Here is a 72,089-nt window from a genome sequence, read left to right as displayed (position 1 = left end):
CCATGTTTATGAACTCTGAAATTCCCTTACCTGATCACAATCTGTAGAAATTCCGCTTCTCCCTCTGCCTTGTAATTCCAAATCCTGGTTTCTATCCTCACTAGGATTTCCAATTCCTCCTGCATTAACTACACTTTCCTCCCTTTTTCATTTTGACCCCCTGAGGAACCAGTCACTGTCCTCTTCTCCTAAGTTTGCTCTCTTATCATACTGCCAATCTAGCTCCTCCAAGCTTTGGTTTGGGATTATTCCCAGCATCTATTGGCTTCATTCCTAATCCCAAACTGCTGTGAATGAAGCTGGAAAAAAAAATCACTAAACTAGACTGTCTGAGTTCACTGAACATGTAGGCTACATAATCTCAAGTAGGCTCCAAATGGCAAGGTAAAGATTTTCTATCTCCCAAGTGAGCTCATATTCCCCCTCAGCACAGCAGCTCTGCCAGTTCTCTTCTTGATTCCTCTCAGGTGAAAAAACCTTAATTAAGAACCTTGCCTCATTTTCCACTAAAAAATAAATTCACCAGGAGCTGCCTCCTCTTCATCTTGCACCACTAGGATGTCTTCTGGCACTATGTCCTCCACTACTATTTCACAGACTGAGGACCCTTTTCTCCAAGGAGAATGCTCTCCATGCAAAAAGATTCCATCTTCTCCATCAGATTGCTCCCTCTCTCTATCGTCCCACCCTCCCTCTTATTTTCAGTCTTTCCTCCCTACTACCTGTAAATACACTTCTACTCTCTCTCCAGGGCCCAAAAGGCTCTCCCTTGATCCATCCTTCCCCAACAGCTATTACCGCCTATCTCTTTTCCTTTGGGAGCTAATCTCGTGAAGGCTGTCCATAAGCAAAGCTTCCCCTCCCTTTTCTTTCTTAACTCCCTGAAGCCTGACTTCTGACCTCATCATTAAACCAAAGCTCCTCTCTCCAAAATGACCAATGATCTCTAATTTGCCATCCTTTCCTATCCTTCTTGAATTCTTCGCAGCCATGGTTCTTTCAAGCAGCCTCTTGTCTTTGACGTGGACTTCTCTCCAGATTGTCGTGACCCTGCTCTCCCCAACTTCTCCCTCCCTGTCTGACCACTTCTTCTCAGCTTCATTTACCAGATCAAGACCAGTAACTGTAGGTATTGCTTAGGGATCAACCTGAATCCCCTTTGCTCCTTACTCTAGACTGTTTTACTCGGGGACTTCATCAGTTCCTATGGATTCAAGGATTATCTCTATGTGGATGATTCTCTGATCTAATTAATCTAGGTCTAACCTCAGACTCCAGCCTCCAGCTACAGGTTTGTTAATCCTTTAGGAATGAGTTCAGATAGATTCTTGATATTCTTAAGGGGTTTGGCAGCTCAGATGAGGGTCTGAGTTGGAAGTCAAAGTGTTTTCTCCTCCCTCCCTCTCTTCCCCCATTTAGTCATATTACCTCATATTGGCTACTTTGTTGATGTTCAGTCACATTCGACTCTTCGAGGTCTCATCTGAGTTTTCTTGGCAAAGATACATTTTCTCCTCCAGTTCATTTTACATATGAGGAAACTGAATCAGAGTGAAGTGATTTATCCAGAGTCACACACTTAGTTAAGTGTCTGAGGCTGAACTTGAACTCACGTCTTCCTGATTCCAGGTTCAGCACTCTATCCACTGCCCAGAAACTGTATCCTGTATATATCTATTTTTCCACAATTGTTTTATCGTGTCTCTCCCATTAGATTGTGAAGTCTTGAGAGCTGGCATAGTATTTTGTGGAGTTTCTTTGTATCCTCAGCTCTTAGCACATAGTAGGAATTTAAGAAATGCTTTCTAAGAGCAGGGGTCATATTGTTTTTCATCTTTGTAATTCTAGGGCTATGCATATAGTAGGACCTTAGTAAATGTATGTTGAATGTAATCAATGCAACGGGCTTATGTCATGCTCATTTCCTGATCCTGAAGCTCTTGTACAAGTTCAAAAGTTCTGGCCCTATCTCAGTATCAGGTCTGAATTAATGCCTTTACTTAAAAGACCTCCAGTAGCAAAGTGGAAACAGACACACGAGACAATGCCCTTTGAAAGCAATATCAGCAACCAAAGGTGACAAGGAAACTAGGATTCTGAAGCCATAAGGTTAAAGGTTCACAGAGGCAAAAGAATTACTCAACTACAAGTGTCTTCAAATTTCCTCCAACAGGTTTAGACAGCCAAGGTCAAGCTGAAGATTCCCAGCCAAAAAAATTTTAAAAACCTTCAATATAATATGGCCCTTTGAACTTCACAGAGCAAAGGGGAAAAAATGGGGGGAAGGGATTAAAAAGAACTTATTTTTATATCTTTTCTTCCCAATGTTCTTTGAAAAATCATCTAATTCAAAATCAATCTGATTAAGGATGTTTAAAAACAGGTTCTCTAAAACAACACAAAAGCAGTGACTGTGTGGGGGGTGGGCTTCACTGAGGTCACCATGTACTCCTGTATTAGTGTGCTGACCCTCTGGAGGGCATGAAATTAACCATCAGTGAGTCAGAAATCTGCTACTGGTTAAACTACTTTGCTACGGCAAAGTGGTCTTAAAATGAAATCTGAGGATTGAATTTCTATTGGAAGATTAACTTGTCTAACCTCTCGGCAGGCAAGCTTCCCCTGAGGCTGAACCCTGTTTGGAGCAGTTCAAGACTTTGCTGGAGGTAAGTGTGCTGAAGGTGGAGGGTGACTCCCAGTCTAGAATTTCTCAAGAAATTGATGGTTATTTTACCAAAATCCCAGAAAGCTGATAACTCATACCAAGGCCTAAAGCCGGGGTGGAAAATGTGGGGCATAAGGGTCAGAAACCAGTGTAGCTTACTTAATTTTACCTGACTGGGCAAGTATTTCTAATCACAAAGACATAAGGTAATAGAAATGTCAGCTTGTTCATGTTGAGGCACACCCCCCACTTCAATGTAACTTATTCAGATGTTGTAAAGGTAGAATCTAGGACAATATTCACATTGGCATGGCAATCAGCATCTAATCTTTGGATCTTTCCATAGTCTTTGATAGTTTATAATACTAACAATTCAAATTTATATAGTGCTTTAGGTCTGTGAAGTGTTTTTTAAGATCCTAAAATTATTTTTTCTCTGGGTTAATGGCCCAAATTAGAAAATTCATTCTTGGCTTACAGAATATATCTGGCCAAACTATTTCTTAACAACTGTAGAAGAGAAATGTTCTGGCCTTATCTCAAACATCCAAGACAAATTTCCATTTATTTCCTGAAGTCACCCTGGCTCATCCTCACAGAGTTCACAGGGTCGATTTGGTGAATAAGGAATATGCTGAAATTTCCAGCACAGTGGAACATAAAGCTAATTAGATTATAATTCAGAAGAATGGGATTTTAGTCCTAACTCTTTTACTAACTATGGAAAATCGGGGAAATCACTAAGAGGATCATATGGAATAATGAATTAATTGAACATCTACATAAGAGAAAATTCCAGACTTATTTCACCAGTCTCTAATGATGGTCATTAAGTTTATGCAGATATACTGACTACAAGAGAATCAATTCTCTCTAAAAAGGGATGAGGAGGGACATGTCTGAAGGTCATATCAGCTCATATGACCTTGAGCATGTCATCTAAATTTCAGGTAATTCCAAGTTCCCTGGAATAAAGTTGTTCTAAAGGTTCAGGAAGTTGATAGAAAGAGATAAAACAACCTCTCATGGCAGTCTAAGTCAACTTTAAAAGTTCAGGTAACAATTTTAAGAAGAAAATGTTAGGTTTATCTTTAGGTAGCACCTGTGTGTGCCACCAAATAAATATCCTCAGGAAGTGGGTTAGGAAAGGAAATTACTTTAGTCTTCCTGAAGGCACCACGAGAAACATCATCATCATAACCCAAGAGATAGGAAAAGAGGTAAAGTCAAGTTCTCCATTAAAAAAAGGGTTGTTTTTTCTCCTGCCAAGCCATTAACTGTTCTATTCCACACATACTCCCTCATCACCATCCAACAAAGATAACTGAAGCAACGCCAGGCTATTAATCCCAAGGCACAGCAAAGTGATATTGACAAGTAAAAAAGCAAACAAATTAGGCCAATGGAAACTGTCAGCAGAAGTAGCAGCCCCAGCTTCCTGATGACACAGGTACGGTTTCAAAGTCCAAGGACAGCAGGAATGGACAAAAAGGACCGACAGCTATGCTATTCCCAGTGATTCCTGGGCTAAGCTATGTTTCACCCATTTCCAGCTCTCCTCAGAATCAAGTCTCCTCATCCCTTTCTTCCTTCCTCCTCCCACAGCTTACATGTGCTTTTGCCTTTGCACCTTCAATAAGCCTTTGGGACCTTTCCATCTGAGTGGCAACTGCTCCCTCCTGGAGGTGCTGTCCTTCTGATGGCAGGCACAGAGTGAGCAGTTAATGAATGATTTTTCCTTCATTTGATCTTACCAGGAAGGCTCTCCTGCCTTTTAAAGGTGCACCCGAGAGCTGATTAGGTCCACAAACTCCTTCCGGAACTCCCTGGTCATGGGCCACAAAGAAAGCTATCCGTGTGGGAGCTGGAAGTGCCTCAGAGACCACCTCGCCCAGTCCAGGTTACCCAGGTACTAACACAAGTAACGGGCCTGCACTGGGGTAACACCTTCGGGTTTCCAAAGCCCTTTATGTGTGCTCACTGATCCTCGACAGAGAAATGGCTGCTAGTTTCTCCATTTTAGAGATGAAGAAGCTGGGAGTGCCTAGGACACAGCCCATGAGTGTGCTCAGGCCTACTGAGTCCAGACCCAGCACAACTTACTTTGCTATCCAGCCATCTATTACTGGTCCAAAGACACCCAAGTAGTAAGAAACAAAGTCGGAATCTTGGGCAAGTCACCTAACCCTGTGTGTCTCAATTTCTCATCGGTAAAAGGAGCCAGAAAAGGAAATGGAAAACCACACTAGTATCTTTGCCAAGAAAACCTCACAAACTGTAATGAGAGAAAAACACAAGGCACGATATAGATGATGGGCCGGCAAAATAGACTGAGGAGAGTCAGGAAAAAAACCGATAGAGAGAGTAGGGTCATAAAAACTAGCTCTTTTTTATTTCATCTATTTAATTGTAAAGTTATGAAATAAAACAAACATTTCTATAATAGTCGATTTTTTTAAAAAGATGATTTTACATAAAATCACAAATCTATTATATACAACTTACAGAGAATACTTTTTAAATATTTAATGTCGTTATCATATAACTTTTTTCCCTTTTTTTATTTCCTCTCTCCCAACCTGCCCTAAATATGGCTATCATTAGATAAAAATATGTGTGTATATGTAAAATCATTCTAGCCATACTTTTATTTGTCAGTTCTTTCTCTGGATGCAGATAGCATCTTTCTTCTTAGGTCCTATACGGCTAATTTGAGTATTTGTTTATAATAGAATGACTAGGTTGCTCAAAGTTGTTTTTAAAACAATATTGTTGTTACTCTAAACAATATTCTCCTGGTTCTAGTCATTTTGCTTTTCATTATTTCATGCAAAATTATTCATATTTTGTTTTGTTTTCTTTTCCCTAAAATAACAAGTCTGGGGGAGCTAGATGGCACAGTGGATAGGCACAGTGGATAGGCACAGTGGATAGAGCACTGGCCCTGATATCAAGAGGAACTGAGTTAAAATTTAACCTCAGACACTTAAGACCTCAGACACAGCTATATGACTCCAGCAAGTCATTTAACCCCAATTGCCTCATCAAAAAAATTACAATAATCAAATCACAAGCTCATAATTTCCTCTTGGAAAAAAAAAAGTCAGAATGCAAACCTATGCCCCTAATTCCACTGCCAAATAAATGCCCAAGTCCGCTAAACATACAACAGGCACTACTGTTTACAAAAAAATCAACCTCTGTTCTTTTCCCAAAAGCAACGACTGGACAGAGATCAATCCTGTATCAGTAGAGGGTGTATCAGAAACTATTTTGTAAGAATTATAGCACCTCAAGTGGCAATTTCCTCTAGGGACTACACGGTGGAGTTAAGAAACCCAAATCCAAAATAGAAAAACAAGGTTCTACACCCTGCCTTACCAAGGCAGTGATTTTACTACCTATTCAAGTCACCCATTTGACTCTAAAAATGAATACTATACCTCATCATCACAACTCTGTACACATCAAGAACAGAAAAGCCAGAACTGGTTACAAATATCACTGTTTTAATTAAATCATAGACCTTAGTAGAAAAGAAACTCATAACTAGAGATAATCTACCCCAAGATGGATGAAAACTGGGAGGGAGAAAGGAAGGTAAAAAGAAGAAGATAATATGCAGGTACAGAGAGTTTTCATTTTAGGGAAGTAGATCATTCTGCAGCCCTCCCTGTAATTTGGTGGAAGTGGGGAAAGAGGGAGGGATACAGGAAGGGAAACATGCCAGTGGAGGAAAGAGGCTAGTACAAGGCTCAAGGATATGTGGGGGCCAGGGAGAGAGAAACAAGAGCAAAAAGATGAATAAGCGTAGGCTAGAACTAGCCAGGGAGGGATCAGAGTCAGATAAGTGGGATGGCTACAAGGAGCAGATGGAGAGGAGTCAGAGTTATCCCACCAAGCTCTATTTGACAGTAGTGGAAGTAACAGCTTCTTATGTGTCTGTTCGGCTGCTCTAACCAGGCGGTTGGAAGGCCACATTATACCAAGAAAAAGAGCAGGAGTGGAAAGAGAAAGCTCAACACTGTACAGTAAAATTAGCACAGGTGGAGTTGGGAAGGAAGGAGCAAAATGTGGATTTCTTTCAGAATTTTTTTAAAGTTGAATTTGCACAATGTGAATTTACTTAAAGAAAGAACTGTCTACAATTCTCAATGCCTGTGCAAAAGTAGGCTGAAGACTGGTGTATATCCCAAAAGATAAAAGGGATAAAGCAGAAAAGTTGGTATTCAAATGAAAATTTGTCTATGTAATTAATAGTATAATAGTTTAAAAAGCTATTTCTGATTTTCTTCTGACTTTCATTATAACCTTCTAGCAAAACACCCAGATTAAAAAACAGCAAACATCTTTGCATTATTTTCTATTCATAGCATGACTCTAAAAAAATTCTTTGATTTAACACTTGATATGTTTTGTTCTCAAGGGCAAGCCCCATGAGAAGAAAAATGTACCCAAACAGAATGAAATATGACTACCTGCTTTCATTTTTCTTCTGTTTTGGTTTCTGCTCAGATATTCTGCATTAATTTAAACGTAGAGTTTCATCTCCGATGAGGTCCTGTTCAGGAAATGTCATAAAAAATATAGCAAGGTCATCTACTGCCCTATATAGGGAAGAGCTATATGCATGCAAACACAACTCAGCTCTGGAACCTAGTGACAACAGCAAAAAGCAGCCCAACTCTAAGGAAACTAAGAATGGCACTATATAAAGTGATGAAACTTTAATTTTAAAAAGAAAAACACATACTTCCTATTGAAAGTAATAAGATTTAGTAGTGAGTGAAACAAGAAGAAATTAAAGTCCTATTTCACTATAAAGTTGCGTTCTGAAGAGAGCAGATCCTTAAGGTAAGTCATATATGTGCCCGTGAATGAGAATATTAGGTACGTGTGTACCCCATATAGAAATCCAGGGGCATGTATCTCAGGGAGGGGAAGAATCCAAGAGTACTGATTATAGAGGATAAGACTGAGAGCTAAAAGATCTACAATTTTCTAGCTAAGTGGCTGGTTAGATCTCTGGCCCTTGAAGTGCCTCAGTGTCCTCTTCTTAGAGAAACAGACTTTTAAGATCACTAGAGGCCAGTCTAGCTTTAAAGTTCTATGACACCATTTTTAAAAAGCATTTCCCTATCTATGTGTACTATAAATGAATATCAAATATGTTTTTATTATTTTCTGGCCTGAATTCTCATGAAAAGAGTATTTGATGGATAATCTTTAAATGAACCACTCTGCAGCATAGTTTTTACTATTGTACTAATCACTGTCGAAAGAAACATTTAACTACAACACAAAACAGAAGCCTCGAAGATCTTTGGTGTTAGGGATTTCTGTTCTTTTGAACCGTTGCTCTATAGTGACATTCAAAGTTTTATCATTCCTTCTCCTCCACAAATCTTTGTCAGCAAGCCTCCAAGAAATTAAGACTATGCACTACCTGAGACAAGGAAAGGAATAAAACTGCACTGTTTGAAGAATAAAATGAAAATTCAATTAAACATGATTCTGCATAAGAAGTCATGATGATTGGAAGACAACTGACTTCCAAGATAAGAAAACTCTGATTGTGAAGAAGGGACCCTGAAACTCTAAAAATCCTTAAAGAAGAAAATCTCCTTCAACTCTGCCTCACTGAGGGACCCTGCCCGAGGTACATACAGTTCCATTCTGTTATCTAGAAAGAAACTCATTGAATTCAAATTCCAGCCCAAGGTGATAAGCCAACTTGGGCTGTCCCAGGTCCCACTGGGTCTCTCCTGCTCTGCTCAGGCTGTCCCAGCCCCCATAAAGACACTCAATATAATAGCTTCCATCAACTAAAGTCTTTTGCAGATGGACCTTGGCAGCTCCCTTTGCTGCCAGGACTTTCTGTCCACTGAGAACTGCATTTTAAGTGCAAAACTCCATTTTCCATAGATCTGCCTTGCTGAATAATGTTCTTTTTCAGTGTTATCCTCTCTTTACCCTCACCTATTTCCCTAACGCGACTTTATGACTCTCTGTCAGGATTTCTAACCTTACCTCCCAATTCCTATAATAAACCTCTTTTATTAATCTAGGTTTTGGGGTCTGTAAATTCCTTTATAGAGAATCTCTGCCCCGCCATAAGGGAATCCCCAAAACTCCCTATCCTTGTGCAGAATCCCAAGGGAGTGCAGGGGAGCCAAACCTCTTCATTTGGTTCCCTGAATCCCGAACCTGTCACTAGACTCCCTGACTCCCAGAAACCCTAATCTCATTTTGGCTCCCTAAATCTAGACCTTATCAATTGGACAGGTACTTTTTTAATCTTGATATAAAAGGTTTCAGTATGTGGAAAAAGCAAAACAGTGTCCCTCCCAAGATCATTTAGCATGTTTGATATATTTACTTATATTTTCCATAGGATGACCACAAAGTGAGACTACTGTATCTTTTTGTGGATTTCATCTATTCCCACCATGCTAGGGGGCTCCTGCCCAGCACAGAGGGGGACAGAATTAAGCTTAGAAAATGGTTTAAAGAGGGGAAAAGTAAAATAGGAGGCAAAGAGAGAGAAAAGCCTGGTTAGCAAGCAGGTATGCTATTTATTAACAAAAAAGAACAAAAGACCCAAAGACAATAAGCTGTTTAACCCAGCAGCACAAAAAAAAATACTGTCAATTTCCAGGCCAAGATAACAGTTTTAGACCTTTTCTTCCCAGCTGGAGTCAGATTAGGATTACTCTAAATCTCACACCCCTGAGTGTTTAGATCATTCATTAAAGAATCTTTCTAAGGCTTCAGTCTTTAAAGATTTATACGCTAAAATGAATCAAATAAAAATCTGGATCAAGCCCATGCTGTTGGGCAGCTATTTTGACTCAGTAGATAAGAGCACCTGAAATCCAAATGAGGCCTTGGGCAATCAACACTTACTAGCCATGTGACCCTGGGCAAGTCACTTAGCCCTGCCTGCTTCAGAGAGGCCTTTGATGTATTTCAACTAGGGCCTTCCATGCTGGGAATCCACTGTGGTGCCCCTTTTCAATCCACTCAGGATCTTGGCCACAAGACTACCTCAGAGAGATGAAAAACAAACCATGTTGTTGGAAGGGCTGGGTGGGGTGAGTTACACAATATCTGAGATAGTATATGAAGTGTTATCATATCATGAGGTTCAATAGAAAAATCACTCATAAGTTGAGGTTTTTAACTTTTTTGTGTCCTAGCTCCCTTGGACAATGTGGAAGCCAATGAATTCTTTCTCAAAATAATCTTTTCAAATGCATAAAATAAAATCTTGCATTGAAATACAATTATCAAAGCATTTTTAAAAGCAAGTTCATGGACCTTGGGGTAAAAGCTTCTAAAGGAAGTTGATGTTGGATGAAAGCTTGAGAGATGCATAGATTCAGTTCTTAAACAGCCGTTCAGGTTCAGAGAGGCCATAACTTGTGAAGGGAAGACTCTCTTCCCTCTAGATCTGAGAAGAAAATATGACTAAGTCAGTAGGATTTCAGTCCACATCCTACTGAGGACAGGGCAAGAAGCATGATTCTGTGTCCAAAGTACAGGCCAGATGGTGATGTGAGATGGTGACAAGAGAAATGATGGTCCTTATTCCCTCTGCAAGATTCTGTGCTCAAATTCAAGCTTTTACCATTCTTTTCAAAGTTTAACATTTTAAGAAGTTAATATTTCCAGTGAGGTTTGGGATTGCTGGGACATTTCATCTTCCTATATTCTCTCAAAATTCCTCCAATGCTGTGGATAACTAAAATGCATAAAGGGAATTTTCAGCTTTTCAATAATTCTCTCAAAAGGAAGATAGAAAATTAATCTACTTAGGAAGAGCAGAGAGGAGGGGCTGAGTGCAGCAATGGCAGTTCAAGAAGATGACATTTTAAAACCTAATCTGAATAGGAAGTCTCTCATGGCATAGCATCATAGAGAAGCAAAATCAAGAAAAAAACATCAAGAGAAAACTGAAACCAGAAAAGTTAGGCAGTAGGAAGAATTCATTGCTGTTCAATACTAATACAATGCTATATCCTGCCTTTCACAAAGAGTGAAAGATATAAAAGGGAGATGACAAGCTAATAGAAAAGGGGAAGACACAAACACAAATAACTAAAATGTGAGTTAGCATAGGAGGAGTCAGAGAGAGCTCCAAGGAGGGCGATATCATTGAAAGGATCAAGGCAGACTTCATGGAGGAGTTAGCAGTCAAGGTGGGCCTTGAAGGTCAGAGGCAACTGGCAAGGAAATGGTGACACTGGACCTGGAGGTCAGGAAGATCTGAGTTCAAATCCTGCCTTACCAACCAGGTGGATGACCCTGGGCGGTTTCCTAAACTATAAAATGGGACAATATTCATATTCATTGGGCAGGAGTGTTGTGAGGATCAAAAGAGACATTTGTGAAAGCACAGTGCCTCACATAGTAGGTTCTATATAAGTCCTTAATCCCTTGCTCCTTGAAGGAGATTTCAACAGAAAGATATTAGGGGAGAATGTTTTTTGCACTAGAATCATCTGTATATGTCGAATCCCCTGCCATACTAAAAGCTTTACAAGAATCAGGCCAAGATTTATCTGAGCTTTGTTGATTCCTCAGAGCCTAGCACTGTGCTTTCGATGCAACCTGCAAATAGCAGAGACCTGGGCTGGCCTCCTGCTGCCAATGGTGACTATCTGTGTGACTGATCACTGGCAACTCACTTAATGTCTCTGAAGTTTTTCTTATCTGTTAAAAACAGGGGTGATGACATCCATGCTGCCGACCTCACGGAGCCAGTATAAAGGACAAATGGAAAGTAAGATCATGGGATGAAAATTCTAGAGTCTGAAGGGCCCTTGGTGGCCTCTCGTGCAATTACAGAGGGAAAAACTGAGGCTCAGGGAGGCAGAATGATTTGCCAAAGACATCACAGATATTTGTAAAGTGCTCTGCAAAGTTGAAAGCATTTTATACATGTCAAACACTGTCGTCCCCACCAGGGGCTTTAGTAAATGTTTATTAAAGTGAATCCATTCCAGATCTGTAGGAAAGCAAAGACATGCTTGGAAGGAGGCTAGAAATTTTAAAAAGGAAAAAAAGAAAAGAAATGGCAAGAAGCTCAGCCTGACTAGAAATCAGGAACCTGAAAGGAAATGATAGGAGGGAAGGCTGGAAATGGCGGTAGAAGCCCAATTGTGAAGAGCCTTTAAATACCAAAAAGATAGTTTGTATTTATTTAGGAAACTAAATAATGATAGCTAGTGCTTGAATGGTATTTTCATTCAACAAATTTCTTCACAAGGCTGTTCCAAGTATTCTACCCCTTCCCCAAATGAAGAAACTCTGCAGAAGGGTTAGAGGGCCAGCCAATTCTCACAAAGCTAATGCAATGTGCCCAATGTAGAGCTAAGAACCTAACTAGAACTAGCAACCACACGGACAGTTTGTCAACCAGATGATGGAGGGAGTAGTTGGGGCATGGAGGGGCTGCCCTGACGTCACTGCAGCTCCCCAAGGGATATCAGAGGAGTCTGATCAGGAAATTATAACATCGGCCCACGAAGGGGATGACGTGGGCCTGAATTACGCAGGTTCAATGTGAATACCATGGTAGATTTAAGAGAGATTTCATAGTAAAATATACAAATACATCTCTGGTGGCAAGAAATAGTAGTTGGAATCAATGGGCCAGTCAGGTCTTGGAAAATCTCCTTCTTAGGTTGACTTTCATCATAATTAGAATGAGCTCTAGCTAGGTGGTGCCATGGACAGAGCACCAGGCCTGGATTCAGGAAAACCCATCTTCCTGAGTTCACTTAAGGGCTTTGTGACTAACCCTTCACTCTCTTTGCCTCAGTTTCCTCATCTACAAAATGAGGTGGAGGAAAAAATGGCAAACCCCCGCAGTATCTCCCCCAAAACAACCCCAGATAGAGTCACAAAGTTAAACACAACTGAAAAAGAACTGAACCACCAAGTAAGTTCAGAGAGTGAAGAATTGGCTACTGCTTCTCTCCAAGCCACTGCTAAGTTCTTGCTATTGTGAAGCTATCACTTCATCAGAGACCACTCTTCCCTCTTCTGAAAAGCTTTCCAAGACTAAACCTATTTCAGGCTGATCTCTTCTTCTGCCATGTTACATGTGCAGAATATACACCATTAATCAGTTAATCATTAGTTCATTCTTGCCCCTCCAGACAGCGGATTAACCCAACACTCCACCCTCCTCATGCAATTCAGCTCTAACCAGCCTGGGTCCCCCAAGAAGCCTTATTCCAAACCAGTGTGGAAAACAGCTTACCACACATTAAGCTGAATTCCCAGCTCATCCAGAGTTTAATTAAGACCTTGTCTTGAGCACCCAATTTTCTTCAAGCTAAACAAGGAGATTGTACAGAATGAGCTCTGACAGTAGCGGGGACATCGAGGTGGTGCAATGGATAAAGTGCCAGGCCTGCAGGAACATGAACTCCTCTTGCTGAGTTCACATCTGGCCTCAGACACCTACTGGCTGGGTGACTCTGGGCAGGTCACTTAACCCTCTTTACCTCAGTTTCCTCCTCTGTAAAATGAGCTGGGTCATGAAGAACTGGTTGCAAATGAAGCAACTGAACTACAACAAAGCTTTAGAAGGGACTCAGTGGATAGAGAGCGGGCCTGGAGTCTTCTCAGCTCAAGTTCACATTCAGCCTGATATGCTTTCCCTGAGCATGTCACCTAACACTGACTGCCTCAGTTCTTCATTTGTAAAAGGAGCTAGAAAAGGAAATGGCAAATCACTCCTGCATCTCTGCCAAGAAAAACCCAATCTGGAGTCACAGAGTCATTCATACACAACACAGTAATAACAGCCGACTTTGGATACAGCCATCGAACATTTACAGACCTTCTGAAGTACAAGAGTTTCATTCCTGGTTCAAGAAAATGGCTCATTTCCAGGCACACACTGAGTCAGACACATCACAGATCACGTGTGTACGTACACAGGGGCACTGCTGGTCCATGAGGACGCTGGCTCCTCCCAGCGGCCTGGCGCTCCCTGAGGGCAGCCACTGAGTCACTTTGGTCTGGGCAGCTAAGGCTTAGGTATAGCACCCAGCACAGCCGTCTTTAACACTCACTGGTCCTCTGAAGCTACAAGGAGGCTCCCAGGGACTTACAGACACCAAGGGATGGATGAGGCCAGTGGCCGAAGGGCCCCCTCCTCCCCCGAGAACGCGAAGGCCGAGAGAAATGGGGCGCTGTGTGTTTCTCTCTGGAGACGACACTTCAGCGCCACTGGCGCCCGCTGCTTTGCTGTACAGACGAGGAGAGCGAGTGCCAGAAATAGACTTGTGAAGGTCGAGGGGCAAGGAGCACTGGCTCCGGAGAGGGGCGAAGGGCCGCTCTGAGGATCTTCCCCTCGGACCCGGGAGCGCTCCATCTCAGAACCCATGGAAAAAAGGCCTCTCAGGTAAACTCTGAGCTTGGGAACCTGGGACGGGAAGCAGCGGCCCCGGGGAGCAACAGTGCCACCGTGGGCATTTCTAGAGACGCCTTTAAGACTCAAAGTGCATCGTGCTGGCGAGGGGCGGCTGTCACGTGCTGTGGCTGCTATGTTACGGGTGCGCTGGGCTGGGATGCTGCCAATGGTGCCGCATGCTCTACCTCACGGTGTGTGCCCCACGGCTCTGCTCTACTGCACAAGCAGCTGTGCCCAGGCCTCACGGCGCAGCGCCTTGTGCTCCATGGTACGGCATGCGGGGTTCTGGCATCAGGCGGTGTGGGGGCTGCAAACCCCCTAAGGGGGGAGAAGGGGGGCGCACTACATGTTGTGTGCTGCATGTCATGCCATGCCACCTGTGTCACATGTCATGTCACCGTGGTGTGTGTCCACATGGCATTGTGTCACCACGTGTTGTCACATTACCTTGTGTATTACTACGTGCCATGTCACCTGTGTAGCCTGGTGTGTGTCGCTACATTGTATGTTGTGTTACTACATGGCTTGTGGGTCACTCTGTGTTGTCACAGTACCTTGTGTATTACTACGTGCCATGTCACCCCACAATATTGTTACTGTGTAGCCTGATGTGTGTCGCTACATTGTATGTTGTGTTACCACATGGCTTGTGGGTCACTCTGTGTTGTCACATTACCTTGTGTATTACTACATGCCATGTCACCCCACAATATTGTTACTGTGTAGCCTGGTGTGTGTCGCTACATTGTATGTTGTGTTACCACATGGCTTGTGGGTCACTCTGTGTTGTCACAGTACCTTGTGTATTACTACACGCCATGTCACCCCACAATATTGTTACTGTGTAGCCTGCTGTGTATCACTAACATACGTTGTATGTTACCACGTAGCATGTTGTGTGTCACTGTTACATGAGTTACTGTTTCATGCCATCCCACATGGCATGTTGTCCCTTGTCACACCACTCCATGTTTCATCGTGTCACATTATGTCACTACATTACATGTGTAACGTTCACGTTGTGCCGGTCCACCTTGCATGTTGTATGTCGCTAATGACACGCTACGTCACCTCTCATGTTGCTGGGACAGCTAGCTGTCCCCAAGGGGAGTCCGCCCAGACCTAGCATCAGGAAGACCAGAATTTAAATACCAGCTGTGTGACCCTGAACGTTTCTTCGCACTGACTGCCTCAGTTTCCTCATCTATAAAATGGGTTAGAGGAGGAAATCAAAAACCCCTCCCCTGTCTTTGCCAAGACAACCCCATGGTTGTCCATGGTTCTGGATCAGAACGACCTAGAAAACTACCAATAATGCGCGAAGGGGGAATGGGCCCAGAGAGCGGAGTTGTTGCATCAACCCCTGGGGAGACCGGAGTTCGAATCCAGCCTCGCACGCTCCCAGAGCTGAGCCTTCCTGGACGAGTCCCTTCCGCCGGCCTCCATTTTCTCTTCTGTGAAATGGGAGGAACTATGGTCTCAAGGGTCGAGCGCTGCCTCCGGGACGCCCCCTCCGCCCACCCCGCGCCGCCCTCACCCTCGCCCTCTCACGTCTTACCGCCGATGATGGTGCGGATGAGGGAGGCGTGCCCGGGGCAGTCGACCAGCGTGAACTGCAGCTGCCCGGGTCGGGGCTCGGAGTCGGGCTCCGACCCCGGGCGCAGGCGCGCCGGCAGCGGCACCGAGAAGCACGAGAAGCCCAGATCCAGCGTGATGCCGCGCTCGCGACTCTGCGGCTGCTTGTCGAAGGCGGCCGTGGAGGCCGTGGTGCTCAGCGCCCGCGCCAGCGCCGTCTTGCCGCTGTCGATGTGGCCCAGGACGCCCACGTTCACGTTCACCCGCTGTCCGGCCATGGCGCTGCCCCGCTGCCCGGGAGACCACCTGGTCCCACCCGTAAAGCGGCCCCGCGGCAGCGCGGCCCGGGCACGTCCGTTCCGCCCCTGCCTCCGCCCCGCCCTGGAAGCCGGCGGGACAGAGCGCGCACCCGGGCCCGGCTAGGACGGGGCCCGCTCGCGGAGGGCTCCGGCCTCCAGCCGCGCCGAGCGGCCACGGGAATTCAAGGACTGATGGAGGCCCGGCAGCTTGCGTAATGGCACCTCACGTTGGTTTGTGCTCCACTGTAAGGCGTGCGAGGACTCCGACTACTCTGTTGCCGAGCGGTATATTACCTCATACGGAACCGCGATAATGCAAAACATAGGCGTCTTGCCAAATATCCCTTATGTTAGCCGAATATTACGACGGGGGAAGGGTGTTATCCCCATCTTATAGGTGAGGAAACTGATCTGGACGGAAGCTGACCGACTTCCCGGAGCGCGCTTCCAAGGCACCTCAGTCCCCTCAAGGACCCTTCTGGAGTCCTTGCTGCTGGGGGTTACCTACAATTGATCCTCTGTGTGTGTGTGTGTGTGTGTGTGTGTGTGTGTGTGTGATGTGTCGTATGATAAAATATTAATTGTGCTAGGTCTTAAAGTATATCTTATGTAATTAATGGGGATGTAACAATGTATTGTTCTTAGAATATATTATCAATGTGTTTTCACATGCTGTATTATAGATTATATTTTCATAATATACATATACATGCCTATCCCATATATGTGTGTATATTTCAGTATATGTTTTTTTTTTTTTTCCCTCTTGTCTCCCCCCTTTAGGCTGTGAGCTTCTTCAGAGCAGGGATTATTCAGTCTCCATCTTTTCTTATATTCTCAGTGCTTAGCCCTGGGCCTGGCATGTAGTAGGTGCTTAATAAATGCTTGTTAGTCAACTGACTAAAAGGGAGTAACCTCTCCTATTACATTGTTGCATTAAATTCATTTCTGTATCCAATTGGATGAGAATGTATCTTGTATCTTCAATATCTAATAAAGCCCCCTGCTTTGCTGTACAGACGAGGAGAGCGAGTGCCAGAAATATCCCCAAATCCAGGAAACTCAACAGGCATTTATTGAGTGCCCATTCTGTATTAATCCCTGTGCCAGAGTTTAAGAATGCAAAAACAAGGAGATAAAGTCAAGACTTTAGAGTGATGGAAGCAGTGGAACTGCTCTCCATAACCTCCTCTTAACAGGCCTAGGATAGAATCCTGATGGGAAATCCAGAAAAAGACACAATAAGTCCTTTGTTGAGCCCATTTCAGCATAAGGAGACAGGGCAGGTAGATCTTCGGACACTAAGAATCAGGACTAGGAGTATCCTGCACCCTGAGAGAGATTATGAGCTGGGACAGAAGGAGGGCCCGATACAAAAAGGGACACACACCCTCCACCACCAGAACCATACTGAGGTAAATTGGCAAACTGTCTCCTTTTATCCAGTCTTGTGGCCAAGATCCTAAGGGGAGTGAAAAGGGGCACCACAGTGGATTCCCAGAATGGAAGGCCCTGGTTGAAGTACATCAAAGGAAGAAATTCAGAAGCCATCAGCAAATTGCGTGCTCAGATCTTGGGCACAAAGTAGGATCTCCTTTCAATGTCTAGCCCAGCCTGCAGAAGAATAACCATTACAAGAATCCCAGACCAAAAGGGACCCTACCATTCTGCCAATCTAAGAAAACAGCTTTCCAACTGGCTGATAAGGACTAGAGCCCATAGTATCTATTATTCAAATCTAATCCCAGGTTAGGAATTTGCAGATATCAGACTTTGCCCTGTAGCATACCATTTAGGAAGCACATTCAGTTTGCAGAGACACAATCTGTCTCTAAAATTCTGGAATTCTGGAATTTACAACCTCAAGAAAGGAATAACAGGACCAGTCCCTTCAGAAGTACCTAGGACTTAACTATAACATCAAATCTAAAATCAGAAAATAGGCGGGAAGGATAGGCAAACAAACAAAAAAAAAGGAGGCTAGATATATTTCAAGAGGTTCAGGTCTCTTAGAACTAGAGGGCAAAGTGGAAGTAAAAAGGAAGAAACTTTCAAAGTTTTTCAAAAATTAAAGGACTCAAATATTTAGCCAAGGCAGTAATCATTTAAAAGTAACATTTAAACTACTATGTAAATCTGGGAGTTTTGAATAGTTAAATGTGTACAGAGGGAGAGAATTGAATATTATATATTATCATTTCTGTAAACAAGTGGAAATGAAAGTCTTGTCCTAGAGAATAAAAGCTATTTAAACATGGTACCAAAAATCAAATCAAATCTTGGGAAATGATATATGCTCTATCTGAGCTCTATCATTATCAGGATTCACAGAGGGAATCCAATAAGACAAAGTCTGGGAAAGGTTCTTTTATGTCTTGATGATCTTAAGGAAAGAATGGAAAGAAAGAAGAATATAAATACACTGGGGAAAAAGGGAAAAGAAGGTTAGGGGAAATGATCTCACTTAATGAAGGTACGGAAGTAAACACAAAGAGAAGGGAGTAGAGGGACTCAACTCACATTTGATCTACACTCATGTGGACTGGTGAAAAGAAAAAAAAAAATACATTCTCATCCAATTGGATACAGAAATGAATTTAATGCAACAATGTAATAGGAGAGGGGAAGAAGAACAAAGGAGGAGAAATAAAGGAAAGTTGACTAAAGAAAGAATTAGTCTCAAACAAAACAGATTCTAAGGATGTACAAAACTATTTTTAGCTCTTTGAGAATGGGAATGTGGGGAGGTATCCACAAATTAGGGGATGGATGAACAAGTTATGGTGCATCAATATAATGGAGTACTATTAATGACCAACTAGGATGCCAGAGGACTAATGATGAAACATGCTGCTACTCATCTCCTGGTAGAAAAGTGAAAGATTCAGAGTTCAGAATAAGACAAATATTTTTGAGGATACAGCTAGTGCAGAAACTTGATCTGATTGATTAAATATGTGTATAATGTGGGTTTGGGGGAAGGAGGGAAGAGAGGAAGTAAAGTCTGATCTTTGTTTGAAAATAAAATAAAAATTTAATTTAAAAATATACAAAGACAAATCAGAAACAGTGACTGATCTCAAAGAGTTTATTCTTAACTAATGTCTGGGCAGAACAGGCTATGTAGTGCATTAGAAAGGACACTAAATTTGCAGTTAAAAGGACATTATTTCAAATCCCACCTCTGTCACTGCTACACATAGGTAGCATTAGATAAGTCATTTCCTTTATTAAGCCTCATTTGTAAAATGAGGGTTGGATAAGATAACCCTAAAGAGGACCCTTCCTACTCAAAAATGTTGAGCCATCTAACTGTGTTAGGCACTGAAAGTACAAAGATGTTTAAAAAAAGAAATAGCCCTAGTCCTTTGGTGGTAGAATACACATAGCAATTGTAACTGTCAGCTATTGAAGTGATCCTATATAGCAAGCTGTACTAATTAAGCAAGCAATAAGCATTCATTTGCTAGGCTTTATTAGATATTGAAGATACAAGGAGAAAGAAGAAACAGTCCTCTCTCTTCACTAATTGGGGAACAAACTTTGAAGACTAAGCACAATAACCAACTTAGTCAGAGACTTGGGGAGAGGGTCCAGAATCCAAGGAGCTACATTCCTGGCAAACTGGAATCAGGAAGATCTGAGTTCAAATTTAGCTTACTAGCTTACTAGCTGTGTGATCCTGAGCAAGTCACTTAATCTTGTTTACCTCAGTTTTCTAATCTGTAAAAATGAGCAGAAGAAAATGGCAAACTATTCCAGTATCTTAGCCAAGAAAACCCTGAATGGGGACATGAAGAAATGGACAAGACCAACAACTGAACAACAACAAAAGAATTTACAAATACTTTTTAAAATTACAAAGTTTTTACAAATATCATCTCATTTCATCATGGTGATCTTATTCTCCCAAGCAATTAAACATTTGTCATCAAAACTGTTGGTAGAGAAGTTGTAACAATCCTATGAGGTAAGTGCTATTATTATCCTCATTCGACATATGAGAAAACTGAGATAGACAGAAGTTAAACTCAGGGTTATACAATCTAAGACAAAATTTGAACTAGAGTCTTAATAACGCCAATCCAGTGCACTGCCCACTGCACAATCTACAGAACAAGGCAACTTAGTGAAGGAGGACACTAGCAATTACTTGAGCTTCCTCTTGAAGAAAATGAGATATTTACTTAGTAGGATGAAAAGGAAGTGTATTTCACCACAGAGAATGGCCAGTGCAAATCCAAGATGGAAAATAGAGTGCAATGAAGGAGAAACACAGAGAAGTCCACTTTGATTAGACTATAGAGTGTGGGGAGATTAATGGATAATGACTTAGATCTTACCCCATATTTTGTTTCCCAACTCTGATGTTCTGATGTAATAATTATACTCTAGTTACCTGCGGTTCAGTTCAATAAATATTTATTAAGAATCCACTGTGTGCATGATTGAGTTCTAAGCTCTGGGAATACAAAAGAAAGTGCCTTCCCACAAGAAGTTAATTTTCTACTGGGAAAAATTGCATGTAACTAGATAAATTAAGTTAATTGGAGAAGGGATAGAACAAAAATATTAACAAGAAGAAGGAGAAATGACTTCTTACAAGTGGAGAAAAGGATTCTTAGAGGCCCAGATGATGAAAGCACATCCCAAGAACTGCCTACCCATGCAGAGGTAGAAGTGGGAGATCCCATGTCAAGTGTGGCAAAAAAAAAAAAAAAAAAATCACAAGAAATAAAACATATAGACAAGAATAATAAGAAATGTCCTAAAAGGCAAAAGCAAATCATGAAGAACTTTAAACTCTAACCTGGAGAGTTTTTATCACAAAGACAATAAAGAGCAACTGAAAATTCTTAAACATTCTTGATGCTTTAGGAAGATTATTTGACAGCTATGTGATATATGAAACAGAGAAAAGAGGGTTGCACAATGGATAGAGCAATAAGCCTGGAGTCAGGAAGACACTCATTCATTCCTCCATCTTCCTCCTCCTCCTCCTCTTCCTCCTCCTCCCCCCATTCCATTGAAACCTGTAGTGATATTAGCTGTGTGATCCTGGACAATTCACTTAACCTCTACTTCCCTCAGTTTCCTCAACTGAAAAACTAGAGTCATGTGAGTGGCCATGATATATATATATATATATATATATATATATATATATATATATATATATATATATATATATATATATATATATATATCTGTGCCTATAATGTTCTCTTCTCTAAAGAATATTCATTCTCTGGGAGCAGATTTCTTGGGAGGCTTCTGGAGGCAGCCTTAGTTTTGGATCCATGTAATAATCACCTCAAATGCAGCCAGGTGTTAAAATCCAGTCCTTTATTGTCTCTTCCAAAATAGCCCGGTAAGCTTTCCTTGGTTCCAAGAGCTCTTGTTGCTAGGACTTTGCCTCTGCCAGCTTCAGCCTCCAGCTCTCTCTGAATCTCCCCAACTGACTCCTGACTTAGTGCCTTGTAAGAATCCTAATATGTGCCTCACAATATTTGTGTTCTATATATGTACCCACTCTTCTCATTGATTCTCTGTGTATTTGTAGAAATTCATGCTCCATATTTATGTAGAAAATATTACATAGCTACTTTTCTTATTATTCTAGCCAGCCTAACAAATGACTTTACTTTGAACTAGTTGTGTGGATTGGCTGACTATTAAAGAAAAATGCATCAGTGGGGACTCTATAGAGTTTTAATTTTAGAAGTATGGACCACATTCTTCCAATGAACATGAGGTAGAAGCTCCTCAACATGAGAGAACCTACTTGAGTGCTAATACAAGCTGAATGGTTAGCTCCATACAAGACTTACATGCGTACATGTTGTCTCCTCTGATAAGATACAATCTTATTTACAAATTTCAAAAAAATACAAAATTTACAAAATTCCTTGAGAGTAGGGGTGATTCTATTTTTTGTGTGTGTGTCCCCTGTGGTCCAGAGTGGATTGTTAAGTAGATACTTCATAAATTTGTTGATTGGTTAAACCCTTGAAAGCTGATGATATTATAGAAAGAAAAGGGAAGAAAGCCGAAGAGAGAATTTGACCTAACACTCAGGGAGTGGAGCTAGGAGTAGATGTAGGTAATAGATGGAGATCCAGCAAAAAAGACTATCTTATTCTCCAACTGTGACCCCCATTTATCAAACTACATTCCTAGGAATTTGGGATTGATGATGGAAGTGGGTTATTGAAGCATTAGTTAACACTGGACTTTATCTTAAGACTTTAATTTTTCCTTAACTCTGTATCTTCCCAAACACTATCTACTATTAAAAATAGAAATCTATGTCTTGATGCTATTATTTTTTTCCCATTAGTTTTGCTAGCTAAACCAGCTTGCTTTAAGAGTAGTCTGTCACTGTGGAGGGCTGTGGAGGTCATTCTCTCATTTGTCACAGTGACTTGATAGGACTGTGGTTAGGATACCGAATTGAGAAATCATGATTCCTTCCATTCCTCATCTCGCCATTGATTAAATGAGTGGTAGTAAAGAGTTTCCTCTTATGTCTCTATTTCCCCTTTTGGAAAGTAAAAACAATGATGTCCAGATTATAGTGATATTTATCAAAGTATTTTTAAATACTTTTAAAGAGGCAATACATCTGCAGGAAAACAACATATACTCACTGTACATCTACATTGTATGGCAACAATGGAAATGAAAAGAACTCCTGCAAACCAATAGAAAATGAATGTTGCAGAATTACAAAAGAACTAGCGAGGAGGTCCCGAAGAAAAGATATGAGAAGATACCTCACCTGACTCCCTTGAAAAATTGGAGGCAGGGAAGCCTGTAGCAATTTATGCAATAAATATATAAATTGATTAACATTAGGCTTTTTATGTATGGTTTTATTGACTTCTTTCCTCTCTTCATATTCTTTTTCTTGAAAAAAAAAATCCCATTATAAGAAATGGCTCTCTAGTTGGTAAAGAAAGAGGTATATGGGGAGGGGGGAAAATCCAGTAATGTAAAAATAAAAGATCAATAAAGTTTTTTTTTTGTTTTTTTTTAAGAATTAGTGGGCTTGGATACCTATTGGCCATGTGTAACTATAGGTAATTCTTCCATCTGCATTGTCAGAGGATGGATCCTCACTGGGCATTCTTTATACCAATAAAATTATAGCTATCCCCACCCTCCAAAAAAAATCAATGGGAAATTGCTGTATTTATACCCTAAGGAAATGTCAAAGACCAAAATAAAGGTTCCATCCATACGAAAATATTGATAGCATCACTTTTTAGGTAACAAAGAACTGAGATAAAAGCAAATGCCCATTGATTGGAAGGTAGGGTGGCTAAATAAATGGTGTTATCTAAATGTTTTCTCTCCTCCCCACACTTCCTTAGAATCCCTATTCTCTTTCAAAAGTCAGGTTAGAACCTGCCTTCCCAGAAGGCTTTAACTAATGGCCCATCCCCAACTCTCAGGGAGGAGGCTACTTTTGCCTTTCTGTGCATTTTCAGAGCTTAGCACAATGGGCTATTAATAAATGTCTACTAGCTGAGTGGATTAGTAGGACCTATCAGTTCTAGTACTCTGGTGACACATTGTCTTCTGATTCTTTAAAAGGAACCTTTGGTTTCTGATAAAGGCCTCATTTCCAATATATAGAGAATTGACTCTAATTTATAAGAAATCAAGCCATTTTCCAATTGGTAAATGGTCAAAGGATATGCACAAACAATTCTCAGATGAAGAAATTGAAACTATTTCTAGCCATATGAAAAGATGCTCCAAGTCATTATTAATCAGAGAAAGGCAAATTAAGACAATGCTGAGATACCATTACACACCTGTCAGATTGGCTAGAATAATAGTGAAAGATAATGTAGAATGCTGAAAGGGATGTGGGAAAACAGGGACACTAGTACATTATTGGTGGAATTGTGAATACATCCAGCCATTTGGGAGAGCAATTTGGAACTATGCTCAAAAAGCTATCAAACTGTGGTGCATTCCCTTTGATCCAGCAGTGTTACTACTGGGCTTATATCCCAAAGAGATACTAAAGAAGGGAAAGGGACCTGTATGTGCAAAAATGTTTGTGGCAGCCCTGTTTGTAGTGGCTAGAAACTGGAAACTGAGTGGATGCCCTCAATTGGAGAATGGCTGAATAAATTGTGGTATATGAATATTATGGAATATTATTTTTCAGTAAGAAATGACCAGCAGGAAGATTTCAGAAAGGCTTGGAGAGACTTACATGGACTGATGCTAAGTGAAATGAGCAGGACCAGGAGATCATTATATACTTCAACAACAATACTGTACAATGATCAGTTCTGATGGATGTGGCCCTTTTCAGCAATGAGATGAACCAAATCAGTTCCAATAGAGCAGTAATGAATTGAACTAGTTACACCCAAAGAAAGAACTCTGGGAAATAAGTGTGAACCCCTACATAAAATTCCCAATCCCTCTATTTTTGTTCACCTGCATTTTTTATTTCCTTCACAGGCTAATTGTACACCATTTCAAAGTCCGACTCTTTTTGTGCAACAAAACAACTGTATGGACATGTACACATATGTTGTATTTAACATATACTTTAACATATTTAACATGTATTGGTCAACCTGCCATCTGGGGGAGGTGGGAAGGGAGGAGGAATTAGAAATTAGGAGAGTTAGTGACCTGCATCCTAAACTCACCATTTAGAAAAATTAAAAAAAAAAACATGATTCTACCCTAATGTTATCCATGGTAAAAAAAAATCTTCAACTTGCAATACATACCATAGAAAAAGAAAAGCATTTAAAAAGCCAAGAAAACCCAGGTTCAAATATAGCCTCAGATAGCCAAGATAACACAATGTTCAGTACTTTACAATTCTGAAGTGCTTCAATCAATGGACCTGAGAGTGGTCTATCTCTGCCATTTGTGTGACCATTAAAAAATTGTTATTCTCCCTAGGTCTCAGTTTCCTCTTCTGTAAAATGAGTTGAACTAGATGACTTCCAAGTTTTTATTTCCAGATATAAGAGCCCAGCTGCAAACTGATCCAGGCAGAAGTCAAGTCAGGGTTGTTTCATGGGCTAAGGCAGTTCAGAAAACATTACCCACTAGAAAAGAGGAAAGCTTCTTGAATGAATTTGTCTGATCTAATAGAAAGGACAACAATCTCACCGGTCAGGATAAGATTTCAAGGTGCAAAATTTACTAAGCATAGTAAATACTTGTCAGGGGCATTCATTTTAAAGATGCCTATAATATTAGCCATTTGTCCAAACCTATCCTGGGGAAAGAGGTCCTTTAGAGAAAAGTCATCTGTGCACAACAGAGAAAATTAGACTATTTGAGTAATCAAAATGTCAGCTTGCTTTGGTTTTTCAATTGACTTTCCAGGCCACTAATTTTTCATCTCTCAGGCTACAACCAAATCTGTTCCCTACACATGCATTACGGTTCCAAACCCGCCAGCTACCTCTTTGAGTCCCATACTTGGATGTGCAGCTCTGCACAGTGAACATGGCCCCAGTGAAAATTATTGACAAGGAAAAGGCCTGAAGAATTGTGATTATTTAGGATTTGTTCTTAATATTAATGTGATGCAGATTTAATTCTGTTTCTTTTAGTGAAATTTTGTATTAAGACTGTTCAAAGTTCTTTACAAATACCCAGTAATTAATTCAAACTTCATTAAAATGAATTAATCCAGAATTAATTAGAAACTTGCTGGAAGGAAGTTATTATACTTTGCTCTTTGATTTCAGTTATTTCTGTAAGAATTCTTTAAGAAGTGAATTGGAAATCCTCTGCACTCCAGGGATATCCAAGTTACTCCATGTCTATATTAGCCCTACAAGCTCATAAATAATATGCCATATTAACCAAGCAATAGCATTATGCTGTATATTCTTCTCTGATGCCTTATCATTGTATGGAGGTCATTAGGATTCTGAAGGCTACATATATCAAGAAAATCCAAGATCTGGCAGGATTTGGAACATTAGAATGATTTAGATATAGACCTGGTGACCAACTCTATGTTTGTTGTCCCAGTGTTAGTAATGGTAGTAGTGGTTGTAGTGGTAATATGGTGGTAGTAGTGCTGATGGTAGTAATAAAATAGTAGCAGCAGCAAAAGCAGTCTGAGTAGCAGTAATGGTCACAGTGGTGGTAGTGGGGATAGTAGTAGTAGCAGCAGTGTAACATTTATTTGATCTTTTAAGGTTTACAAATTATATATACAGCATCTCCACTCAAATCTGGGATGGTTTTCCAGAGGGATGAGAATATGATTCCTGACTGAGAGAATGCTATACCTCAATATCTTGAATCTGTCTAAGTAGATAAAAGACTTCTGTCTGTTGGAAAACTGTAAGGAAGGCAGTTGAGGAAGTTAAGTTTAGACTTTTGAATGGCAAACAGATCTCCTTGCAGTCACAGAGGAAGAAGCCTTCCCTTCTCTCAAAACCTGTAGTCCTAAAGACTAAGAATGATCCTCCTCAGTTCTCTCTCCTTTATTGAACAGAGACTTTTTCTTGCTCTCAAATTGAAGAGCTCATTTACTCTGGTGTATTTTACTGTTTAAGTTCTCCAATTTATATTTATTTCTTACTTTGGCAAAGAAGTTTACTAGCTCTTCATGATAAGTTTTTTTTTTTTTCATTTTGCAGGAAGGAGCTGGGATTTATGTTATTCTCTCCTTGAAAGATTAAATGCCTTTTATTCTGAACCCCTCATCATTGATAGTTGAGGAGTGGTGAATATGTTCAGTTTTAACCCAATATTCCTCTTGCAGATAGGAGAGACCACTTAGCCATGGCCATCCTTGTTAGAATACTAGAAACATGGCCATAGTCTTCTTCTTGCCCTTCACAAAGGGCAAAAATCTTTATTTCCCTTGGAGACAGAGTGGAATAGATCCAGATCAGGTATCCACTTGTGCTACATGTCAAGCACCTATATATTATGATACACTGCCCAACCACATATACTTTATAAATATGTAAGAGTCTGTCAATAAAAAGTTATTAAAAAAATATATATATATATATATATGTAAGAGGGGTATAGTGTAAGGCAGGTAGAAATACACCACTTATACAATATTCCATTTGATTCTTACAATTCTGTTAGGTGTTATGATTATGCCCGCTTTACATTGAAGAAACTGAGTTTGAGAAAATCTAGCTAAGTTCACAGATTCATCCTCAAGTTGTCCATAGGACCATGAATTTCCCGGCTTCAGCAATTTACAGCCGATCAACTCTGTGAGGGCCATAGGGAGAGTGATACACGTCCATGAAGAGAGCACTCCCATTGGAAATAAAGGATCTTTAGTACTGAAGCATTCCTTATATAATCATGGCGTAGCTTTCTAGGGGTTCTCTGCTCTGTTTCTAACACTTGGTGACTGAGAGGCAGTGACAGGCCAGTAAGAGAACTGATTGTGGAGTCTTGAAACTGCATTTGAATACCAATCTGCATGCCAGGTAACCAGGGGCAGATGGTGAACTCCTCTGAGGGATGGAGTAGGGAAGAAACAAACATTTACCCAGAGCCCATTATGTTCCAGGTCCAGTGCTAAGAACTTTTTACGAGGATCATTTCATTTGATTCTCACATCATTCCTGGGAGGTGGGTGCTATTAGGATCCTTGTTTTACAATTGAAGAAACTTGAGTTTAAGTGATTTGCCCAGGAATACAGAGCAATTACTGTCTGAAGCCTGATCTAAGGCCAAGGTCTCCCGTTGCATCCACCATCTCCAGTCATCCTGATCTGTCACTGGACCCAGATGGAGTCTTTGGAGGAAAAAGTGAGGCAGGTGACCTTGTCCAGCCTTCCCTCGCTTAAGTCCCAATTTGCCTGCATGTCACAGCATCATATTCCCCGATGTCATGGTCTTCCCCAAGAGCAAAGGTCAAATTACCACTCTGTGTGGTCTGATCTGAGCTCTGGTTTTCCTGAAAAAGGTCAAGGCGCTATCCAATGCACTACCCCCAGTTACCTCTAGGGAAAATTATACATTCTTGGAAAAATAATATATTCCCTACCTTACAAGGGAATGATAAAGAAAATGCTTTGCACTATAGAGATAAATTGTGGTTATAGGCTTATCTGAAGCTTCCGCAACTCATCCAAACCAATTTCAGAGTGAAAAAATACAGAGCAGGATTTTAAAAATTTAGTGGCATCTTAAACACCAGATTCTGGCTCATATTGTCTCCTTATTTCCAGCTCATCTTGACTGTGACTGTCATTAATGGCATCATAGGAGAAACCTCAGGGAGAAATCAAAACCAGGCTAGAATCACCTGAAATTGCTTCAAAAGGCTAAAAGTTAGGAGGCACTAAAAGTCCTTGTGGACTTCCTGCAAAGTAAGGAGATAAACTAATGACAATAAGTAGTTCAACAGACAATTCTCAGAAGAAGAAATTGAAACTATTTATAGACATATGAAAATATGCTCCAAGTCATTATTAATCAGAGAAATGCAAATTAAGACAACTCTGAGATACCACTACACACCTGTCAGATTGGCTAGAGTGACAGGGAAAGATAATGTGGAATGTTGGAGGGGATATGGGAAAACAGGGACACTGATACATTGTTGGTGGAATTGTGAACACATCCAGCCATTCTGGAGAGCAACTTGGAGCTATGCTCAAGGAGTTGTCGGGCTGTGCACACCCTTTGATCCAGCAGTGTTTCTACTGGGCTTATACCCCAAAGAGATACTAAAGAAGGGAAAGGGACCTGTATGTGCCAAAATATTTGTGGCAGCCCTGTTTGTAGTGGTTAGAAGCTGGAAAATGATTGGATGCCCATCAATTGGAGAATGGTTAAGTGAATTGTGGTATATGAACGTTGTGGAATATTGTTGTTCTGTGGGCAATGACCAGTGGGATGAATACAGAGAGGACTGGCGAGACTTGCATGAACTGATTCTGGGTGGAATGAGCAGAACCAGGAGATCATTATATACCTCAACAACGATACTGTTTGAGGATGTATTCTGATGGAAGTGGACCTCTTCGATAAAGAGAGCTTTAATTGATCAAAGATGGACAAAAGCAGCTACACCCAAGAAAGAACACTGGAAAATGAATATAAACTGCTTGCATTTTTGTTTTTCTTCCCGGGTTATTTATGCCTTCTGAATCCAATTCTCCCTGTGCAACAAGAAAACTGTTTGGTTCTGCACACATATATTGTATCTAGGATATACTGCAACCCATTCAACATGTAAAGGACTGCTTGCTATCTGGGGGAGGGGGTGGAGGGAGGGAGGGGAAAAATAGGAACAGAAGTGAGTGCAAGGGATAATGCTGTAAAAAATTACCCTGGCATGGGTTCTATCAATAAAAAGTTATTTAAAAAAAATAAGTAGTTCAAACAAGACCTTTCTGGCATAAATGGATTAATCCAGATAGAGGCTTAGGGTTGTCCCTTTTATTCACAAGACCCTTCCCCGCCCATTCAAACTAGAGAGTATTGTAGAACCAGTTACAGTTGAAGGAGTTTTCTCAGCTAAGTAAGTCTGCATATAATTCTACTGCCCATAGTAAGAAAGACCTTCACCATTGAACTTGGAATCCAATAGACCCTAACATTGCACAAAGACTTCAAAAAATTCTTTTCTCTTTTGGGTGACTCTTGGTTTTGATTTCCATGGAGACTGTCATATTCCACAGACTGCAAATGTATAGTAAATGATAACTGACTTTACATAACACTTTTAAGGTCTGCAAGATCTTTTCCATATATTAATTCATTGAAACTTTACATTGGCTGATGATATGAATACTATTATTACCATTTAACACAAGAAAATTGAAGTTAGGAAGGGTTGTGGTTTGTTTATATTTGTATAATTAGGAAATGTCAAAGGCATAATTTTAATCCAAGTTTCCTGAGCCATCATTTTATTTACTATGCATACTGCCACACACACACACACACACACACACACACTATTTCACTTGTGCAGTGACTAAGGGAGCCATCTATATTCAGAGAGAGAACCATGGGAACAGTGTGGAATATAACATAGCATTCTCACTCTCTCTGTTATTGTTTGCTTACATTTTATTTTCTTTCTCAGGTTTTCTTTTACTTCCTTCTTGATCTGATTTTTCTTGTGCAACAAGATAACTGTATAAATATGTATATATTGTATCTAACATGTATTTCAACATATTTAACATGTATTGGACTACCTGCCAGCTAGAGAAGAGGGTGAGGGGAAGGAGGAGAAAATTTGGAACAATATAAGGGTCAATGTTGGAAAAATTACCCACACATATGTTTGTAAATAAAAAGTTTTAATTAAAAAAAAAAAGCTCTCTGCACTAGATTCCTTTTTTCAATTTTAGGTTCAGTACATTGTCCAAATGTAGAAATATGCAGTTGAAGAACTGACTCTTTGGTCTGTCATCATAGGGATTAGACTCGTGATTTCAGTGGTTTAGAGAAAGCATTCCCAGGAGGAGGAAACTTCCTTTAACAATCAATATACAACCCTCTGTGTGACTTATATAATCTTGAAATCCAGAGCACTGATAGATTTATCAGGGTCACATAACCTGCATGTACTAGCATCCCACTCTTCCTGGTCCTGAGGCTACCTTCTATCCACTATTCTATGCTGTCTATTAGGCATTCTTCATCCACTTGATTTTTCCTATTTATATTCCCCTTGTCATGTGAATCTCTTGAGTCTCAATTTCTTCATCTGTAAAATAGTGGTAATAATAAAAGTAAAATTTGCTAGATTCTTGTGAGGCTCAAATGAAAGGTCTGTAAAATATTTTACAAACTTTAAATTGCTGTATAAATAAATATTATGATTATGATGATGAATTTTATTAGATTATTTCTAAAGTGGAGATAGTATAGGCCAAACTTGAGTAATTGTGAATCTCATTTAGGAGGCTCTGCAATGTTCAGGGGTGTACCTTCTTCATATATATATGTCTCTGATCTCTTAATTTCTATTTCATTCATATATCACAATTTGTTTAGTCATCCCTCCATTGTTAGGCACATCATTTGTTTCCTACTTTTTGCTATCATAAATTGTAATGTTATCAATACTTTGGTATATATGGGATTCGTCTGTCTTGAATTTCTCCTACCAGAGAGATTATCTCATTTGAAAGTATAAACAGTTTAACAGTTATCAAACTCAAATTTTTTTGTCAACAAAGAATTTTTTTAAAAACTATCTGCTCTATGTTTCAGTCAATTTCATTACGATAAAAATTTGGTCTAAGGTAAAATATAATTTGTGATGACCTTGATATTCTCATGATGATCTTTGTTTGGATAGTAATAACAACTGTACTTTTTTTTTCATTTGCTTGAGAACTTCCCTTCTTGCAGATAGCTTGAGAACTGATTCTTCAATGGTCCCAAAAATGTTTTGTTTCCATAATGAGCCTGTTCTATGTACCCCTGATTTGATCTGACTTGTCTTCCTATTGTTTAATTCTTATGATATTTCTACTATCTCTTTCAGGACATCAGTAACAGCAATTTGGAACTTCAAATATAATGATTCTATTATTGATACAGAATACAGTTTGTTATAAAGATCTTAATGAAGCTTTGCTCTCTTTTCAGTGTCATCCTTAAACATTTGAGAGGGTTTCATTCTACTGGATCTTACACCAAGTTTTTGATAAGCTACTTTTTCCCTCCATTGCTTTTTTACAGTTTTATGAGGTGACACTGCTTGTAATAATTTGTCATCTGGCTTTGTAACATTTTTTAAATGAATTTTTATTGTAAACTAGTACTCTCCTTGGCTACCATATTTCTCTATTTCATAGGGAATCAAATGTTTGTAAGTTTAGATGATTTCTAGGTTCTTTTGGTCTCCCCATCATGGTGATTACTTTTCTCTGATTGAGCCTTTATAGAAAATAATGAGAATACAAATTCATATCTATCCTTTTTTACCTGTATTCTATTTTCTATGATCAATAGCTTGTTTAAACAAATCAAATTCAAACAGTTTTAATTGCATTCCATATCTTTTCATTGTTTTTCTTTTATTCTAATTTGGTATCAATTTTTCTGTTTTCTCTTAATAAATGGATGGTCTTTCTACACACAAACAATTGAATTGGAAACAATTCCTACATTGGTAACCTCATGTTCTACACAAGACTTGAGACTATAAATGGCAATGTCTTTATTGTGGTTTTGTGTATTTTTGTCACAGCATTGCAATAATAAAATTAAAAAAAAAAACAGTTGTCCCAGGAAATGAGACTTATTACTCTTGGACATATGATAAAGCCAGTTCTTTTAACTCCTTTTTTGTCTGTGGAAAACTATGATCCTACCCTCCATTTAACTGTAACTTCCTATATTTTCATGTCTTTATAATGAAAATGTCAATATCGATATTTCTATAATATATATCAACTTTCTGGTCATTTGAGACCCAAATTTGGAATAAATAAAAAGAAATTATTAAGTACTAAGTATATGTTAAGTACTATGTCCAGGGCAGAAAATTAAAGAAAAAAACCGCAGAAAGTAAGATAGTCTCTCTGCCCTCAAAGAATTTGCATTGTAATAGGGGAAGATAAGAAACTTGGAGCTGGGCAAGGATGGCCAGAAAAATCAAGGGGATGGTGAGAGGAATCACAGAACTTTGGTTTGAGGATCCTTGTCAGGGAGGGTAGAAAAGAGGGGGCGGGGTAGGGTGGAGAACTGTATCAGTATCATGGTATCAAAGTGTAGATCAGGCAAAAAATGCTGAAAGCTCACAAACCTGAAGTCCAAGTCCCCAGAATAGTAAGTTCTGGTCAAGATATGGAGGCTAGAGCAGAAGATCATGGGGGTCTGGGCCAAGCTAGAATATCAACAGTGAAGTCCATGCTTACAGATGATGAAAAACTATGTGATTTAGTATTCACCATTCCCAAAATAAAGAGAAAAAAAAAGGATTCGCCGTTCCCTTTCCCACCATTTTCCTGCTGTCATGGAATTGAACCCCAAGGCCAGTTTATATTTCTCCTTGTTGCTCTTGATTTAAGAAGTCACCACCTTGGAGACCCCCTCCTTGTGATGAGCCTCTCTGTACTTAGCCAGGCTCCAGTCTTCAAGCGTTTCGTCTGTTGGCAGAACCCTCAAGAACCTAGACTCACTTCCATGTCACAAAGAGGGAGGGCGCAAAGAAAAAACGGAATTTTAATGTTTGCCGTACAACCATCCCCAAACAGAGCAGAAATTACCTTGAATTTTTTTTAAACAGCGAAACATTAGCCCTAGGATCACTCACATTAATGTTATGGTGCTAAGGGAAACAGGAAGTGAGATTTGGGGTTGAAGGTCAAAAGGTGAAGGTCATTTATATACATTCTCTCACTCTGATAACAAACCACTTGACAGCAGGAGACATCAGCAAGCACGTCCCACTGACATTTGAAGCCTCATGTGACCCTGGGCAATGCCTTCCTATAGTAAACATTTAGTCCAGGATAAACGTCCCCATCTCATGATGTGGCAGGGAGCAGTTTGAGAAGGGTCGAGGAAACCCTAGGAAATAAACGGACTAAGCTCTAAGACTGACTCACTGGGAATGGGGGAATGGCAGGGATTCTTTTCTGTTTATGTCAGGGTTGCCAAATCACGGATTATGCTCCTTCCTAGCATCTCTCATTTGAAAAAGGAAAACAAAGGATCAAAGCCCTCTTCGGTTCAGTCTAGCAACAAGGTAATGAAATGGATGTGAATTCCATTTCATTCTCAAATTAGCTTGTTTAGTCCTTAAAGCAAGAGTTCTTAACCGTGTTTGTGTCTTGGACCCTTTGGTAGTCTGGTGAGACCTCTAAACCAATAACAACAACTAATATTATTATTATGGCTAATGGGCATATGGTATTTTAAGACAATCATCAAAATATACATATGGACCTTAGGTCAGAATGCCAGCCCTGGAGTTTTATCAAATCCAGCAGATAGCAACCTTTCTCAAATTGGTGGATTCCCCTATAGGATTATGTCTGAGGCAGACCTCCCTTCCCTAAGCGGTGCTCCTGGAGTTTTAGCCACTGCGATCATTTGCTCAGCCCTTTTGGACATAAGGTATGTGTGGTCTTCAATGTGGTGGCTGTTTTATTGCGTACAATTAAAATGGCAGTTTGCAGGAAATAGAGAATCTGGAGCCTGAGGAGATGGATTAGGAGGAAGAGCCGGGAAGGACAACAGTGACAGTGACAGTGTAATGGGAGCACATCTACTAACAGCATCATTGGGAAGGGGAGACGTCCAGATCACACACTGTGAAACCTAAAAGCAGTCACAAGTAGGGTGCATAGAGCTTTACCCTAGGGTGCCAAAATTTGGAGTGCTAATGGTACTATTCTGGGCTTGCTTCCTCCCTACAGTGTCTACAGTCTAGCAGAGCTCCCCACTTTGTGTCCTCAGTGATGGCAGCTCTATCCTGGGACATACTTCTTCTCCAGCAGTTCTGTCCCTCCCTCTGCCCCCAAGCACCCAACAGCCCATCTTTGCACTTAGCCAAGTCTCCAGCTCAGTCTTCTGACCCTTTTACCCCAGACACAAAAATTCCTAGCTATCACTCTTTCAAGAAATATATGGAGTGACAGTTGCCATGGATACCCCTCTTTCTTCTGCTTAGATGTCTCTCATATCTGGTTGCTAGTAGTAGAGATGTCTGGGCCTGAAGGTGATGAAGGGTCTAGAATGTCAAGCTTGGAGTCTGGAAGGCTCAGCTCTGTGAATTCAAATCTGGCCTTGATTAATCTGCTACATGACCTGAGCAAGGCACTTCACCCTGTTTGCCTCAGTTTCCTCAAATGCACAATCAACTGGAGAAGGAAGTGGCAAACCACCCCAGGATCTGTCAGGAAATCCCATGTGGGGCCATGTCAGACATGACTGAAATGAATGAATAATGACACAGGTATATACATATGTGTATTTGTACATAGAATATGTTTATGTATATAGACATAATTCTTTTGCGTCTAATAATATTCCTCAAAATAAATTCTGCAGTCTTATTAGCCTTAGAAACTAAGGTCCCACCAGTCAATTCACAAGGACTTACTATGTGCCAGAGACAAAGGTAAAATAGTACCTTAAGTTTACTTCTCAAGGGGAGAAGTAGAGAAGAGGTGAGGAAATAACCTGTATTCTTAGAAGTAAATAAGAACTGTACATGACTGAAATGACTAAGCAGCAATAATGTATATATGTGTGTATACACAGATAATATAGGCATTAGTTTTGTATGACGAGGTCATTATGGGAGAGAAGGCACTAAGTGTTGGAGATTCAGGAAATGATTTTGGGGGAAGTTGGTACTAGAGTAGTCATGAAGGAGCCTGGGAAGGGGGGGTGGAGTGTTAATAGCAGTGAAGAGGCAGAGACTTAGATGGAGGGCTGGAGAACCAATAGAGTTGGATCTCAGAATCAAACACAGGGAATAGTTTATGTCTGGGAAGGTAAAGAGGACTATGGATAACTATTAAAAATGAAACAAATCTAGTTTGTGATATTAGATTATTATAAAAAAAATTAGAACGTTTTAAAAAAATGTTTTCTTTTCAGTTCCAAATTCTTTCCATTGTCCACCCATTCTCCATACAAAATATATCCACATTAGATATGTTTAAAAAAATTATGAAGGATTTAAAAGGTCAAATAGAGAAATTTAGTGCCCATGATCACACAGACAAATTTCTGCCTAAAGCAGGAATTAAGGCAGAACTTTCTGACTCCAAGTCTAAGACGATCTTATCCAAGACTAGAAAGGAGATAGGAAAAAGGAAATATTCCAGAGACATGAAATACTCCAGCTCCTACCACCTGGTTACAACTGCCTTAATTAATGCCCATCCAGAAAACACATTGTACCCTTCAACTCCTCTGGAGAGCTGTTCTCCTTTTCTTCCTGCTTACAGAATGTATTACCCCAATCCTCTCTATAACCGGTCAACAAGCCACGGACCGGGAACCTGCAAGTCTATATCAATTCCACAAGGACTGGGAGCCCGGCGCGAATAAAACCGTTCCCTCCAGTAGCCCTAAAGCCCTTCAAGACCCGGCTCAGGCTGGCTAACGGTGAGCTTCTGCCGGTGTCCATTCCTCACCACTGGCCCTTCCTCACCACGCCAATTCACTGGCTTTCCTCCCAGGCCTGGGATGGTCCCCCTCTGCTGCACGAAGGAGCAGCCCCTTCTGCCCACAGAGCCGGCTCCCTTCCTAAACTACTTTGTAGTGACTCTGTGTGCAGCGTAAGCACTCAGGCACACACGCTGAGCCTAATTACAGACACATGCAGAGTGCACAAAAACACATTAGACACACACACGCAGATGTACATACACATGCAGAGCCTAAACGCACACGCAGAGCGCACATAAACACATTTAGACACACGCATGCAGAGCTACACAGATGCACACACGCAGAGCCTAAACGCACACGCAGAGCGCACATAAACACATACAATACACACATGCAGAGCACACATACATGCAGAGCCTAAACACACACGCAGAGCACACATAAACACATTAGACACACACATGCAGAGCTACACACAGATGCACATATACACAGAGCCTAAATGCACACGCAGAGCGTACATAAACACATTAGACACACACATGCAGAGCTACACACAGATGCACATATACACAGAGCCTAAATGCACACGCAGGCGCACATAAACACATTAGACACACACATGCAGAGCTACACACAGATGCACATATACACAGAGCCTAAATGCACACGCAGAGCGTACATAAACACATTAGACACACACATGCAGAGCTACACACAGATGCACATATACACAGAGCCTAAACGCACACGCAGAGCGCACATAAACACATTAAACACACACATGCAGAGTCTAAACGCACACGCAGAGCACATGTAAACACATTAGACACACACATGCAGAGCTACACACAGATGCACATATACACAGAGCCTAAACGCACACGCAGGGCGCACATAAACACATTAGACACACACATGCAGAGCTACACAGATGCACATATACACAGAGCCTAAACGCACACGCAGGCGCACATAAACACATTAAACACACACATGCAGAGCCTAAACACACATGCAGAGCACACATAAACACATTAGACACATGCATGCAGAACTACACACAGATGCACATACATGCAGAGCCTAAATGCACACACAGAGCATACATAAACACATTAGACACACACATGCAGAGCTACACACAGATGCACATATACACAGAGCCTAAACGCACACGCAGGGCGCACATAAACACATTAGACACACACATGCAGAGCTACACACAGATGCACATATACACAGAGCCTAAACGCACACGCAGGGCGCACATAAACACACATGCAGAGCACATGTAAACACATTAGACACACACATGCAGAGCTACACACAGATGCACATATACACAGAGCCTAAACGCACACGCAGGGCGCACATAAACACATTAGACACACACATGCAGAGTCTAAACGCACACGCAGAGCACATGTAAACACATTAGACACACACATGCAGAGCTACACACAGATGCACATATACACAGAGCCTAAACGCACACGCAGGGCGCACATAAACACATTAGACACACACATGCAGAGCTACACACAGATGCACATATACACAGAGCCTAAACGCACACGCAGGGCGCACATAAACACATTAGACACACACATGCAGAGCCTAAACGCACACGCAGAGCACACATAAACACATTAGACACACACATGCAGAGCTACACACAGATGCACATACACAGAGCCTAAACGCACACGCAGAGCGCACATAAACACATTAGACACACACATGCAGAGCTACACACAGATGCACATATACACAGAGCCTAAACGCACACGCAGGCGCACATAAACACATTAGACACACACATGCAGAGCTACACACAGATGCACATATACACAGAGCCTAAACGCACACGCAGGGCGCACATAAACACATTAAACACACACATGCAGAGCCTAAACGCACATGCAGAGCACATGTAAACACATTAGACACATGCATGCAGAACTACACACAGATGCACAGACATGCAGAGCCTAAATGCACACACAGAGCATACATAAACACATTAGACACATGCATGCAGAGCTGCACACAGATGCACACACACGCAGAACGCACACATACAATTAGACACATACATGCAGAGCACACATACACGCAGATGCAGACACACGCAGAGCCTAAACACACACGCAGAGCGCACACACGTATACACGTGCAGAGCACACACACAGCACAATATATACACTGACACACACACAGATGCACACACGCAGAGCACACACACGTATACACGTGCAGAGCACACACACACAATACATACATTGACACACACACAGATGCACACACGCAGAGCGCACACACGTATACACGTGCAGAGCACACACACACACAATACACACATTGACACACACAGATGCACACACGCAGAGCGCACACACGTATACACGTGCAGAGCACACACACACAATACATACATTGACACACACACAGATGCACACATGCAGAGCACACACGTATACACGTGCAGAGCACACACACAGCACAATACACACATTGACACACACACAGACGCACACACACGCAGAGCACACACACAGCACAATACATACACTGACACACATACAAGCAAACACACGCACAGAGCCCGCACACGTACACAAACACACTGTCTCTCCTTTTCCTTTTTCTCTCTCTTAGGTGCACGTGCAGGCCCGGCCCCACCCCCTCAGCCAGCAACCTCCAGGAAGTGCAGATTCCCGGCAGCTGCGGGGGAAAACTACCTAAGTAGCACACCCGGAAGTAGGTGGGCGGGCCCTCCCGGGCGCAGACGAAGGACGCGGATTTTATCCAATGGGAAGGGCCGCTGGCGCCGCCGCACCCAATGGCCGGCGACGGGGGACGGACGCCGGCAGGACGCCCTGGTAACGGCCGCATGGTAACGGAGCTCGGCCGGAGCTGGGAACACGGCCGCCGCTGTCGTTTCCTCGCTCGCCTTCTCGCGGCCTCGCCAGCCCCGTGGTCAGTGGCAAGATGAAGATCGAGGAGGTGAAGAGCACCACGAAGACGCAGCGCATCGCCTCGCACAGCCACGTGAAGGGGCTGGGGCTGGACGAAAGCGGCCTGGCCAAGCAGGCGGCCTCCGGGCTGGTGGGGCAGGAGAACGCCCGCGAGGTAGGGCCCGAGGGGGGGCCCGCTCCCCACCTGCCGCTCCTCCTAGAGCTTCCCTCTGCCCCGGGGCGGCGGGTGCCGCGGCTCCGTGTACTCGTGTCCCAGACTAGGAAAGGGGAGGCTGGAGGGCGCGGGGGCAGCAGCAGCCTTAGCGCTTGCGGTTCGCGGATCCCTTTACTAGCATCATCCCCTTCGAGCCACGCGACAGCCGGGGTCATAGGGGAAATTCTTGCGCCCATTTTACAGTCAAGGACACTGAGACGGGCAGGGGAAACTTGCCGAAGCCACACAGCTAGCTAGTAAATGTCTGAGGTAGGATTTGAATTCAGATTTTCCGAACTCTTGGCCCGGCACTGCCCCGCCGTCTGCCCATAAACACGATGTAGAGACATGAACATCCTAACACAGCATCCCTTACTGTGTGCGCAGCGCTGTGCTAAAGCTTCACAATTGTCTCGTTGGTTCCTCCAGACAACTCTCAAGTCATTAAATGACCCCAGCATACTGAGTAATGAGCATAATTTAGGGGCAGTAAGTAAATTTGAGTGATGGACTGCGATTTTCACTAAATAAATAGGTGTTTAGAAATGTGAGTAAATAGAAGCAACCCTTCATTTTCCAGACGAGAACACTGCGCGTGGGAGAGCACTTGGCCAAAGGCAGCGAGGGCCAGATGCCCCGATTTCGGTGCCTTCCACCCCGTGCTGTTCCAGCCGAGGAAAGCTGGAAATTGAACAGAGCTTTAGTCTCTTGTCAGAGGTTAGGACGGCCCGGCTTACTATGCCAAGGAATGGAAGATTCTCCTAGATTCTGCACATAGGCTACTCAGTTAAAGACAAAACAAAATGTTTTCTCATCTGTTAAATGGGTGACCTCCCTCACGGAGTTCTCAAGCTCAGTGAGAATGGAGGGTCTGGGGCGCAGGCTGGTAAATTTCTCGCCTTTGTATCTCTGAGCCCGGCTCCGCGGCTGCCTTGGAGTAAACGCTTTAATATGTGCCTCTTGGGATGAAAGGAGGCCTGTGGTTTCCAACCATCAGAATGCTATAACTTAGCACACTTATCCCTGCGCCTCGCCGAGCTCTGATTTCCTCCTCTCCCAACTCCTCCGTGGGCGTTGAGCCTTCCCTCTCCCCCCAGTTTATCACCTGGCGCCTTCTGGGGATGAGACTTTGCGAACAGAAATTGGTCTCTAGAGTAGAAGCGTTCCCCTCGTTGCTGGATGCTCTGCCCTTGCAGGTTGGGCACAGTAGGGTGAGATTTAGGTCTGGGTTTTGATTCCCTGCTCAGCAAGTAACTGCCTTTGTGATCCCTAACTTCTCTGGGCCCTTCTGAAAAGGAGATGACCAGGGGTCACCTCTAAATGTTCATTCCTCATCTTAAGCCAATGGTCCTTTGACTTGGTGGGTCTTGGGCTCCATTGACGTGGCCTTTAAGATCCCAGGATGGCCTCAGTGACCCAACACGGGGGAGGACCTAACAGCATTCAGGGTCCTGTGGTGGCTGTCAGAGTGAACATGGATCGTCACCTTGTTGGCACTGACCACTAGTTAAGCGTGCTGCATGATGGACTGCCCAGATTGGCCATCTTAACTAATGTAAAATAGAGTCGTTGAACATCTCATCTCCTCGAGCCATGGCCTGAGCTTCTGTGAAAGTTAATATTGATGTTATTTCTTTTCCTTTGGTGGTGTGTAGGCATGTGGGGTGATAGTAGAATTAATCAAAAGCAAGAAAATGGCTGGGAGAGCTGTTTTGTTGGCAGGACCTCCTGGAACCGGCAAGGTATCTTTTTCTCCTTTCTCTAATATATCCAAAGAGTGGTCCCAATGTCTAAGCCAAACTGAACTTATGTCTTAACTATGTTTTATTTCCCCAGGTTGGTTGGGTTTCTTTAAAAGGACCAATGTGAAGTAATATAGTTGGGTATCTTAACATTGAGACTCTCCTGGCATACTTCCAGGGAAGAGCAATTAAGGTCCTTAGAGGAGGCTCATTGTCTGAAACTTGTCTTCTACATCTTATTCCTTTTCCTTGCAGAAAAATACATTTTTGTCTGTGGCTTCCCAGAATTTATAAAAGTAGTTTTTCAGTTGAAGAATAAGAGATTAATTCAACAAGTACTGATTGATAATCTTCCACATTCTTGGCTCTGGGAACTCCATGGAAATGAGCATTGATTTGTGACACAATCCCTTCCAATAAGGACCATAAAACCTAGGAAGAGGAGTAGTATAACACATAAGAAAGGAGAGTGGTTTTCCAAAGTAGCCCCTAATTATTAATTTTATAGCACTGACCATTAGGTGGAGTTGCATTCAGAAGAGGGTGAGATATCATGAGGGTGTTAGATTGTCATCTGAGATCCACTAAACGCTAGACATTACTTCTCTCAAAACAACAGAGTGGAGACTCTGGATAATCTGTGATAAGAATTTATCACATTTATCAGATTCAGCTCCAAGGGCTCCGATAACTGACCAGGGGGTAGAAGGAAATATTCTTGACTTGCAGGTAGTCTGGTCTTTTACCAGGTCTTTTTGAACTTGTTTTTGCAACCCTCACGGTTTCTGATACAAGTATCTTATACATAGCAGATATAGTGAATGAATGCTTACCTTATTCCTACTCTTCTTGCCTCAGAATCAAGGAATCACAAGAATAGTCATTTGGGAGATAGCCCCCTCCTTTGGTCCCCTTCCCCAATCTCAATTAGTGCTCAGCTTTGCCCTACTGTGGCCCACCTCTTCACCTGTCTCCTACTCTCCTCCTCTTGCTTGGCTCATTGCCCTTGCCTCCTCCTTGATCTGCTTCATTCTGCAGCTACCAAGAAGTATTCCCGAAGCTTGGATCTGACCATGTGACTTGTGAAGCCATCTCTGCTACAGCTCTCAGGTGTCTCAGCTTAGATTCTCTCCTCCCCTCCCTTTCCTGTTCCTCAGCTCCTTTGCACTTGGAGACCCTCTGGTCTAAAATGTACTTTTTCTCACCTCCATCTATTCAAGTCTCTAGCTTCCTTCAAGGTACCACAGCTCAGTGCCAACTCCTACAGCAAGCCTTTCCTCATTCTTGATGCTGTAGGAACTTTATATGACTTTGCATTTGCAAGTCTCTTTTGCATTTGTATATAAGTATCACCTTCTGAAGCTTCTTGAGGGCTGGGGCTTTTTCATTTTTATCCTTGTGTTCTCACTGTAGTTTAGTAAATATTTGTGGAATTAAGTCATATGCTCACTTAAGATATTTCTAAGGTCATGCCTACCCCTCTCCTCCCACCCCTTTACTTGGTAAGCTTGAATCATTGATTTAAAAATAACTTAACTATTTCAGTGCTGACCAGGCATTTTCAGATTTTTTTTCTCAGGATGATTTCTAAAGGATGCAGGGTTTCCCTCCCTGTATTTAAAAAAGGAAAAAATTATGTATAAAAAGCATACAGTAATAATGTATTCCATAATTGTCATATCATGATCTATCCTTTTTAGATATGAGGGCAAATTGATTCTACTTCTTTTGTTTTTCTGATTAAAGATATTTCTAAAGTTATAGATTGACTTTGCCTAGTAAAGTCATAAGAAATTTATCATGTGAATTCATCAAATGATGTGAAAACAAGAGAGTAACACTTTATTAAAATGTTAAAAAGCAATTTTTTTTTTTTTGGCATTTTTAGACAGCCCTTGCCCTGGCTATTGCTCAAGAGTTGGGTAGTAAAGTTCCCTTCTGTCCAATGGTGGGAAGTGAAGTCTACTCTACAGAAATTAAGAAGACAGAAGTTCTAATGGAAAACTTCAGAAGAGCAATTGGTGAGTATCAGAATTGTATACCAAAGTTTTTCATGCTCAAATCAGTGGAGGTAGAACTAATTAGTACATTCAGCTTTTCAAATTTGGATTTGTTGAATTGTGACTCTTGATTTTTTTTTTTATTTAGCTCTATATTTGAGAACCTAAGTTTGAATTCTGTATGACTGAGCAAATCATGTGACATACTATCGGTCTGTGTTTTCATTTGTAAAAAATGAAGAATCTGGAGTAACAAAACAACTCTGAAGCATCTATTACTTTTGCTTGTATCATTAATTGTCATTTTACTTTGTTAAAATGCTCTGCAGATAAATTTCCAGAGAAATCACAGCAAAATGCTCACTATAGTTATAGGACAAATGTACTTCCACTTAACAGAATAAATGAATGCAGGTAAAGTTTTTTGCTAAATACATTTTTATAAAATCAATCATATTTTAAAGACAATATTTTAAGTTTTCTTTTACTTTTTCAGGTAAGAATTTTTAATTAAAAATTAAATAAATTTTAAAAATTTAAATTTTAAGATTAAAAGTCTTTTAATTAATTTTAAAAATTAATGCTGCCTACTATCCCTGGTTGAAAATTAAGCAATTAAAAAAAAATTTCCTGAAAAGTAAAGCCCTCAATACAGAACTACATCGTTAGGCAAAACAATCTTGAACATTAATTATTTCTCTCTGAAGTTTTAAGTTCATTATCTGTTAGGAGGTGAGTGGTATGGGGCAGTTGGGTAACACACTGGTGGATAGAAACCCCAGGCCTGGAGTCAGAAACTGAATCTGCCTCAGATACTTATTAGTTGTGTGATCCTGGGTAAGTCACTTTACCCTATTTGCCTCATTTTCCTCATCTATAGAATGAGATGGAGAAAAATGACAGACCACTCTAGTATCTCTGCCAAGAAAACCCTAAATGAGGTCACAAGGTCAGGAATGAATGAAATGACTATATAACCAAGAAGTATATTTTGTTTTCATTCTTTTGAACTGCTGCAGATTTTGTTTTTCAAAATCATTTTTTCTCTGCATCAGATTGTAAAGATCTTCTAAAATTGTTTCATTATTTCTTATGGTATAGGATGTACTGTTGCATTCATATGTCATAATTTGCATAATCATTTTCCAACAGGAAAATATTTCCTTAGTTTTCAATTTTTGACTACTAGGAGGAAAAGCTGCTAAGAGTATTTTTGTATACATAGATCCTTTTTCTTTTTAACTTATTTGATGCAATAACTTGGTAGTATTGTAGTTGGAGCAAAGGTCAAAATTAATTAATAAAATAATAATACATACGCATATATAATTAGTGACTTTTTGGGTACACTCTCAAATTGCTTTCCAGAATGGCTGGATCAATCCATACCTCTTCCAACAGTGCCCTCCATATACCTGTTTTCCCCATAATCTCTCTGACAATGGCCCTTTTTTTTGGGAGGGAGGGGTCATCTTTGCCAGACTTGATAGATTTGAGGTAGAACCTCAAAATTGCTTTAATTTGCATTTCTCTTAATTATTAGTGACTTAAAGAATTTTTTTCATGTGATTATTGATGTTCTTTTGAAAATTACAGGTTCATATCTTTTGGTTATTTTTCTTTTGGAATACTACTTGATAGTATTATAGAGATAAGTCCCATGTAAAAAATTTGATAGTACTTGTTTGCTGGTTTCTGAAAGGGCCTTAATAACACTAGGGAAAATATGTACTTTGTAGCAGTTTTGGAAAAAGGTCTACCATGAGGCATCCTGGGGGAACTCCCAGGGCTTTATTCATTGTATATGTTTGCAAAATATGCAGGGAGAATTAATATCTTTTTTCTTAGCTCATCTGTTAGCTCAATCCACAAGCATTTATTAGGAACCTACCATTTTCCAGATGGTGGGGAAATAAATACTAAAGGAAAGTCCTTGTCTTCCCAGAAAACTGAAGTACTATATATCAGGAATTGGGGCCTCAGGAAGCTTAAGTCAAAGGTGAGCTCCTAGGGACAGTGACTGGAACCCTGAAGTAGTAGGGGATATCACCTTTTCAGTGGCAGTGATGGTACTGGCTTGATGGTGATGATCACAGTGAGGAGTGGCAACAAGGCAAAAACGGCGAGATGTTGCCCAGGGGTTCTGATGGGGCAGAGCATGGTTTGGGGTTGGCTGATCACAGGCTGTGGGGTTGGCTGATCACAGGCTGAGGGGATGCCTGCCTGGGGCGACTCTTCTCTAGACTCATTCCCCAGCCGAGCTTTCAGGGAGACATAGAAAGTGGGTTGGGTTGAGAGGATCACAGGGCAGAAGGCTGGATGCCCACACTAGCAGTGCCTTGGTGCCCTGCTGTCCTGGTGGCGGAGTCCTCAACTAAGGAATCCATTTTACCAGTCTTTGTAGAGGGCTTCTTTTGGATTCACTAGTTTGCTTTTTTTCCACATGAAAGGGATCTGGGAGCATCTGATCCAGCTCTCTGAGTTTTGGAGGGTTTTTTGGTACCAATGAGGAATGGAAGGTTTAGAAAGATCAGACCACTTCTTCCAGGCCCCAGACGAAAGTCTCCTTGTTTCCAGATTCAATGTTCTCACTGAGTAACACACAGCTTTTAGGAGAGAGACTGGCTTACACCTGGACTGAACAAGATCAGATTTTTTCTGGTTAAGATTTCAAGCTAAATGAAAAGCGAAAAAGCAACGAGCTTGATTAAGAGTAGCAGCGGAACTTGTTCACTCTTTAAAAGAATTAAGTAGGACTTAAATTGGTTTTCTCATTACAAGGAATGGGTTTCCTTGTTTTTAGCCAGTCTTTTGGGATCCAGTCTTTTTTAGGGTTATGACCAGCAGAGAGACTTAATTATGGTTATTACAATATAAATGGCTTCAAGAAAGCTCTTGTGGGAGACATCTTCATTCTCTCAAGGTCAAGTCAGGTCAGGTGGAAAGACCAATGAGAGTCTTCCACAGATCTCTTTGAAGGTAAGGATCTTGTTGGTCAGAGACTGTGTGCCTGGAACCCAGATTTCGATTCCTTTAAGTTGGCTTATCTAGATCCTCTTTACATTTATGTCTTAAACCCATTGTTGGTCATGTTAATTGTGATAATTACTGCTATAGTTCTAACATGTGTATACTTATTCCTGGACTTGATTTAATTCTATCTAGAAGAATAGAGTTTCATTTACAAGTAGTACCTCACCAAATGTTGAAGATCTTTGTTTTTTAAAATGTGACCCTTGCTAACAGCTGATAAAATCTTGTCAAAACTCACTTTTTTATGCTGTTGATTTCCCAAAAAATAACTTAATTGGCTTTAGTTCTGAAATGATAAATTTCTCTGGCTTCCATTTTGTGTTTTTTCATTTGCTGTGGCTCTTGGTCCAGGCTGCTGCAGCAAGGTGAGAAAAAACTCTTAATCCTGCTGTGGTGCAGAAGAGAAGCCCATTGAATGTCATCAAAGAGAGCCTCAGTCTTGGGCAGCCTTTGAATTCCTGTTAAGTGGGCGGGGGAGGGGAAGAGCGGGGCCTGAACTCAAAGAAAGGCGCAGGAGTCGGGGCTGTTTCCTTGATGTGATGAAGGTCCCTGTCAGGCATTTGGAAACCCGAACCCGCAGATGAAACCCGTGTCATCTGCGTTGTCATTCTCCGAGACGGCAACAATTCGCCTCCTTTGTGGGCTACCAGCCGTCCACATTCCCCGCATGTCAGCACAGCCACTTCCAAACAAATACAGGTGCTCGTGAAAGACGGGGATTCTTCGTTCCCCTGTGAGGGACTTCCTGTCATATTCACCTCACACACGAAATTGTTAGGCATTCCATCGGGAAGATTTCTTTCTTTTGGATAGAAATATTTCATTTTCAAAATATATTCAAAGCCATGTTTAAATTGCTTTTCTTGTTGCTCTCAGTTAGCCCCGTCTTCTGGAAACTCTGTACTTAGCTTAGTGTTCATGAGACTTAAGGTATTTTGTGGGAGAACAAATGAAACATTTCTTGTCTTTTATTATTATTTTAAATCCTTAATTTAATTTGAGTTGGTGAAGACTTAGAACAAACCTTAAAGACTATCTATCTAGCTCAGCCCTGTTCGTGTTACGGATTAGGAAACTGAGGTGCATGAAGCTCTGAAACTGCCCTGGAATCCCCCAACTTAGGAGGGCACAGAGGGCTGAGACTCCTGCCTCCCGACTCCATCCTTGGTCCCCTGCTGTTCTTCCACGGCCCAGGCCTTCCTGGAGAGTCTCGCTGGACCAGGTTCCTCAAAGAAGAAAGCAAGCTGGTGGCCTGGGTGCTTTTTACATGTAAAAGAAGCCCGGCTCTGGAGATCCAGTGCAGAGAAGGGCAGGCTGGGGTTTGGGATAATAGGACATCCTTCCCTCCTCCCCAATGTCTTTTTGGTCATTACCACTCTTGGGAGGGAAGGGTAGCCGAGGTTTAGGGTCACAGGTCATTGGGGGGGGGGGGCAGACCTAGAACCTGGGTTTTTGCCTTCTTCCTCTTATTCCCTTGCCCTGACCCAGATCAGCTGTTGTTTTCTCTGCAGAGTAGTTTGGGGAGCCCTGGGGCCTCAGGTAGAAAATTGCCATCTCCTCCCCCATATCAGCTTCAGTCAGAAAAGGCTCTCCAGAGTGACCACTGGTCCCTTAATCGCCATATCTGATGGGCTTTTCTCTGCCTTCCTTTTTTTTTTTTTTAAATCTTTTTATTGACAGAACCCATGCCAGGGTAATTTTTTACAGCATTATCCCTTGCATTCACTTCTGTTCCGACTTTTCCCCTCCCTCCCTCCACTCCCTTCCCCAGATGGCAAGCAGTCCTTTACATGTTAAATAGGTTACAGTATATCCTAGATACAATATATGTGTGCAGAACCGAACAGTTCTCTTGTTGCACAGGGAGAATTGGATTCAGAAGGTAGAAATAACCCAGGAAGAAAAACAAAAATGCAAGCAGTTTATATTCATTTCCCAGTGTTCTTTCTTTGGGTGTAGCTGCTTCTGTCCATCTTTTTCTCTGCCTTCCTGACTTGTTGTGTGCCGAGTACTGGGCTAAATGCTTTACAAGCCCTTGCTCATTTGGTCTTCACCAGAGCCCCTGTGAGATAAGGGCATAATTATGCCCATTTATGTCATTGAGGAAGCTGAGGCAGACAGATTCTCTGTGAAAACCTCCACCCTGGAAGTGACTCTGACTCAGGCCTGGGTAGTGTGGGCCCACCTGCGGAAGTGCCCTGGGAGGATCCCCGCTGTGAAGATTAGCAACTTCCTTGGGGCTAGAGACTGAGCAGCAAAAGTATCACTGCTCCCCACAAAAGCCAACTTTAAGTATTAGCAGTTGCTCTATCCCTTCCCAGGTTCACACAGGCCTCTTAAGTGTCCAAGGGCCCGACACTGGCCGTGGATCACCTTGCTACTTCATCCGCACCCAGGCCAGTGCGACGTGGCTCGGACCCTGCTTTATTCTGCACGTACTCTCCTGGCTATCGCTGCCCTTTGGGCAGACAGCACTTCCCAGAGCTTGAACTGGGGATCCTGGCATCTGAGCCATCTTCACTTGGTGGGTCCAAAGCTGACCTTGGGGCTGCTTCTGCTTCCCACCCTGCATTGGCCCAGACCCCTGCCCACCTCTGCTCCCCCTCAGCTTTCCCAGCTCCCCTCTCCCTTCTGGTGCCAGCCTCCCAAATGATCTCCCTGCCTTAACCCTCTCCTCACTCCAGCCCAGCCTAGACATTGCTGCCAAAAGAACTTTCCCTGAGTGCTCTTTTGGCCAGATGATGCCCATACTCAACAAACTCCATGATTTTCTGTGCCAGAAGATAAATCCCTGTGCTAATCTGCTTGTCTAGCCTCCAAGGTCATCATTCCCTTCCCTCTCTTTGTGATAGCCATACTGACCTGACCACCTGCGGGCCGCTTTCCCGGGGGTCTAGGCCCTTGCCAGCCCAGACCCTCCCCTTGCCTCCCCATAAGCAAGGCCACTTTTCTTTAATCTTAGAGCCCAGGTTCTGTCTTCTGCCCAAAGCTCCTGGATTCCTCAGCCACTCATGCTCCCAAACTATCTTGGATTTAGTGCTTTGGACATAATCTGTATCACCGTTCGTGGATTTTTTATAGTCACCTGTTTTCTTTCCCATTAAAATGTGAGCTCCTTCTGGTAGGGTTTGTTCTGTTCCGTTGTGCTTCCCCAGGGCTCAGGAAGCCTTATAAATGCTGGAAGATTAGATTGATGAGAACACGAATGGGGGTGTACTTCTGGGTGCAGCCTGGACTGGGAGGAGAGAATAGGGTCACTGGCAGAATTCTAATGAGAAATGCAGAATAGGTCAGTGAGAAGAAGTGGGGTCCAAATCTTCATTTATTTCTACAGCTAGTGTCCATCAGATTTCCCATAAATTTAGGAGCTTTGGCATTATTTAAGGGGCCTGTTTCCAAGCAGTATGGCTTGAGAATGAATCCCTCTTCACCTTCAAATTTGAGGGTTTTGTGGCAGGTGCTCTTAGAATTACACTTTGTTGGTATTTCTAGACCCTCTAAAAATAAATTTAATATAGTAGCTGTTAACTTTGGCAGGGTGTCTCTTGTTGAAAGTCTTCAGTATTTACTGCCCTGGACTTCGGTCATCCCTGTATACAGGCATATGTTCAGGGACTCCAGTCATGTGCTTCATGTTTGAGAGAGCTCTCTGTCCCTCCAGACACTCACTTTGGTTGTAAAAGTATCATCTTAAGTTCCAGGCCAGCAGAGGGAGACATTTGTGAGGTCTTCCCAAAGGAAATCTAAAATAATCAGGATTGATCCAAAAAATCATTTAGATTTTCTTTTTTTAAGTGAAAAGATAAGATTGGATTCTAGAGAGCCCTTGAATATTGGAATGGCAGATTATGGGTAAAGCACAAATCATGTCTCCATAGGAGGTGTTCTGGCCTGTCCTGGGGGCTAGAAGACGCATTCCCTGCCCTAAGCGACAGTCACAGAGTAATCTCTTACCTCTATTTCTAAAATTTCTGGGGGTGGTGAAGACAGAGACAGAGAAAAACAGACAGAAAATACAGAGAGAAAGATAAATATATAGAGAGAAACAGACAGAGATGGGAAGAGAGAGGAGAACAGACAGAGACAAAGACACAGACAGAGACGGAGGGACAGATGGGGGTCTGACAAGTCTTCTCTGGTGAAGTTTGTGCTCCTCCCCCTTACTTCTCGCTTGGAGAGAGTTCACCAGTCTAGATTTCTGTCTTTCTGTGTTGGTTTCTGATTTAGATGTGTCTAAGTATTCAGTAAAACAGTAATTTTCTACTTCAAGCTGTTGGAGTTTATCATCTTGTCAAAAGATCATTTGCCTTCCCAAAAGAGAGGGAAGGAGCTAATTTTAAAGTTAAACTAGACAGCCGTAATTATCAACTGCCCTTTGTTTCCTTGGGGGGGAAATATAAAAAACAAAAATATTTCTACCTTAGCAAATTTGAGGCACTATTTAATTGCTGATTAATCAGTGGTAAGTAAACTGTTGACGCTGTTAAGAGTTATCCAATGTTTATACCACAAGGGAGGCGTCCTTCATTTTTTACGGCTGTAGCTGCTCCTCAGAACTGGAGATGGGGAGGGGGCAGTGGTAGGCTGCTTGTTTGTTCCATTTTCTTCACTGAGATTCTGAAAATGCCGCTTAGAGTTTGCACCATGCCCAGCTCCAGGGCCCGTGGGTTAAGGAGCTGTGGTTTGGTCAGGGCTTTGTCTTGGAGACCTTGGAGTGCCTGGCTCCTGCTTCCCGCTTCCATGGCTCTCAGAGCTCAGTTGGAGCCCTGACCATCTGACTCCAAGCCTGTCCTCTCAGCCAGTCCCTGTGGGCTTGTGTGGGCCCTCCTGTCCTCGGGATGTTATCGGAAACAAGACTTTGTAATGGCTAAAATGGGGGGGAAGGGGAGTTGGGAAACTAAGTGGCAGAACCTCAGACACGAAGCATCACACCGTGCCCTGCCTCTCCTCTCTTACAGGGCTGAGGATAAAGGAGACCAAGGAAGTTTACGAAGGCGAAGTCACAGAATTAACTCCCTGTGAGACTGAAAACCCTATGGGTGGGTATGGCAAAACCATCAGCCATGTCATCATCGGACTGAAAACAGCAAAAGGAACCAAACAGTTGAAAGTGCGTACATTCTGTCAATCCTGCTCTCCAGCATCACGCAGGCTTTTGTGTGACTTTTTGTGATGTTACTGAATTAATTTTGCCTTACAAAATGTTACAGCTGGAAGGAACAGATGGGCCATGTGACCTGCAGTTAATAGTTGAGGAAATGCTTGGCCATAGGGAAGTTGGAGCTGGAACCAGAGCCTGCTTCTGACTGGCCAGATTTTTTTCCCCATACACTTCACTGTTTGAGAGCTCACTGTGCTTTCTGTTTCTGTTTCTGTTTGTAGTCCTTAAGCAGGAAGGCTGCCTTTGGGAAAGAGCAGGAAGGACAGGTGTTTGGCCATAGCTTGGAGACCTTCCTAAGGAGGAAGGGAGAGGAGGGGGCAAGCAGCTGTGAAAGCCCCCCGTAGGAGGAGGAGGATCAGCATCCCCTTACTGGTGACTTGCTCCCTCTGTAACCTTGAGTTTGTTTTGCTTGCCTGCTCTGCCACTAGTTTCCTCACCTACAAAACTAAGGGATTAAGCTTGAGATGCTTTCAGGCACTGAGCTTTGGGGATTCTGTGGCTTCTTGTTTGGTTTGTAGAGGTCAGCAATAGGTCATTGATGGGAATGGCCATTTTTCTTTTAAATCCTCTCCATCGATGCTCTCTCTTATCTACCAGTCATCTCTAGTGTGCCTGTGTTAATGAGATTTATAGTGGAGTCTTCCATTTCTTTACTAACTACCACACCTTTAATTCATTTGGAATCTAAACAAAAAATTATACGGACAAAAAGTGAAAAAAATTTCCATGTTAAAGCCTAAGTGAAATGATGTGTACAGCTAAGATTTCATCCAAGAGAAGAGCCTTTTTTTTGGAAAAGTTCTGTGATTTAAGCCTCCAAAATTGAAACCGTCCTTCGTTTTTCCATGTCCATTAGGTGTGCTCGCTTATGGTCATCCAGTCCCAGCTCCCTGCCCAGAGAACCCCACTCTTACAAAGTGCTGCATGTTCACAGTGCTTGCACTATGGGGCCCCCACCCAGGCACCAGCAGAGTTCCCCTCCTTGACAAATGAGGAGAAGGAGCCTGAGCAGCTCTGGGACCTGAACAGGAGACGGGCCTCCGACCTCACACCGGTTGTGTCCATGGCCGCCTCCCAGTCCATGTCTCCGCACACGACTTACCAAGGCAAACAATGCTGAAGTTTACTGGTTAACCAGCAAGCCTTTGTTGAATACCTGCTTAGTGCGGGGGAGGAGGGGGACCAAAGACAAAAAAAACAAGGCTCTCTCTCGGAAAGAGCCTGCGCTCTGCTGAGGGAGACCACGAGGGAGGGGAGGAGCAGAGACAGGAGACATCCCAGAGAGGGAGAGCTCTGACAGTGGGTGTTGGGGAAGGCCTGGGAGAAGGCAGCACTTAAGCTGAGTCCTAAAGGGAGTAAGGGCTTCTCCAGGGTGGGGGCAGGAACCCCAAAGCTCATTTGATTGGAGAGTGGAGGACAACTAACAAACAATTGTGGGGTTGGATAGTTGGGTTTAGGCCAGGTTGGGAAGGGCCTGAAAAGCCTAGTGATCTATTTTTGGTCAGTGTTTTAATCATTCTGAAAATTTGCTATGTAGCCTCTGACACTTGAAATTTGTATTGAGATGTTAAGATGTCAGAGAAATCTTCTAGAACATCAGGAAATTTATCCCAGTATGAAATTGAACAGCTTTAGCAGCCCTTGGGTTTGACCTCTACCTTCAGCCTCTGCCTGAAAACTGGTAGTGAAGGAGAAGCCTCCGTGTCCGAGGCAGTCACGTGTCTTCTTGCCGCTTCTGGGCTCTGATCTCTCATGCATAGCCCAGCCCTTTCAGTACTTTCAGGTCCTGAAACATCCCACTTCCTTCAGCTGATCCTGGGGCAGGCTGAGCTCCTCCAGGCTGACGCCTGTCCAAGCCCTTGGCCAATCCGGGGAACTGCTCTCAGAATCATGTGTCAGAGGGAGAAAGTGCCAAATTTCAGCTCTGAGTTAGTGAATAGAAAGGTTTTTTTTTTCCATCTAAGGTCACAGCCCCTCAGAAATCTATCCCTAAAGCCCAGATTTCTTTTCTAATGTCAACAGATGTGCTCTGATCAGTGGAAGGACTATCCCAGACTCCAAGAACCTGGGCCTTTTAAGATGTAGTCCAAGATTAACTAACTCTTTTGATTGCAGCATCACATTTCTTTTTCTTTTTTTAATCTGCAACAAAGATTTTTTAAGTGTCTACTATGTGCTAGGCACTGTACAAAACAGTCGTTATCCAAACATGACGTACTTTAAGAAGCCTTATCACTCCACTGATGCATTTATATATTAATTTATAGCTCAGCATCTACTTCTTTTTTTATTTTCTTATTAAACATGCATGGATAATTTTTCAACATTGACACTTGCACAGCCTTGTGTTCCAAATTTTCCCTTCCTTCCCACAACCCTCTCCCCTAGATGGCAAGTAATCCAATATATATTATACATATTAAAACGTGTGTTAAATCCAATATATGTAAACATTTATACAATTATCTTGCAGCATCATATTTCTGACATATATTGAACTTTCTGGCTGTCAGCTACAGACCCTGGATCTTTTTCAGATAGATTTCTGTCTAGCCATACTCCTCCATTGAACATGTGATGTTGATTCTTTGAATCCAAGTGTGAGACTTTTCATTTATCATTAGTAAGAATGGAGAGATTGGAAAACTTTCTACTCAGAAAATTTCAAAAAAGTAGATACACTCTAATATTCTGGGAACCAGGGTATGTGTAGTTAACCTTGATGGCCACTTTTCCTTGTGTGACCTTGGTGAAAGTCATTCTGTTCTCTTTATTCAATTTACTCTCAGTTTACTCCTTTGTCCAGTGAAGAAATGGACTTTATATTCTTTAATACCCCTTCATGATAATAGACTGGATTGCTCTGTGAGTCCCCTTTAGTCAACCCCTCTCTTTGCCATTGCTAAATGAGATCTGGAAGGGATTTTAGTCTTCTCAAAAAAGTCTGTCCTCAGGAAGCCTTCCCTGATGCCCAGAATAGCCAGGTACAGAGTGGGGGTCTTGTAGGATCTCTGCTTCCTGTGGCTGCTTCCCCACCTTGCTGTGTGTATGGGGGAGGAGAGGAGGGTACTACATAGGATCCATCTTGACCTAGCTTCCCAGCTGTAGGGAGTTTGCCCAAGACAGGTGCCCAGCACCTGTGACCAGTCAGCGCTTCACTGTAGACCACAACCTTTCTCAGCTAACTTAAAAAAAATTTTTTTTAATTATAGCTTTTTATTTACAGGATATATGCATGGGTAATTTTTCAGCATTGACAGTTGCAAATCCTTTTGTTCCAACTTTTTCCCTCCTTTCCCCCACCTCTTCCCCCACATGCTAGGTTGACCAATATATGTTAAATATGTTAAAGTATAAGTTAAATACAATATAAGTATACATGTCCAAACGGTTATTTTGCTATATAAAAAGAGTCGGACTTTGAAATAGTGTACAATTCAAGAACACTTGAGTTCAAATCCAATCTCAGACTCTCACTGGCTGTGTGATCCTTAAAAAGCCCCTTAACATTTCTTTGCCTAATCCACTGGAGAAGGAAATGGCAAACCACTCCAGTATCTTTGCCAAGAAAACCCCATAGGGATCATGAAGTTAGGTACAGCTGAATGACTGAACTACAAATAAATGAATAAATAAACAAAGATCTGTTATCTGCAAAAAAAAAAAAAAAAAAAAGAAAAGAAAAGAAAAAAGAAATAGTGTACAATTAGCCTGTGATGGAAATCAAAAATGCAGGCGGACAAAAATAGAGGGATTGGGAATTCTATGTAGTGGTTCATAGTCATCTTCCAGAGTTCCTTCGCTGGGTGTAGCTGGTCCACTTCATTATTGCTCTATTGGAACTGATTTGGTTCATCTCATTGTTGAAGAGGGCCACGTCCATCAGAATTGATCATCATATAGTATTGTTGTTGAAATATATAATGATCTCCTGGTTCTTCTCAGTCAACTTTTAATCATCCTCTTGTGATTTGAAGTTTTCTCATCCAGATGAAGACAGTGTTTTGCTCTCCTCTTAGCTCCCCAAAATACAAGTAACTTCTTTTTTGAAATCTCTAGTTATTAAATTTCTCATTCTGTACGATGGTAATTAATGCGCCTGCTCTGGGTTTCAGCTGGACCCCAGCATCTTTGAGAGTTTGCAGAAGGAGCGCGTGGAGGCTGGAGATGTGATCTACATCGAAGCCAATAGCGGGGCAGTGAAGGTAACTAACTGGCGGGCCCACCCCTGGGGACTGTAAGCATAGTGGGTGGAGAGCCAGGTTCTGGGTTCAGATCCTCAGCCATGACTCCAACCCTTAGGAGATGACTGCTGGCAGCAAACAGACGGTCTCTCCTCACTGCACGGACAAATTGAGTAAAAGCTGTTTTCTTTTTCTGGACTACAGTCCTTTGACCTCTGCAGGATCAAAACATCTCTTCAAGAACAAATAAATAAATAATTGAGATGTAAAGCCTTTTTGGAGGAGAGTTGAGGGTGGGAAACCAAAACGACTTTAGTCATTGTAGAATTGAAATGTGCAGTGCATTTAATCTTCTTTTATCTCTTTGGTATTTTCTTCCCAAGATATATGCATGGGGAAGGGAATACTGCATTAGTTGGCATTCTTTTCCTATCTGATTTTAAATGTACTGTACAGTGTTACTTGCTGTTTAATGGATGAGCATAATACTTCGTATCATACAATAAATCATCCACCTACAAAAGAGTCTGAACAGTTCCCTCAGTCTCCAGTTAATCTGTTGGATTTGTCCTTTATCAGGAATTGCATACAGTTAAAAGAAAAGGAGGGGGGAAGAGTCTAAGTAGAGAAAATATCAGGTGTTTTTCAACAGGGTTTTTGAGCCTGGTGATCAGTAGATAGGGTGCTTCTCTTGCCAGCAGGGGAGTGGGGCATATTCTGAGTTGTCAACCAAAGCTTGTCAGGACTGTAATTGTGAACCAGTGCCTTTATCTTTGTCAGCTGTGTGTCATTCAGGGACTTGGCAATGAAACTCACCAGATACTTCTGTTCTCCTCCATCTTCCTTTTCTGTAGAGGCAAGGCAGGTGTGATACCTATGCTACTGAGTTCGACCTTGAAGCGGAAGAATACGTTCCCTTGCCAAAAGGCGATGTGCACAAAAAAAAGGAAATTATTCAGGATGTGACCCTCCATGACTTGGATGTTGCCAATGCTAGGCCCCAGGTACTGACCTGATACTTCTGTAACCTTAGTAAGACATCAGGGTCTGGAAATGGATTGTCGCCTCATCTCGCCTTCTTGGAAAAGACAGACCTTTTCTGTCTTCTGTATGTTCAGCAATTAACATTGACAGTAGCCAGAGGGAGTTCCTTTGTTCTTATTCAAATGCTGTAGGAACAAATGATTTTTTACTAGCTTGAGCTAGAAGAATCCTGCATTGGCAAATTCCCGGTGTCTTTTCCCAGCCTTCTCTAGATGGACCATTGTCTCACAATTATGTTCCTTATCAATAGTATTTTGAAGCAGGTTCTGTATATGCTATGATTTTCTGTCTCCTGAAGGCACAGTATGCTGCTCTAGTCAGTGAATTCATGTTTCATATTTCTAACGTTCCTTTTTGACTCCAAAATTATTTCACTTTGTGATTATATCTGTAAGTTAATTTAGAATTTGATTATGCAAGTGTTGTCTCTAAATTTAATTTTTGAGCCTAAGTATTTGAATTTAAGCCCTAAGTAATTTCTCACATTATGGGAGCAGTAATGTCCAGCACTCTCTCTTTTGAAGCTTCCCAAGTTTGCCTCTCAGTCACACTGGGAGATGGAGAGCTTAAATTTGATCCTGATTTTCCTCATGAGAAAACTGTAGCTTGGAGATATTTAAGTGATTTGCTCCCAGTCACACACTGTAGTTGCTCTCTGTGGGATTTCTATAGTTTAAAAGTGAGTTTACTGTGGTGGAGAGAGTGCTTGACCGACCGTCAGGCATCTGACTTCTGGCTTACTTTGTTCACTTTTCAGGGCCTCACATTCACCCGGCAGATTGGGGACTTTCTGGCTCCTCTGTAACGATTGCCGCAGAGTTAGGTGCTCCTGCAAAATCCACTTCCCTTTCAGGGTTGATGGGGCTGCCCTTTCCTTGCCAGTTTGCATTAAAGCATTCGGCAGGAGAGAGGGATGCACTTAGTGACTGTGAATGTGCCTCTCCTGAGACGCAGTGAACAGGGACCGTGGTAGAAAAGGCGAGATGGGGCTTCCTGGGCTCGAGGGCCCATGGAGGTCACCCAGGCTGTTTGTGGGAGGCAGAAGGGGGGACGTGGGCACTGCCAGCCACTCAGCTGGGTCTGTCTTTGTCTCCTGTGCAGGGCGGGCAGGACATCCTTTCCATGATGGGCCAGTTAATGAAGCCAAAGAAGACCGAAATCACAGGTGTGAAGGCGCAGAGGGCTATCCCTGGGCTGTCCCTGCTACTGAAGTTGGAGGGGGCGCAGGGGGATGCTGCTTTGATACTTTTTAAAAAGTGTCTGAGAATTAGTCGGGCAGGGTCCTCCAAACCCTGTGATTTGTGCTTTCCCTCTCCAGTTTGGTTTTATCTTTTCCCACTCTCCCTGGCAGCCCAAAGGGCAGCATGGTGCAGTGGGGAGTGAGCTAGCTGTGTGACTGGAGGCAAAGTCACCCATGTCTCAGTGCCTGGGTACCTGGTACCTGGTTTGTGTCCATGGGTGACATTAATGCAATCAAAAGTCTAACTCTCCAGCCTCAGAGTACTCTATTAGCTGCTTATGATTGAATAATAAAGAGCTCAGCTCTTCCTAAGGCTTGGCCATTCGTGGTCTACTTTGGCTTTCCCAGAGAGCTGGTTACAATACTATTCCTGTTTTATAGATGAGAACACCGAGTCTCAGAGAAACAGAGCGATTTGCTGGTGGTCATACACCCATTCTGTCAGACTTAGGCCATGGCTCCTGTTTCCTTCCCCATATTTTTTTATTTTAAAATGGTTTTGCCAAGGAAGGGGAGGAGCGAGAGAGATAGATTGAGGAGACGCTGAGACCTGTCCTTTCTGGGGCACGCTGCATGCTGTTTTCTGGAGCTTTGCCGGCATGGCAGCACAGGGATGGAGTCATGGGCATTCTGTGGCCCGGTGGATCCCAAAAGGATGGCAAATAATGCTGGGGACAGGTCACTTGGCTCCTGTGAGTCTGCTTCTCATAGTGTGCAAGCTTGACCTTCCTTCAAGAAGAACAAGTCTCCTGTATTTGATTAGGGACAGGGGGCTGCAGACAGAGCTCCAGCCCTGGCCTGAGAAGCAGGGGACCTTGGGCAAGTCCCTTCAGCCCACTGGTCCCACTAAAACGGAACGCAGACAGACGTCAGGGGCTTTTACATGAGCCGTCGTAGGGATCGGGCCAGGATTGGTTCCTTTGGTCCCAGCTTGAAGGCGGTGGGTGTTAGAGCAGCGCAGCGACCCTGAGTTCGGGCCTGGGCCAGACCGTGGGACTCCGGGCCACTCCAGCCTGCCTCATGGTGTTCTTTGTCTCCCAGACAAGCTGCGCGGGGAGATAAACAAGGTGGTCAACAAGTACATTGACCAGGGCATTGCCGAGCTGGTCCCCGGAGTGCTGTTTGTGGATGAGGTGCACATGTTGGACATCGAGTGCTTCACCTACCTGCACCGCGCCCTCGAGTCCTCCATCGCCCCCATCGTCATCTTCGCTTCCAACCGCGGCAACTGCGTCATCAGGTATGGGCCCTTCTGGGGCTGGGCGCGAGAGGCCTTCTGGGGCGAGCGCAGCCCGGATGCTTGGGACCCGAGACTCTTCTTCTCAGCACCTGCTCCCCCTGCTCCCTCTCCTGCCAAAAAACCAATCTCTCTGCTTTAGGCACCTTCTTTTGGACCCAAAATGGGATTCCCCAGCTCAGTTCCTTCACTTTATTCACCAGACTTGGCTCCAGATAACTCTTGGCTTGATCCAAAAACCAGCCGCCCTCCCAGGGACGGAGCTCTGCTCCAGGGAGGAGTTTCAAAGGACGGGTTGGCTCTGAAGACACTTCCTATGATGGGATTCCCATAATTCTGAGAGTTGGCAGCAACTCTGGAGTTAGTAGGTAGCCTCCCAAGGGGAGAGCGAGTTATAGGTGTGCAGTCTGGTGGTCCTTGAAAAGAAAGACCAAGTCGAGCTCTTTTATGGCCACACTGCAGGCTTGGGGCCGTCCCCAAGGGTTGGATTGGCACTTTTCCTCCAGAAGCCGGCCATTGTGTGCAGATGGCAGCTTCTCCTGGCTCCAGGACCAGCGGCAGCTGCTGCCAGCTTGGCCTTAGGAAAAGCCTGGACGGGAAACAGCCTTGGGAAACATGGGAGATTATCCTTGGAGCTGCCTCTCTTTCCTCTCTCTATGTCTGTCTCTTGTCTCTCTCCCTCCTTTCTCTCTGTCTCTGTGTCTCTGTTTCTCTCTCTGTCTCTCTCTGTCTCTCTCTTTCTCTCTGTCTCTGTTTCACCCTCTTTCTCTGTGTCTCTGTGTGTCTTTTCGGTCTGTCTCTCTTTCCCTTTTCTCCTTTCCATTTACTCTTTTTTCCCTTCCTCACCTTTCTCTCTTCACTCTCTCCTCCCTCTTTCCTTTCTTCCCTCCCTCTCTCCTTCCTTTCCTTCTTCTTTCCCTCCCTTTCTTCCCTCTCTCTCCTCTCTCTTTCTCTGTCTCTCTCCCCTCCCCCTTTCTTCCTTCCTTCTCACTCTTTTTCCTTCCTCACCTTTCTCTCTTCACTCTCTCTTTCCTTCCCTCTCTCTCCTTTTCTCCCCCTCCCTTCCTACATCTCTCCCCCTCTCCTTTTTTTCTCCCTCCCTTTGTCTCCACACACACAAAGAGCACAGTATCCGGTGTGCTGTCAGTACCTACTATAGGTAATGCAGTACTGTCCAGTTTACATGTCCATGTTATAGGATGAATGGAGAGTGCCATCTACTGGAGAATATGATGGATGAAGCTTTCAAAAGGACTTCACTGCTCTATGTAGAATATCCTTCATCGCTCTATGTTCAGATCCTGCTGGTTCCAAGCACTATATGTGGGTGTCTGGCCCTGATTGCTTGGAATGGGGGGGGGGGGGGGGGAGAGTCCTCTGTTAGCATGGTCATATCATACCTGGGAAGAAAATCATTGGGGGTTTGTCCTGAGTGAGGTGTTGGGTTCTGTGCACCCAGTTTGGGTGAATCTGATACTATTTGCACCCGATGGAGACTTTGGGGTGTTTAGATAAAGCCCTTCATTCTTCTGAGGAGAGGATGGAAGCCAGAGGGATGACTGACCCCCTACAGCCCCTGATGAATCGGTGAGAGAGCTTAGAGCTGGTTCTGACAGACCCACTGTTGCTGAAGGTCGTTAGTGGTGGGGGGACATGAAAACCCAGGGCTTCCTTTGGTGCCATCCCCACGCTGGTGTTCCCTGCCCACTCTGGGTTCAGGGTGGGAGGCCGAGTGGCCAAGTGCCCAGCAGCGCCTTCCAGGGTCCTGCCAGGATCTGCCTTCAAGGTTTCTAGTCCCAGAGACCCTGGGCAGCCTTCAGCATTCCTCCTCTGGAAGAGGCCCTTAAAGCGTCCTTGCCAGCCAGAGAGCAAGAGGTCCAGGAGAGTGAGATTTTATGCAGGGACCCATGGGCCACCTAAGCTAGAAGCCCATCAAGGTGTGTGTCTGAGGGAGCTCTGGGGCGCTGGAGACACCTCCACGCAGAGCAGCTTTTGGGGGCTGTCAGAGTTAGGATCTTGTGGCTATAGATGCCTGGGTCTAATCACTGCCTTGTCCCTGCCTTGGTTTTATTAGTGGGGCTGATCATTTGTCATCACAGGGTGCCGCACCTGCCTCCAGCATTTGTTTTGCAGATAAATAAACTCTCCTCTATAAAGTACTCTGTAGGCATTTAAAGCATCGTATAATGGGAACTGTTTACAGAGCTTTAATTTCCTTATCTCTAAAATGAGATATTTTAAAACTTAATAAAGTTCCTTCTGCCTCTAATATTAAGGATTTTATGTTTCTGGTTCCCCAATAAAGTAGATTTTCCAAGGATCTGTTCAGCAATGTTTTCAAGTCTCCCAATAGAAAATATGAGAGTTCAACCCAAAGTTGTAGGTTGCAGTTTGCCTTTAGACAAGGGCTAGCATCTGTTTTCTCTAGGATGGTTTAAATTTAGCTTTGACCTATAAGAGAAATTTGGCAACTAGGTAGCACAGTGTTAGGTCTGCAGTCCGAAAGACTTGTTTTCATGAATTCAAATATGGCCTTATTAGCTGGATGACTCTGGACAAATATTTAATCTTGTTTGCCTCAGTTTCCTCATCTGTCAAATGGGCTGGAGAAGGAAATGGCAAATGTGCCAAGAAAATTCCACATAGGGTCATCAAGAAACAGACATGACTGCAACAGCTGAACAACAGCAAGCACAGCATTGTTTCAGTGACTTGAATAAATATAACTTGTTCTTATTATCTAGATGGAATCTATTTATTGCACTTAATGTTACTAGAGGGAAAATTAGCCTAGACTTATCATTTACCCTCCAATTTGTAGCTTTCCTTCATAAAGGATATGAAAATATTAGTGGACATTATTGTTTTAATTGATGAATAATAGCTTACATACTTAAGGACAGGAGAAGAAACCATTTAGTAAATTATGAACCCACTCATTTTTTCCCAACTGGCATCAGACTATGAAACATTTTAGATAGTATAGTCTATTGTCTAATCATGCACAAAATTCGAGATTGTTATTTTAGAACATTAGATACCAGCTTCTCCTGGATTTCTGTGAACATCATGGATCAGGGCGACATGGTTTGGCCCCCAACTTACTAGGTATCATTGGGTGTTTTTTCTTTCTCAGCAGCTGAAATTCTTCATTTCTAATTGGGAAGGATCCTATGATCCTTTGCACTTCAGTTATTTTTTGGACATAAGATACATCAAACAAAGCTTTTTTAGATTTCTTCTGTGACAGTACTGGAAAAAAAGTCTGTCCTCATATAGTTGTAGAATATGGCATTTGTTTCCAAGTTATTTATGTTTTCAAGCAGAATCCTGTTGAGGGTGTTACTTGTTGCTTAATTTCCCATGCCTTATAATGAGACCTTGTTAAAGTACTTTTGAACTATGTTCCAGTGATACTTATTGTGTCATTAGGCTTCAGATTCATTGGCCTGGGCTTTAGGAAAGCAGACAGTAGGTGACTGGGTGAAGAAGGTTCCCCTGAGGAACCCTGGTAGGGAGGTAGAGTCAGTATGATCCAGAGATAGCTTACCAGAGGAGTTGGCACCCTGGCCTCCGGACCAGAAATGCCGTAAAAAGTTTGTATATATCTGGGAATCACTTTGCTAAGAGGAGCCTTAATAGAGTTCTTTCTTCCAGCTACAACCATTTAAAGGGATGTCACTTATGTGATATATTGTTGCGAGCACTTGTCTTTGGGTTGGAAAGGCTTAGTTTGAGTCTTGACTGATAGCTCTGTGACTGCTGGGTAGGGCCTCCACTTCATGGACCTTGGTTTCTTCATCATTGGTAATCTCTCTCTCTAAACACATTGTGTTTATTTTGTGCTTTTTCTCTGTATTGTGTTGTCTCCCCCCAGAATGTAAGTCCGCCCCTTAGGCCTTCACAGCCCCTTCACTCGTCGGCCCCATGCCCAGCACAGAGATTGTTGGAAGGAAAGTGTTTTGTGAGCCTTAAAGTACCGCGTTAATGTAAATTGGTCCCCAACCATAACAAGTCTTTGACTGCCTGTTACCAAAAAAGCTCTGTTCTAGACAGTGTGGGTCCTGATCTTGAAGAAGTGAAATCATTTATTTGTAGAATGTTGGCCTTAAAACAACAATTGTTTCCCTTTTATAACTATCTGCAGTGCCTGGCACATACTAGGCACTTAATAAGAGTTTGAAGATTAGCTGATAGTAATTCAAAAGCCCCAAAGTCAACAAGTATTAAAAGAGAACCTACTTATCCATGGGAAGAAATGTGTCTTATACCTTTATCTTCATCCTGAAAGAATAGATGATGTATGTTTAGTGTGAACACTTGCACTTAGATTTTGCAACATCCACATTTTTCTAAAGAGAATTGAATGATGTGATTATTAATACTTGCTAAATGACTTTTCCAGGGGTACGGAGGATGTGATCTCTCCTCATGGAATTCCCCTTGACCTTTTGGACCGAGTGATGATCATCCGCACCATGCTGTACACTCCCCAAGAAATGAAACAGGTATGTGTGATGTGGGCTCTGAGGGGCCCCTCGGCGAGCCAAGAGTCTCTAGGCTTCCTTGTAGCTTTTAACTGCCCATGGCCTTCTCAGAAGAGGTGCTCTAGTTTCACAGGCCTGAGCCCCCTAGAGACCTTTTTCTTTTCTTTTTTTTTTTTTTTTTTAATTTTTATTTAATAATTACTTTATATTGACAGAATCCATGCCAGGGTAATTTTTTTTTTTTTTTACAACATTATCCTTTGCACTTGTTTCTGTTCCAATTTTTTTCCCCTCCCTCCCTCCACCCCCTCCTCTAGATGGCAAGCAGTCCTTTATATGTTGGATATGTTGCAGTATATCCTAGATACAATATATGTTTGCAGAACCGACCAGTTCTCTTGTTGCATAGGGAGAATTGGATTCAGAAGGTATAAATAACCCGGGAAGAAAAACAAAAATGCAGATAGTTCACATTCGTTTCCCAGTGTTCTTTCTTTGGGTGTAGCTGCTTTTGTCCGTCATTTATCAATTGAAACTCAGTTAGGTCTCTTTGTCAAAGAAATCCACTTCCATCAAAATATGTCCTCATACAATATCGTTGTCGAAGTGTATAATGATCTCCTGGTTCTGCTCATTTCACTTAGCATCAGTTCATGTAAGTCTCGCCAGTCCTTAGAGACCTTTTTCAAGACAGGTTAGGAATCTTCTCTTTCGGATTACCCGTGAATTAGGGCCTCTCTCAGCTCCCCTGCAGCTATGTGAGGTAGCCATCAGGTTGGTCCATTTGCCCCAGACATGTCACGTATGAGCGTTGCTGGACAGAGAGCCACGGACAAATGCACGGTCTACTGCCTTGCCTGGGGTGGGAGAACTGCGGCTCCTCTGTAAAGCGGAAGGGCTGGACCAGGGGTCCCTCAGGTGGCAACGTTGGCAGGGGCTCTATGTGTCTGTTTCAGTGGAGTGACCTTCCCCGGCCCCTTGTCTAGCCTAGCCTCAATCCTCAAGACATATGATCCGTCTTGTCAAAGATTCTTAGAGTCTCAGTGCTGGGGGTGTGGGACTGGGGAAGTGGGGGAGGTGTTGTCGGCTGGCGTTTGAGTTGTTCGGGAGGTGGTAGGAAGAGAGCAGTGGCAGTGCTGGGAGAAAAGGCTCTCCTGGTGCTGTGCAGTTTTGGGAAAGCTGGCTTTGGAGGCCTGAAAGTAGCAAAGCAGAATGGGTTTTGCTGCCATGCTTTGAAGACAGGGAATTTAGACAGCTTGGCCACTTTGATTTGTGCCCCCTGCCCTGTACTCAGTCTGGGTGGCAGCTGTAGTTGGGCCTGGCAAACCTGTAGGCTTGGGCTTCTTTTGTTCCGAAGGGTGAGCTAAGGACGACACGGCAGCTTGTATTTTGAATTGCTTTTCTGCCTTTGGTTAAAGTCATAACCTTAATGCTATTTTAACATAGGAGTGTTTTTGTTATTAAATATAACTTGTGTACTATGTTATCAAGTTGGACACCCTCATAAACTATCCCTGTAGGTTATTAAATGATTAAAGATCTAATTTATGAACTGTCCATTTTTGAACAGTCTGGAACAAGAGCTCCTGTGATTGCTGTGACCTGCTCATGAGGAGGAGGTGGCGGAGGGAGTGCTAGTGACATTTCTGTAGCTGAACCTCAGATTTAGCGTATTTCCCAGAAGGCAAGTTACTCAGTCCTGAACATTGCCTTAATTAGGCTCATGGATTAAATAAAGTCACATCATCTTTAAAGAAAGCCCTAATGGGACTTTCTCCTTGGCAGAGAATCTGAAAGAATTTGAGTTCAGTCTTGACACCTTATAAAAGAGTATTTGGCTCATGAGCCAAAAAATCCCAGCTTCCTTTCATTTAATTCCATTGAACCATAGACTAAATGTGTGTGTGTGCACGTGTACTTCAGCCTCAGCACCGGAGCTCTCCAAGCCCCGCTCGGCACCGGGCCCGTCACTTACGTTTTAGACATGATGCCTGTAGAAAATTCCACTGTCACTTGATTGAACAAAGATTGCGATCTAATATCCAAATTCCATTCTACAACTTTAGTTCTGGAAAGCTAGAGTACCAAATGTGTGAATCACACAATGTAAGTGTTTCCTTCTGTTTTTAAGAAGGGTGTTCATAACTTGATAGTTTGAAATTGGGACTTGAGGTTGTGCCATGGGGCATCATGTGAATATGGACTGGGTTTGTTGGTAGTAACTGTTTCCTATTTTCAAGCTTTCATTTACACACAAGATGGAATATCTTTAGGGTTTGGGGATTGTTTTTAAGCGTCACTTTCAAGCTGACTTTTTGTCATCCTTTTCTTTGAGAGATAAAGTGACTCCAAAATACTTGGGAAATCCTTATCACATGAGATTTTATTGGGCATTTTATAGGTTGAATTGTCCCTTGCACATGATTGATAGATATTTAGATAAAGAGATATTTAGTTGGTGTTTGGATAGAGATATATGATGAAAAAGGAAGCATAAGGGAATAAGAGCAGGAAGCCTGAGTTCAGTCATGTTTTTCATGTTTACTGCTTGTCTTCTCTGAACCTTGCAAAGCATGAATGTTAGTCCTGGGATTATTTGCATCCTAGTTTTATGAAGAAAGGGTTTCTGTAATCCTCAAAACATAGAGATGTGAGCTCCTGTTGTTCTGTGTGTGTGTCTGTGTGTATGTAAGTGTGAGTGTAGCGGCTGCTACCTGTATTCAGACCAATAGGGTAGTGTACCTTCATGGTGTTAGATAGGCTGGGTAAGTAGTGCCATCATCCCAGTGAATGGGTCAGGGAGGCTCCGTGACTCACAGACAGTAAGGCCAAGCTGAGGTTTTGAGCCCAGGCTGTCCTTCCAGCCGGCGTAGCTTCCCCTGCATGCAGGGATGCTCTCTGGTTGGAGCGGGAGCCCCTCGGCCAGCCCGGACACTTCTTTGCATTCTCTTGCAAAACTTGGGTGCCGCGGCATCTTCAGAGCAGGGCCACCTTTCTTAGGTTCATTTTTCCCCTGTTCCCTTGCCTGGGTGCGTTTTTATGTCTTTAATTTAAACAAGTGCTTCTTGATATCTTGTTTACGAAGCTGCCAAAGTGAAAAATACCTGTATTATATGAGGCTGGAAGTCCCAGAGTTATCTCCGCAGTCCAACACACACCATCATTATCCAGGCTGCCCCTTATCACTCAGCTGGTAATGCCGCCGCGCCGCCGGGCCGGCTCCCGGTGCCACTCTCGTAACCGCTGCCTCCTCTGCAGCGTGTTGGAGATAGCGTCAGCTCCAACTTCACAGAGATCTTCAGCCTGGAACAAGTTAAGCTCTGTTTGATAGATGAGATTTCTCAGGGTGATGTTAAGACGGTAGATGAAGCTTTGAAAGTAACTTTTTGATTTATTTTACCAGCTTATTTATCAAGTGCCTAAAAACCATGTACTCTGCTGGGAGGCTGTACACCTGTGATTTAGAGGGACAGTGTGATGGGGAATGGATGGGGGACGGTCCTGAAAAAGGGAGTCGGTGCACCTGAGCCTCTGTGAGTTGAGACATGTCTTGCCCTTAGAAACTTGAATAGATCAGTGATTTTTGTCATTGCACCAAAGTGCCTCCCTGCCTTCAGTGGAGTCACAGACTGGAGCCGAGGGGCCATTCTGGGGCTGGCCCTTTCCTGTCATCTCCAAGCGTCTCAGCCTTGGAGGACCCCCAGTCATTAGGGAGTGTTGGCAGGAGTTGCAGAAAGGCATAGGAGAGACAGAGGGTTCTTCTCAACCGTCTCCAAGTTTGGGGAAAACAAATCGATTAGCTGCTTCTTATGAGTTGTAAGATGTTCAGTGAGCCATGGTTGAAAGCCCAGAAACATACACAGTGCTGACTCCTCCTTTTCTTGTCTAATAGATCATAAAAATCAGAGCCCAGACAGAAGGGATAAACATCAGTGAGGAAGCCCTGAACCACCTGGGAGAAATTGGTACCAAGACAACATTGAGGTGAGCTAAGTTCTGTGTGGCAGCTTCACATCATGTTTATTATCCTGGATGCTTGATACCTCATAAGCAAGGTTTACCAAGGTAGGTGTGTGTTCCCCCGGTTTCTGAGGGACACAGGTCATCAGCTACTGCCCGAGAAGAAAGCTTGGGGGGGCGGTGGGCTTCAATGTGCTTCCAGGACACTTCTTGTCTATAGTTTGTGTTTTTGTGTAATAGAGATAAGCACTGTGTGATGTTCAGAGAATTGTAGCAGGATTACATAGGGAAGTGTGCTGGAATTGGAGTTGTGCTGATGCAGGTGACATCTTTGGTGGTCTTAAACACCTCAGAGTGCTAACAGCTGACATTTATAGGATGTGTACTCTGTGCCAGGCACTGGGCTCTCCCCCAGTTCCCCCCAACAGCCTTGGGTGGGAGCACATCTGTCTCTTGTATGCCCTGAGAAGCTTCCACTTTCAAGTGAGGGGAATGAAGACACCACCAAGGGACGAGGGCTAAGTCTTACCCATTCCTTGAAGGAAAGCAGGCTGAGAGGGCTCCCTTCACAATTGCTGAGTTGGTGACGTTTGTCTCTGGCCCGCTTGGGTGTTTGCTCCCCCCAGACTCTTCCTCCCTTACTTACCCTCTGTCCTGTTCCAAGGAAAAGCGACCTTTAGGTACCTGACTGTAAGCTGGTGCCCCCAAAGATGTTGTCTCTAACGATTAGGAAGTTCCCGGCACAAAAGTTTTAACATTTTCATAGAAGACATTCATACTTGAGAACTGATGAAAAGCATATAATGGTGGAATATCAATCAGCAGAACCAGTGGAGGTTGCTAAGAAAAGAAGTCTGCAGTCAATACTAGCCTAGGATTGGCTGATTGGCCCATTTCTGGCCCAATTCTGCCCTTCTGTCCCTTGGGCAAGATCATCTCCATAGGAAACGTCACTAATAATAATCATTTGAAACTAGCAATCATGGGCGTCTGTCTTGTCCGGCAGTGGAGAAGGGGAGCCATTCTGACAGGTTTTGTCTTCCCGCAGGTACTCAGTGCAGCTCCTGACCCCCGCCAACCTGCTGGCCAAGATCAACGGGAAGGACAGCATCGAGAAGGAGCACGTGGAGGAGATTAATGAGCTCTTCTACGACGCCAAGTCTTCGGCCAAAATCCTCGCCGATCAGCAGGACAAATACATGAAGTAAGGTGCCGGCGCCGGCGAAGACTCTCCAGTTGGAGTGTGGCCGGCCTGTTGGAGACCCAGAGGTGGGGAGGGGGCGATTTCTGGAGCAGAGAAACCTCCGGACTTGGCGTCTGCCTTCACCTAGTTACATAGTTTTGTGTGAAATGATGACTTTTAGATTATCCTACTTTTTCCCATAGTTGTTGTGTTTCAAATCTCGTCTGGAATGTCTGCTAATAAATATTTTTAGTTTATTTTGATTAAATTGCTTTCTCTGTGCAGAAAAACATCTTTAAAACTTTTCATCCCTCAGTTGGAAAGGAGAGAGAAAGAAAACACTTCATTTTGAAAATGGTAGCATGGACCATGGTCAAGCTGACACAAAACTAGACCCTGATGAGCTCTTTGACTTGGGTTAAGGTTTGTCCAGCTCCCTGACAGTAGGCTGCCTCTCCCATACTCTCACTAAGCCAGACGTCCTTTGCTTTTCCGATTGTGATCCCCTTTGCTCTTAACAGCTGGCACCCAAGAATGCTTGTGGTTGGTTTTTGTTCTCCGTCTGTCCTCATTGCCTTGACCAGATGGACATTAGTCTCATTTCCAAACTTAGACACCCGCAGGTTCGTAAGTCACCTTAATCCTGGTGCACTTAGAATTTTCACATAATTCGAGTGTTCCTCCCACCCCCCAAACCATGGAGAACATTTGTTTAGCAGTTGTCTTGGGGTTCCCAGCTTGGGCGGCCTCCCCTGAGCCTGGGGGAGCCCCCTCTCCTTCGGCAGAGGGGGCCGGGGGCCGCGCCTGCCACCTCTGCGCTTTGGAGCTCTCGTGGGGAGCCACAAGTGGCCGCAGAGCCACAGAGATGCTGCCACGCACACAAGGGGGAATGGGTTTTCTGAGAGGAAGGCAGGCTGCTTCGTTTTTAAGAGAGATTTGCCTTTGAGAGTGGGTGAAATGAACCCAGCACCTCCAAGGAAGTATTCCCCAAAATGGAAATCCTCCGCTTGGCTGTGACTGGTTTGGGAAGGGAATGTATCTGTCTGTCCTGGATCTGTAACAGCCGTCCTTCCCTCAGAGCTTTAAAAAACCACCACAAACAAATGTCACCTACGTATTGAATCTTAGCGCTGAAAGGACATAATCTGAAGCATCCCTTTTCTCACAGATAAAGAAATTGAGCTTCAGAAGGGCGACAGGGTTTAGTCCAGGCCGTTCCCTTGTTGGGCTTTGGGAGTAGGAGTGAAACAGGGCCTGCCAGTATTAGGCCCAAGCCTTCCATTTCTCCTTAATGCCTTCCAAGCAAGGAGCCCTCCACAATCACAGCTCAGATGCTTCTTCATGCCTTGCAAAGATCCATCTCTCGTCGAAACCCCAAATATCAAACATCTCCATGGAGGTAAAATGTTCTTCCAGCCAACGGATTGATGCCCTCAGAGTTATTTGGTGTCAAAAGCAATAGCCATCATCCTCCTGACAAAAGGCAGCAGGGCGCCCAAAGCTGTTCCCGAAACTCTGGTTATTTCCAATCATCAATAAGGTTGACAGCAGGTGCCCCCTGCTGGGTGGTGGCGCGCACTCAGACGCGGGGCACGGTTGGTTCTGGACGTGGAAGAAGGTTGTATTATTTTAATTTTGTTCTCTCTGTTTCCCAGGAGGGCCTGTGATTATTACATTAATCTTCCAGGAGAAGTTTTTACGACCGATTCCTTGCAGACTATGAGAAGTTTCTCCATCCATTACCAGGAGGGAAACAGACCCCGGTGGGGAGGAAAATATTTGTTACATCTTATCAGGATGACACGTAATCTAACAACAATTACAGCAGACCCATATTTTGTACTATTTCAGCTCCTGTGTGAAAAATCGTTCTAATATTAAAGCTGGACCGAGTGGGGGTGGCGGGGAGTAAGCGGCTGAATGTTCGAGCCTCTGGGGCCCCAGATCTCCTTTGAGGCGTCACCAAAAGCCCGTTGGGGAGCCGATGTGGCACATAAATCGCAGCTCCATGTCTCCTATGCAAATGTGACACAATATGGATGTGTGCTGGGAGAGGAACATGAAAGATGATTGCCTCTCGGTCCATATCTCTTTAGTGAAATTGCCTTGTATCCTGTCTTCCATTTTCTTAAGGTAAATGCCCTGTCCCCTTACTAGCTGGGGTTGGTACCATCAGATTTAGTTGCACTGGGTTTTTTTTTTCCTTTTTAAGGACCATAATATAATTTTACCTTATAAAATTGCTCTGTGACACTGATCAGGTAGGTATTACATGCAGAAATGACATTTTGTTCTAACACCATCTGAGACATCTTTAAATCCGAGCTCAGTGCTCTGTCCTCTGGAACATAGGTCCAAGTTTTGGAGATGGGAGGAACCACTTAGTCCGACTTCCTCGGGCTGTAGACAGGCCTTCCATCACTTTCTGACTCTTCCCAAGCCCTTGCTGACATCATTCCACCAGAACTGCTTTTTCCACCATTAGCTGTGATCTTGGTTGCCAAATCCAGTGGTCTTTTCCCCTTCCTCTTTGCAGCCTTTGACACTGCCCATCACTTCCCCTTCCTTGAGCCTCTTCTCTCTACTTTTTGGGCCACTCTCCTGCTGCTTCTCTGACCACTTCTTCTCTGTCTCCTTTGCTGGATCCTCTTCCAGGTCAAGACTGTAGGGTCCCTCAGTATCCAATCCTGGGCCATCTTCTCCCTGGGCTGCTTCTCTTGGTATTTCAGCAGCGCCCATGAGTTTAATCATCATCTCTGTGCTGATGATTTTTAAATCCACCTATTCTGCCGGCCTCCAGTCTCCTACCTCCAATAACTGCCTTTCAAACATCTCTAACACCTTCCTTTAAAAGGACCTAAACACTCCTGCCCTCCCACCTTCCCTATTGCTGACAAGGGCAACACTCCCCTTTCCAGCCCCTCAGTCTCACAATCTAGCCGCCATCATCCTGGATTCCTTGCCCTCCGTGTCCAACCTGAGTTTGCCGATTTCACCTTTGGCCACCTTCTCCCCAAACACCAGCTTCTCTCCTCACCTCAAGCCTGCATGACTGCAGTAGCCTGCTGGGGTCTGGGGTCTGCAGGTCTCCCTGACGCTGATCCATTCTCCATTTACTAAGAGACCTGGCAGAAGGGTTGTTCTGGAACCTCCTTACTCCACAACGTGGCCTCTTTGGTCTAGTATTTCTGGCCTTCTGGCTAATTGTGACTACATCTCTTTGTCACCTGGCATTTGGGGGGTGGGGGGGCTTGTCTCCCATTCCCAGAATGTTCTCCCTTCTTAATCTCCGCTTACTGGCTTCCTTTTTTTTTTTTTTTTTTTTTTAATTATAATTTTTTATTGACAGAGCCCATACCTGGGTAATTTTTTTTACATTATCCCTTGCACTCATTTCTGTTCCGACTTTCCCCCTCCCTCCCTTCACCCCTTCCCCCAGATGGCAAGCAGTCCTATACATGTTGAATATGTCACCGTATAGCGTAGATACAATATATATTTGCAGAACCAAACAGTTCTCTTGTTGCACAGGAAAAATTGCATTCAGAAGGTAAAAATAACCCGGGAAGAAAAACAAAAGTGC

General features: G+C 42.9%; 2 protein-coding genes across 2 annotated transcripts in view; one reads left to right on the top strand and one right to left on the bottom strand.

Annotated features, from left to right (window-relative positions):
- The window catches only part of EEFSEC (eukaryotic elongation factor, selenocysteine-tRNA specific), a 322,469-nt gene extending 305,962 nt beyond the window's left edge, over window positions 1–16,507 (bottom strand). The window contains 1 exon segment of the mRNA XM_051983319.1: window positions 15,655–16,507. Within this exon segment, the coding sequence (XP_051839279.1) occupies window positions 15,655–15,949 (295 nt within the window). The 5' untranslated portion in view covers window positions 15,950–16,507.
- A 22,447-nt stretch (window positions 16,508–38,954) lies between these two features.
- RUVBL1 (RuvB like AAA ATPase 1) lies at window positions 38,955–68,763 on the top strand. Its single transcript, XM_051983307.1, has 11 exons — window positions 38,955–39,196; window positions 40,891–40,977; window positions 42,866–42,998; window positions 50,969–51,120; window positions 55,287–55,376; window positions 56,210–56,359; window positions 57,501–57,564; window positions 58,681–58,879; window positions 63,282–63,384; window positions 67,256–67,347; window positions 68,372–68,763. The coding sequence occupies exons 1-11, from the start codon at window positions 39,056–39,058 to the stop codon at window positions 68,529–68,531; spliced, it is 1,371 nt and encodes a 456-aa protein (XP_051839267.1). The 5' UTR covers window positions 38,955–39,055; the 3' UTR covers window positions 68,532–68,763.
- Window positions 68,764–72,089: the final 3,326 nt, after the last annotated feature.

Source organism: Antechinus flavipes, chromosome 1, assembly GCF_016432865.1.
Source record: "Antechinus flavipes isolate AdamAnt ecotype Samford, QLD, Australia chromosome 1, AdamAnt_v2, whole genome shotgun sequence".
NCBI classification, from domain to species: domain Eukaryota; kingdom Metazoa; phylum Chordata; class Mammalia; order Dasyuromorphia; family Dasyuridae; genus Antechinus; species Antechinus flavipes.
This window is presented reverse-complemented; position numbering and strand designations above follow the sequence as displayed.

Bases quoted from the DNA above. Each gene is read 5' to 3' on its own strand.
- RUVBL1 (XM_051983307.1), top strand. From the start codon at position 39,056: ATGAAGATCGAGGAGGTGAAGAGCACCACGAAGACGCAGCGCATCGCC. The intron at 39,197-40,890 runs GTAGGGCCCGAG...GGTGGTGTGTAG, and splicing joins GGCAGGAGAACGCCCGCGAG to GCATGTGGGGTGATAGTAGA. The intron at 51,121-55,286 runs GTGCGTACATTC...TCTGGGTTTCAG, and splicing joins AAGGAACCAAACAGTTGAAA to CTGGACCCCAGCATCTTTGA.